The sequence below is a fragment of the Clarias gariepinus genome, chromosome 19 (assembly GCF_024256425.1).
Source record: "Clarias gariepinus isolate MV-2021 ecotype Netherlands chromosome 19, CGAR_prim_01v2, whole genome shotgun sequence".
NCBI lineage: Eukaryota > Metazoa > Chordata > Actinopteri > Siluriformes > Clariidae > Clarias > Clarias gariepinus.
The window spans coordinates 26,804,258-26,866,101 of NC_071118.1; the positions used below are offsets into that span (position 1 = coordinate 26,804,258).

Here is a 61,844-nt window from a genome sequence, read left to right on the forward strand (position 1 = left end):
GACATGTGTATTACACTTGGTCATTAAGCTAGCTGCATTTAGGTAACTGGCTAACTAATACCACCTGAATTATATATTAAATGTATAAACTCACACACACACGTTGCTATTTGGTAAGTTTTGAGATAAGCTCTGTTTACAAGCTCGGTTTCTTTTGTTGTACAGTAGTCCTCCCTTAGACACCTTAAACCATCGTCTAAAAAGACGATGAGACCATGATTTGTCGGTGGTGGAGATGATGGGCTCTTCCACTGGGCAGACTGTTGTTTGTCTCAGGGTCCTACCCCTACACCCATCCCAAAGAGCTTTATTCCACTTCCATCAATCATCCCATTGTTAACACGGTAATTCTTATTCATTTATAATTATATTTAATGATGTGAAACTTTCCTGTAACAAACAACATAAAACATTACAATCAGTCGCTTCCTTTCTTTGAACAGCTGTAAAGAGAGCCATGAGATAGACCTCCACTGGACAACACCTGCCTGGACAAGAAGGCCCAGTAGTGCCGCTCATTTTTGCAGGGGGTGAAAAGTTCCAAACTCCCCCTGCCATCCTTACAACCTTCTATTGTGAGAACAGCTAAAATGATCATTTGACAGCTAAAATGATCATCAGGGTTTATCCATCGACACCTGGTGCAACAACCATTGCGACAGCAAAGCTGCAAAGTGTTGCAGATGACTCCTCACACATCATGTGAATAAATGGACAATTAAAAAGCATCTCAATTCCACAATAAAACCTGTTAATGATGCATTAGGTAAGTTTCACTACAAATCTACTATATTTTGGCCACATGCAGCCAGACCAACTCCACAGGTGGTTTGAGTAATAGGATCATTACACCAATTGGACCTCATCCAAACCTGTATTAAGCAAAGTTGGATTGAGATCTGACCTTCCGAGAAAGCTTGCTTAGGATAACCTAGCTTAGGATTTGACTCATTATAAGTACAGAACAAAGCAATGCTGTGATTTCATATTCATTGTTGAGACAGACCAAATCAATGGAACAGAAAAGAATTATTGAGCATATAAAAAAATATTATGGAGCATATATAGTACACAGTGACAGAAGCACAGAAAAGTTCATTAATGAGTTTATTCAATGCTTTATTCGAAAAAGAGAAAAAAGAAAACACTAAGACTGGTGATAATGGTTCCCTTCATTGATGGTTAAAAAAAGACTGAGGTCAGCTTGTTATAAGCACAAAAAACAAGTTCAGCTTTTAATACTTCAGAGATGTTTAGGAGTATTGTACTGTATTTGACACTGAATTAAAACAAATTATTCCTTTGATAAGGTTAGACAAATTTCTTATGTAAACAACAAAAAACACTATTCTATAATATCGATTTTGCTTCAAAAAAGGTAAAGAAATGAGTTACAACTCCAACTCATAACGTAAAAAGGTTAATGAGATGAAGGCAATAAAACAAAAACATCACGTTTTACTACAATGTTTCTACAGTATTTTGTCCTTTCCCTGGTTTAGTTTGTGAGATGTTTCTAGAGATCATCACTTTGTCCAACCATTTCCTTTTTTAGGCATCATGGACAAAAGAAAATACCTGTTGAAAGAAAGGAATCATTGACTCCTTGAGTGCCACTATTAAAGTGCCTTACCTGATCAGAAATTGTTAGAACAATCATTAAATTTTTAACTTTAGTTTTAAGTTTATTTAAAAAAACCTTATGCTCCAACATTTTCCAGTTGTCTCATTTGATCCAACAATAAATGGTTTTTATTATATAATTCTCAAAACATTTCTTCAATATAGTTAATTAACTTCTTCCCGATTGAATAAACTGGCTGAAATCTTTTAATTTGTTTACTTCTTTGCCACAATGTCTAGACATCAGCATTTGACCTCGCAAAATTTCTGTTTTGGGAGTACACTCCCAGGGTTCAAAACAAAAAGGTCATTATTAAATAAGCCAACTTTAATGGCCCGCAAACAGCTTATTAGTCTTGTCTTAAACTTGACATTTAACCTTTTTTAAAAGAAATACAAGCAACTCCATATATTTTTTTTTATTTCACAGGTATGTGTTTTAGTTTTTATGAGCCATGTTTAGGTTCTGAACTGTAACCACATGATTCGGTACCCTGACTGAAAATAATGATTTTCAATTTTTTGTTACAATACTGAGGACTGGTTTCCCAAATGAGCGTTCACGCTTCATACTGCACTCTTTTTCTTCTGCAGACGTGTTCGGGTGGGCTCGGTGTGCACCAGGGGCTCCTGAACCACCGTGGCTGGGTACTTCCTGCCCAGGAGCTCCACCTCCACCTTCTGGCCAACACTGGTCAATTCAACGGGGAGGTAACCAAACGCCAGGCTCTGCTGAATCGAGTAGCTGTATGCTCCCGAGGTCGTGTTCCCAACCACCTAGGAGCACACAAGAGAACTGTTAACTTATTCTTTTTTTTTTTTTAAGAAGTTGCAGTAGATACACCAAGGCGTTATACATTATGCCAAGCTCCTGTTATTTGTAAGGTACATTAGCTGTTTACCTTTCCATTGTGCCATATGGTCTCATTGCCCTCAGGGTCTATGTTATCTGTATCCACGGTGAGATACGCCAACTTCCTCATTAGTCCCTGGTCCTTGATTTCCTGTAGCGCCTTCTTTCCAATGAAATCTACAGGCTGTCAGACACACAGCAAAGATTAAGGCTTTAACCACCTGGATGTTTTGTTAACACATGTTTTTTATAATTAGACAAAAAGTTGAAAAAGATACAGTAGCTACCTTGTTGAGTTTAACGAAGAAATCCAGCCCAGCCTCGAGAGGATTTGTGTCACAGTTCATCTACACACACATTAAAGATGGTAAATTTATTTATTTCATTTTCCCAATTTGCTAGACTATGAGGGTCTTTATCTTCTGCCCCACCGTACTGTATGTGTGTGTGTGTATGTGTGTGTGTTTATGTGTGTGTGACCTCAGCTCCCCAGCCTCGGAAGCCCTTTTCCAGCCTAAGAGAGGCCATGGCGTAAGTGCCGAAGTTATCAATGCCCTCCTCTCTTCCAGCCTCCATGATGGCCTGGTACACTTCTGCCAGCTTTGGCATGTCCACATACAGCTCCCAACCCAGCTCCCCTTAAACACACAAGGAAACGTTTACTCTGTACATGCATGGCAATTATCCTGGAAAACATGATTTTTTTTTTCTTTTTATGCAGGTTATCATCATTCCCCTACCTAAACCCAGCAGAAAGCTGAATTATAGTAGAAAGCCAGAAGATGTGTTTGATAATACAGATAATTCAAATGTGAATGTTAATGTTTAATCATTAATTGGATAGATGCCATTAAGAAGTTAACAGATTAAAACAGACAATGTTTGTTTTGCATGCAATTGATTCACGGGAAGAGAAAATATGCTCTATAAAATTTAGATGGAAAACGCCCTTATATCATTTTAAAAATGAATAAGAATAAATAATCCACTTTGGAAAAAAAAATCATTCGTTTATCTCAATTCAACAGATGGCGCTGTACATTGTTTAATACGCATTTATAAGTGTGCAATTGAAATCTACCTAATAAGTGTGATCTCACACCTTCATTCCGCACATTTCACAGTAACGTTAAAATTTCAAAAAGTCAACAAATAGTGCTGTGCATTTTTTAAAACCTGCTTACGAGTGTGCAAATAAATTTAATGCAAACAAAGTCGCAGGATTAATATCGTTGGATTGTGCCACAAGAACATAATTATTAACAATTAATCGTGTGTTAATGTGGTTAATGCTCAAATTTTATTTAAATTCTAAAAAAAATGTAAAATTTGTAACCCCAAATTTGAATAGAAATGTATTTTAAAGTAAGAAAGTTTTACTTTTAACCAACTTGGGCCTTGAACTTGACCCCAACAGGTCATATCTTACATGTATGTCGTATATGAAAAAAAAAAAAAAATCCAATTTCATAATGACAAATAAAAGTAATTGATAAATTTAATTAAGCAAGATTATACATTTACCAAAGCTAATAAAAACATGCTTGTGTGATTACGGTTGCCCTGTGAGACAGAATTCCCCATTCCTGTACCTGTGTATGATATCCGTATGGCCCGCAGCGGGACTCCAGCCAGCTGAATGGCTTTGCAGTGGAGGAATTTGAAGGCACCGTCACTCAGGTCCTCACTGGTGAGTTTCTGCAGGACTTTGCGAGAGTTGGGGCCAGCCACTCCCAGCACCCCGATGTCATCAGTCACGTTGGTGATGTCCACCTCATAGTCGCCATCCGCCGCTTCTCTCTCTATCCATCTGGGGACAGGATTTATTCGACTTGATTCATTAGGAAAGTGTAACAACCCGAACGTTGGTCTTATAAAAGAGGTGACAAACACTTCCTTAAATGCTGTTCTAGGAAAATAATCAACTATAGACTTAATTTGCTAATAGTGTTACTTTTTGTTAGCAAACTAGTTGGTTTCTGCTAGATAACATTAGCTGTAAAATAAGTGTTTTACCAAATAATTTATTAAATGCAAAATCCACGACTGCATTTGGTGCACGGCTTTAAACGCCTTACATCACTGAATTATGCCAAACATAAAAAAAAAAAATCTAATGCATCAATGGTACCACAAGAGGGCAGCCTAAGCATACTATTGGATAGAGCGCGTGGTTTTGGGTTTGGAGCACATGCTTTTCTGACTTGACTAAAGCCAAGTTTTTAAAGCGAAATCATTGTTTTAACTGTGAGACTTTTTATAACCAACATTATGAAGTCTTGGGAAGGTCCATCCACATATAACGAGGGCCAGAATGTGTGCGTGGGCTGTGAATGTGTGGCAAGAAACTGCAAAGTGTTACAAAACCTTCAGGAGTCCCACAACAGCTTTAGTTCCATTAACAGGAAATGAATCATTATTTTGACTTATTTTACATCAAGTTTAAATCATCTTTATGCCATGCATGTGGTTAATATTCCTGTAAGCAGATATTAAAGAATTTACTCTGGAAGTCCCATTGCTTGTAACGTCTGTTTAAAGTTTTAATAGTGCATAGTTAAAGAATGCCGGACATTTCTGTGGCGTTAATAATTAGCGTCAGGGCTCATTTTGTCACCATAAGAGTCGGAGGTTGTACTGTGCACCCTCTCAAGAAAACCTCCCTTTCTTGCTTGCTTCACTAATGTTCAGCATTTCTAAACGATGACCTTTTTACATTCACTAGAGTGACCTGACTGACCCCAGAGTGATAAAAAAAAAAAAAATAATTTAAAAGGCACTTTGACCCAGACGATATTATCAGGTTTACGGATTTGACCATATTGACCACGGGGTCATCTACAGGATAGCAAACGTTAGAAGTGTGGTAATTCTTGCACCACAATATTGTCTTAATATATCTTTTTCTCAATTGGATATCATACCTAATATGGGGTTAAAAATAGGATCCTGATTATTTCCTGATAAGGGTGTGAGCTCCATTCCTCGGACCGCCAGAGAGCGGGATTTGTTCACTTAAGCATAAACTCTGCTTTTGTATTCTGCCTCATATTGAAGTCATTTTAGATCCATTACAGGTGTACAGGGTCGCAGTGGGAGCCTATCCCAGGAGACTTGGGGCATGAGGCGCGGTACGCCCTGGACAGGAGCGAGGAACCAGGGGGATCCGTGCTGCCTAATTGTCTGTTAATTAAATATAAATATATACCACTACTTGATGTACTGTCCTTAACAATATCGTACTATTGTAGATGTGAGTAGAAATGGCTGACGAGAGACCAACCTCAGGTCGTGCAATTCAGACCCTGAGCCTGTGATTAGCAGGAACTCTCCAGGTGCGACCTGGGTAATGGTGACCTCAGCGTAGACACGCCCCCTCGGTGTCAGCATGTGACTGATGTTAGTCCAGCCCACCTGCAAGATCATCATGTATTGACGTCCAGTCCAAAGAACATCATGTTTTTTCCACAAAAAAAAAAAAAAGGCACAAAGAATATTATCTAAATCTGCACCATGCAAAGCATCATTCCATGCATGAAAGTCATTTTTTTTCACTTCATGAAAAGTGGGGTCTTACTAAATTAGTCCCCTTATCAGTATCTCAGGTTTTTCTCAAAAAAAAAAAAAAAAATGCCGATCTTGTTTACTTGATTTTATTTTCTGCCTCTGACCTTCGGCATGGTGTTGGCAAACAGTCGGTCCAGCAGTCTGTGCGCGTCCTTTCCTTTGACCATGAACTTGCCAAATGGCGAGAGGTCAATCACGCCCACTTTCTCCATAACGAGCTTGCACTCTCTGCCGACCGGTCCGTGCCAGTTTGTTCTTCTGAAACTGGGGCTGTGCAGGACCAAAAAACATCATAGATACATACAGTACTTATCTCACATAATAAAGAATGCCGTACTAATTACAGTAATAGTAATGCATGGAAGCGACAAAGCATCAGAACTTTGCTGTAGAGTTTAAGGCTGGATGTTCCACCTGTAGCCCACGTCATCGCCCGGCTTGTAGAAGTAATGAGGCTGCTCCCAGCCTGCATGGAAGCCCATGGAGCATTTATCCTTGAGCTGCTCATAAAGCCCACTGACTCTGCTAGTGGGGCGCCCAGCGAAGCGCTCCTCTTTGGGGTAGCCCACTGAGAGAGAGAGAGAGAGAGAGAGAGAGAGAGAGAGAGAGAGAGAGAGAGAGAGAGAGAGAGAGAGATCCATTGGACCACCTGAATATCATAAAGCCATGGTGTTATATGTTATGCATCCCACGTTGCCGTGTTCAGATTGTCCTTGTTAACGTAAACCTACCCACGTTGTTGAAGCCGTATGACTCCCTGGCCTTGGCACACAAGTACGGCACGGTGGTCCATTTGCCGTACCGGTTTGGGTCGCATTCGATCAGATCATAAGCAGGCTCACCCTTTATGATCCAGTCACTCAGGAACTTTCCAACTCCACCTGCATGAATGATGCCATACCTATGACATGTCCCAAACAAAAACAAAACAAAACAAAAACGTATATCATTTTTTTTTGCTTTTTTTTTGGGATTATGTCCCAAAAGATTTTATTGCTCACATGGCCGTTATTTGCCAAATGTTTCCGTTTTTTTATTTGCCACTTACTGTATGTATTTATAGTTGCATCTGCATTTAATTTTTCTGAAAGATAGTTCGTTCATGTGTAAAGCATTAACACTAACAAACCCACACTCATTCTTCTCTTTCTCAAAGATAATAAAAATAAAATGCAGTTTATATTTTTAGAAGGATTTAAATGTTTCCTATGGCACAAAAAAAACTTGGCTGCCTGTAACAAAGCACCGACACTCGGTCCCTAAATCCTGCTTTGACCATATGACACATGTACAGTACAAGGGTGAGTCAAAAATGATCCGCACTCCGGTTATATCAAAACTCCTGTTGGCCGCACTGTCTTATCAGCGCTTTCTGTTTAAGGCTCCTGTCTCCTGTGCCAAAACTTACAGAAGATAAGCGTTTGAATATCTGCAAAACAACATTTGAAGTGATAATCTAATAAGGAAGGTGAAAGTTTCTTAAAAAGAATCATTACCGGTGACGAGACACGGGTCACTACATTCACAGTTATGGCATAACCTCTATATTACATTTATTACAGGTAATGTACGCATAGTCAGGAATTTATCCATTACAGTCAATAATTTAAGCATTTGCATATTTTTAAATAATTTGGAGGAGATAAATAAATATTGGCAAACATCCTCTTAATGAGATCATTTATCCAATTATTTGCTCCTAGCCTAAATAAAGACATTTAAACATAAAACGGTGCACTTAATAGTTATGCATATAATAGATATAGATATGCATATCGTGGTTTAAACTGCAATGCATGTCAAAATAATCACTTTTTTTTTATCAAATCATGCAACTCAAACATTGAGTATCCACCTGTAAGAACAGTCCACCTTTAAACAATCAGCGTCAAGTATTCGACAGCGCTGCATTAGAAGGAGAAAACAGACTGATGAGGCTACACGACGACACGCAGCAGGTTTTTACCCAAAGCCGATGGCGGTCCAGTAGTTGCGGAGTCCCTGATGTGGCCCGACCATGGGCAGCAGGTCCGGGGTGTATGTGATCGGTCCGGACACGATGTTAATGATGTCGGCATGCTTAAGGACAGGAACCATCTCCATGGCCTTTTCCACATGCTCCATGATGCGGTCCAGGTCCGATTCAAAAAGCTCCTTACCAAAACCTATAGTAGGAATTCTCTGTTCAAGTACAATCGAAACCTTTACAGGATGTCACAATAAACCCTCCTATAGGGGGCGGTACTTGGTACCTGGAGGGACTCCATCTCGGACCCACGAGTCCTGCAGCACCATCTTCTCCTCTTTTTCATAAGGGCCAAAGAGCAAGCCGTCTCTCTCCTGACGCAAGTAGTATGAACCCTCCAAGTCCCGAATCACAGGGAGCTCCTGCTTCAGGGCCTTCACCTCGGGAATCGTCGCCGTCACCACGTACTGGTGATGGACAGGAACGGTGGGATGCTCCAAACCAACCAGTTGGCCCAGTTCCCGTGCCCAGAAACCTGCAGACCAGTAAGACCATTATAACGAACATCAGCTGAAATATACTGTAGGTTTAGCATGAATATTATGCTCTAATACCGTAGGGCAAGTTTTTATCATTCTACCTTCAAAACTAAACACTATAAACCTAGGATCAGGGTGTAGATATGGACGAGACGTAATGCTAAACCAATGTGGGGACAAACAAATATGTACAGTACTTTTTGTTTTTATTATGAATGAGGCTGAGGTTTAGCTTTAAACTGCCATGAGAACAGTTCAGGCTCTAGGGGTTTAAAACACACACACACACACACACACACACACTTGTTCTTTGTGCCAATGATTCTCTCTGGTTATGTAACGTTCTAAAGTGACCTTAAATACCCCTCTCTCTCTCTCTCTCTCTCTCTCTCTCTGTGGTTCATTTGGAGAGTCCTGGAGGTGTGTACAGTAGGTTGTGTTTTCACATCAAAGTTGGCACTCAGACACCAGACGCAACCGTCTACAACTGCCTGTTCGAATAAATAGTTCTTATAAAGCTTAAGAAGACACACTTTTAAAGGGAGAAACACACTAGTTTAATGTGTTGGTGTTCAGGAAAACTCACAGAATTTAAAGCCGGAAAATCAGCTAATCAGTAAATATTAAATGTGCATTAAATAGCGTGAAAAATAAATAAATAAAACAAACACTTGAACATTTCAGACTGTTAAAAAATGAGCAAATCATCTGGTTAATAAGAAGCTACATGAATACTTTAGTAAATCAGTCAGTGAGTGTTTCAGTACACAAGTGAGGTAGTAAGAAAAATGTTTCTGTAAACATTTCTGGAAAAGGGTGTTTTTCAAACTCACTCTCACTCCCTCCTGCCCTCAAACTCGCTCCCTCACTCACTCACTCGCCCTCTCTCCCTCACTCACTCACTCGCCCTCTCGCCCTCTCTCCCTCACTCGCCCTCTCTCCCTCACTCGCCCTCTCTCCCTCACTCCCTCACTCGCCCTCTCTCCCTCACTCACTCACTCGCCCTCTCGCCCTCTCTCCCTCACTCGCCCTCTCTCCCTCACTCGCCCTCTCTCCCTCACTCGCCCTCTCTCCCTCACTCGCCCTCTCTCCCTCACTCACTCACTCGCCCTCTCTCCCTCACTCACTCACTCGCCCTCTCGCCCTCACTCACTCACTCGCCCTCTCGCCCTCTCTCCCTCACTCGCCCTCTCTCCCTCACTCGCCCTCTCTCCCTCACTCGCCCTCTCTCCCTCACTCGCCCTCTCTCCCTCACTCGCCCTCTCTCCCTCTCGCACACACGCCCTCTCTCCCTCTCGCACACACGCCCTCTCTCCCTCTCGCACACACGCCCTCTCTCCCTCTCGCACACACGCCCCCTCCCTCACGCACACACGCCCTCTCTCTCTCGCACACACGCCCTCTCTCTCTCGCACACACGCCCTCTCTCTCTCGCACACACGCCCTCTCTCTCTCGCACACACTCGCACACACGCCCTCTCTCTCTCGCCCGCTCACGTGCCCGCTCTACCCTCGCACGATCACACGCACCATCACACGCACCATCACACGCACCATCACACGCACGCTGACACGCCCGCTGACACGCCCGCTGACACGCCCGCTGACACGCCCGCTCTACCCTCGCCCGCTCTACCCTCGCCCGCTCTACCCTCGCCCGCTCTACCCTCGCCCGCTCTTTGGCTCTCACTCACTAACACACATGCCCTCTCACCCACTCACCCACCCAACCCATCGACCCACCCACACAGATGTTTTGTCAGATAGTTTTCCTTTTGGCCCGTAAAATTAATTTACTCATGTACTTAAAAAAAGAAAAAAAAATACATTACAGGACTACTAAATACAGCCTCGTACAATTTCAACTTTAAGTATCTTACTGTATTTCTGTTTAAAAGAACAGTAGATAAATTGGCTCTGCTGGTGTGTAATCAGTTTTAGGTGAACAAGATCTCTACCAGACCCGTAACAGAGACCCTGACCTTTGACGTTCAGCAAGTCACACAACTTGGCTCTGCGCGTTTCGCTTGTTTTAGGTTTCAGGTCCAGGGGACAAAATTAGAAAGCAAAGGAATGAGGAAGGAGTGCTGGAGGGACGCGTGGCGAGTCGGAACCTCACAGTAAAGGGAAACGGCTAGAGAGCCAAGAAGTCAAGGTTAATGAGGATAAAGAGAAAGAAGCGCATTCACGCACAGAGAATTAGGATAACCAGTTTATTTCGCTCACATGGTTTAGAGGCGAGACATCTTTCACCGGACTCGCTTCACTAACCGCGAGCATGCCAAAATAAACAGAGCACGCTGGAGTGTGCGTTAGCGCTATTGGACGGCTCCCAGGCGAGACCTGATTGGCTGACAGGGAAGGCGGCAACATGAAGCCTCAATCAATCCGGCCTGTGAGAAACAGTTCAGCTACTCAAATCCAGAGCGGGTCTAATCTCAACAGGAAGCTTAAAAATAATACGGGAGCACAAGGGGGGTGAGAGAGCGGAGGAAGGAAATGTGCAAACAGCAGCAGCGTGTCACGCAAGCGCCTAATTCAGGCTAGTGAACGGTACTATACATACCATGCTCGTCAAGGCACATAAAGAGCAGAAACGTTAAACTTAACCTTAAATTATAATGCCAGTCTCAGAATTACCACATAATCGAGAAAAGCTTAAAGAAAACTTTTCCATGGATGGATAACTTTCCTCGACATGATTCTGAGTTAATCCGGCGCTAACCTGTTGCGTTGACGATGCGGTTGGCGCGGATGGTGCCATGAGGTGTCCGGACATCCCATCTGCCATCGGGTGTAGGGGCGAGGCCGGTCACAGGGGCGGGGCTGTAGATCTGGGCACCGTACATCCGAGCTCCGGCGGCGAGAGCCATGGTGAGAGAGTACGGATCGATGTGTCCATCTCCGGGTGTGTAGAGACCGGCTAACACCTGAGGACGAAGGAGACAGAGAGAGCGAGAGGGAATAAAGAGGTCCACGAACAGGACACTGTCTCCGATTTAAAAACTGGCACAAAAATCCTTCAAATGCACTGTACACCCATATGACCAAAGCAGCGACACTAATGCCCCAGCGGGAATGTTGTAGGTCTTTGAGCTGCTCCCATCGAGGGGTCGTGACAGCGAACTAGCAGATCCACACAACAACTCAACGCCACCCGCCCATTTTATCCAGGGTCAGGACCGGCACTGCATCCAGTATCTGGGGTTTGGGCATTGGCTGGGAAATGAGCCCGGGCCTTCCGCATGGCAGGTGAAACACCTACCCCTGAGCCACCGAATCTAAAGTATCGACATTTCTGTAGAAATTCACCCATCGTTACTGCTCCCCATATGTGAGGTCACAATAGGGGGAAAACTACTTGGCTTGTTTTAGCCCTGGTCAACGTGAAAAAGAAAAATACATTTCTTGTAGTTACACTCACCCTGGAAACCCATCTGAATGTTTACTAAGATTAAACAGCTAATCTCGCATAAAAGGTCTCCTACAACAATCAAAGCATCTGAAACATACTGTACTTGGAGTAAAGACTAGTGAGTCAGTTGTTTAAAACAGTCTGGTTTTTTTTTGAAACTGCAATGAATAAAAAGGGGTGAAGTTAACCCGACATTAGCTAGCATAGCATTTTAAACTATAAATCAATCGAACTGATCCTTTTGCTTGTAGATCGTCTTGGCCTAGCCTTCTGAGTCTTAAAGGGTTTACTGCTGTTCAACACAGATCTTCGTCCTCGCCTACCCATCATCCACTTCATCCCGCCGCCACACCCTATAATGACACCCAGCGTGAACACACCCCCTGTTCCTGATTGGCTGGAATATCCGGGGCACTTTTTTCGCTTTCCATTTACAGAGTAAAAGGTTTTGAACAAATACCACTTTTGTTTTAGCTTACATCCACAAAAAAAAACAGAAAAAGAGGAAATATTAGCTGAATTTGAAAAAAGGTTTATTGGATTATAGTAACTGACCTTCAATTATTCTGAACACTACATAATTTTATATCTTTAAACCACAGTAATGCTCATACTATAGAGGTATAGGAGTCTTTTTGTCTGTGATTTGTTCTGTCATGTGGATCGAGCGGCAAACATGATGCATAACAAACATTATGAAATCTTTTACTTGAATAAGGGATTCACAGAAGTTTAGAAATTGACCATATAAAAAAAATAATTAAAAAAAACACATCAAAAACCTTATAAAGGTTCAATTAGCTAGAAGCCAGAAAGCACAAGAGCTGCGAGTGTTCTTCTGTCTGTTCTTCATTTGATTTATTCACTATTACTCTACATATTCTCAACAATTCTCAGAAAATATTAAGGTCGTCTCTTTGTAGAACTGCTCAACGTTCATCTCACCTCGTCCTAAATCCCAAGCCTTTTTCAGTGATCATGCTGTGTGAATGGAGTTTGGTTCTCTCTCACCTTGTCCATGTTGAGTAAAGGGAAGAGCTCATGGACTTTCTCGGGTTCGATGAAGAACTGTGGTGTCGCGTGCCAGTGTGTGCGGGTCATCTGGTACTTCATCTCGTCCACTCGGGCTGGAGTCGAGGCGATCCTCACGCTCCCTGGCTGATGGAAGCCCACTGCCTGGAACGGAAAACATCCTCATCGTTATACAGAAGGATCATCATCCTGTCAGTACAGTCACCCTGAATAAAACTTCATTTATTCAAAAATAATTGCTTATGAGTTATAATAGTTTTTTTTTTTTTACTGAGGATGCACATTGTTGATTTTTTTTGTATTGCAACTTATCATGAACTTTTAAAATTAGTTTTTTTTTTAGGGCTCTATAGTAGTTTTGTTGCCTTTTGACAACACAAAGACGGAGCTAAAAACTGATGGAAAAGACCTAATGATGTTGTGTCAGAAATTGTATGAGCCAATCAGGTTGCAGTATGCAAATAAAAGCCATGCATTGTATTAGGGAAGGGGCGGAGCTTATTCTTCAGGCCACTTCCTGGAACGAGACTCTGCATCACTACATCACTACGTCTGCATTGTTAATTAGAATGAATTATTATGGACTGGCTGAGTAAAAGTGATGCAATGAAAATAACTTTTTTTGTTTCCTATAGAACCAGAAAAGCTAGAAAAACATTGGGAACAACAAAGAAAAATGTTATTTTTTTAGATTTTTTATTAACTTTGCCAACAGAAAAAAAATCATTGTATTGTCTGCAATGTCTCACCTGGCCAGTCTCCGCCTCCAGCTGCTCATACAGCTTGATGCTGTGGTAATGAATCTTCTTCAGATTGATCCCTGGATGGTAGTATGTCGTCAGTCCAGCCTGGATTCAGAAACATCATCGACGCTATACAGCGTACATTATAATAATCCTGTCGGTACAGTCGCCTTGAAAAAAGCTCAAAAGGCTCATTTATTAGCTTATTAACAAATAATTGCTCATGAGTTTAAGTTCTAAAAGTTATTTTACTGAGGATGCACATTATTTTTACCATAACTTAGTATAAACTTGTAAAATGTGCTTTAATATACGTGTTCTGCTGAATTAATGTTTAGAATTTTGCTAAATTAAAAAAAATTAAAAATGTAAAATAAATCGCCATTGTAGTTTTGCTGCTTTGTTTTTTTATTTTGTTTTAAAAACACGAAGAACCCAAAACAAACAAGAAGATAAAAACTGAATGAAACAATTGATGTCTTGTTACATCAGAAATTGTATGAGCCAATCAGGTTGCAGTATGCAAATACAAGCCATGCAGGGCTACTATATTAGGGAATGGGCTGACGTGTCTTTGACTACACAGTGTCATGTTAAATGTTACAAAAAAAAAACCTAGAATCATAATTGTCAATTACATTTGAGATAAAACTTTTATCTTATATTATATGTAACAAATAATATATTTATAAATGTAGCTCATTATTATTAAAAGTCAGCTAAAACCTTTAACTCTCAAGTTAATAATTATGATCCTTTAGGACCCTAAAAAAATAAAAATAACTATTTTTTTAATAGGTATGAATAGGTATGAATAGGTATGAAATTGTTTAACCCTTTGTAAGACCTACAGCGTGCCAGGTGGATCCAGCAGTCAGCTCGGACTTCTCCAGAAGCACCACATCTTTCTGCCCAGCTTTGGCCAGGTGGTAGGCAAGACTTACACCGACACATCCTCCTCCGATGATCAGAGTCTCAGCTTTATCCTTCAACCTCTTCCCCAGAGCTCCTACACCTCCATCCCTGAGAGGAAGAAAGGGTAAAAGGACTGAGAATGTTGGGAAAACAGAAACTATTTGGTTTTTCGATAAATAATATAGAGTGGATAAGAAGTGCTGCTGCCATACAGTTCTAGAATAGCTTGTTAGATCCTGAGCTTTCAGTGTGGAGTTAGTGGATAGCATGGCCAGCTTTTTGTCTCGCCATGCCTGTGTGGGTTTCCTTGGGTTTTCCAGTTTCCAGCCAGGGTACTCCCTGGACAGGTTGCCAATCCATCGCAGGATAAACAAAACACGCATACACACTATGGGCAATTTGGAAACACTAATTATCATAATCTGCATGTCTTTGGGTTGTGGGAAGAAACCAGAGTACCAAGAGGAAACCAACCAAGTACAGGAAGTAACAAGCTAACTCAATGCACACAGACCGGAGGCGGGAATTAAACCCAGACGCAGGAGGTACGAGGTCACAGTGCTAACCACTACGCCCCCACTACACCATGCCGCCCTAACCGGGTAAACATGAACAAACAATAATGATTACGATAAACTCTGCCATCTCTGGACTTACACAAAGATGACATTGTCATCTTATTTGCATGTATAGATTGTATAGTACAAAATGCAAAGACTTGGTAAGATATTTGTTTAATATTAGAATTTAGGATCTCTTAAACTACTTATCCATTACAATTCTAATGCATTTATTCAACGTTTATTTTTAATGCATAAAATGTCTAAATGATGGAAGACATTTTAATATCTAAACATAGGCAAGACACTGATTAGCTGATGTGAGGAGATATAGCTGGAGTTGACCCTGCAGTTTGAATGCACGGAATAAAAATGGTATTTTATAGATATAGCACTAGCATAAGTAGTTATTGACATGAAATGAGTTTGTAGAAATAGTTAAAGCTAAAAAACGCTGATCAGCTTTAACATGATCAGTACAGAAATTTTGTTAGGTTGAGTATCTTACGCCTTGTTGTGCTTCTTACATCATCAGCCAAATACAATGTTCGGTAATCAGAGAGTGATTCACAGATAAGAAATTGAAAAAGTAGATTGGATAAAGAAGTTTTGTCAGCATGTTAAAATTCTCTTATACCACTTCAGCGCTGTTATTATATCAGTGAAAATCTGAACTTATCCCAGTAAAAACGTTCAGTTTAGCTTTTCTAATTAATATATATTGGTGCAGGTGTTTGTTAAATTGAGCAAGCTCAATTAGCAGCTTATTTTAAAGTGGATTATTAAATCCGACACATAACTGTTCATAACATTTTACTCAACATTTTGATTTCACTTATGGTGCAGGTTAAACTTTAGGCAGAGATCTAAGTACTGCAAAAGTTTCATTAAATCCTGTTCAGTGGTTGATTTAAGACCTCCATAAGACCAGTTTGATGTATATGTACTGTAGTACGCTGCCAAAACTTGCGGTTTACAATCTGCTTCATACAATCATAACTCAGGCAAATATCATAGAACTGGCAAAGTTTCATTCAATCTATAATTCTGTATATCTGTATGTCTGTCCAGCCAGGATTTGTCACGGACATACAGACTGGATTATTTTCTGAAGACTGGTTTTGAGTCCTCCAGTGAATGCCATCACTGAAAGAGCGAGTCCTGATCCATGTACAGACGAAACCTCTTTTATTTGAATATAGATAAATCAATAGGTTCATAGATTTATACTGATTTCACAAAATGCCTCATGCATGAAAGGAAGTCTATTGAAATAATGTAATGCAGGGAGCAGTACACTTACTGCAGTTATTTACAAATGCAATAATAATAATAATAATAAACATCTTAGGGTATCACATTGATTTATTTGTTTGTTTATTTATTTTTCATGTATTACATATCTCATCAGACTTGTAAGGCAGGCGCGCGCGCACACAGACACACACACACACACACACACCTGAGAACTGTTTGTCTTGCCTTTACCTGTTCTCCTCGGCTTGTCTCCGCGGTGTCCCGCTCACACTGCGCACAGTGTCCCCCCTCAGTGTCCTGCACAGCCTGAGGTCTCTGTGTAACTGTGCGGTGACTGTGTTCACGAGTCTAGACATGTTGCTCAGGTCTCGCACTCAGGAGGACACGCGCACCCCTCCTAGAGCTGCAGCACGCGCACAGCTGAAGCTCGCGCTCACGCCCCCTGCCAACCGCCTCCTTGTTGGGTTCCCCGCGCGTGCGCACTGGCTCTCCTTAGTTTAAGGTGACTGAGTTCCCTCCCAGCTCGTTGCCCCCCCCCCTCTCACCCCCCCCCCCCTTAATGTTGTAGTCAATAAAAGCCTTTGACTCTTATGAAATGCTTGTAATTATACTTCAGTATACCAGAGTAACATCTGACATAAAGGTAAAAAAAAATAAAAAATACTGAAGCAGCAGACTTTGTGAAAATGTGTATGTATACAGTAAGTATACATGTATGTGTGGGGTTTTGTTTGTTCATCCACCTCTTGAGGACCCATGGACCTATAATTTCCATGTTTTGTTCCCCGAGCCACTTAGTTATCACTTTTTCCCTCATGACGAGGAGCTCCATCATGCTGGAAAAGGGATTGTTAGTGCTCTCTGAAGATGCTTTTTTTTTTTTTACCGTACTTTATTCCTGGTCATGTTCTTAGGCAAACTTGTGAGTGATCCCACTACCGTGGCTGAGAAACAGCCCCACACATGAATGTTCTCAGGATGCTTTACTGTTGGCATGACACAGAACTGATGGTAAGGCTCACCTTTCCTTCTCTGGACAAGCTTTTTTATGCCCCAAGCAATCGGAAAGTGGGTTCATCAGAAAAAAAAAAAAAACTTTTACCTTTTGCAGAATATCAGTCTGTCTCTGATGTTTTTCCTGGAGAGAAGTGGCTTCTTTGCTGGCCTTCTTAAAATCTACAGGTGAGCGCTACCATCGGTCCTGTGTCAGGTGGAATGGCTTTGTGAAGATGAATATTCGTGTCATTCTCAAAACTTTTGGCCACGGCTGTAAAATGTTAGTATTGGTGTCTTATTAGTGCATTCAAACCTCATATTCAGCTTTTGATCCAGTGCAAAAATCTCTTAAAAATGATGATGCTGTAAGAATATACACTAGTATAAAAGCAAACATGAATAAATAATAAAAAAGGTTCATTCATGATGCTAGGTGGATGCACAGTGGTTTAGTGGTCAGCCCTGTCTCCTCTCATCTCCAGGGTCTGTGTGTTCGATTCCCGCCTCAGGTCCATGTGCACGGAGTTGGCATGTTCTCCCAGTGTTCGGTGGGTTTCCTCCAGGTACTCCAGTTTCCAACCACAGTTCGAGGACATGCAGATTAGGTTAATTGTCATTCCCAAAATTATCTGTAGTGTGTCTGCTCTGCGTGCGATGGATTGGCACCCCATGCAGGGGGCACCCCGTCCCATGCCCTAAGTCTCCTGGGATAGGCTCCAGGCCCGCTGTGACCTTGTACACAGAATAAAGCGTTATAGAAGACAAATGCATCATTTTTTAATTAAGCTGTAAGATTTCTGAAATATAAATTTGTTTTTGTGAGAAAAATTGTGAAGGATTGTCCAGTTAGAGAAAACTTGCAAAGTGCAAAAGTGATCTGTCTTGTAGTAAAAAGTTACAGCTTTACCTCTGCTTTATACAAAGTGCTGACACTGCAGACGTCTTTTGAATACCTCCAACACATCAACAATTACTCTTATTAAAATGAATCAATCAAGAAACAGCTTTATGATTTACGTTATATTTAAATTATATTATTAGATGTTAAGTGGTTAGCATAGTTGCCTCGCACCTCCAGGGTTGTTAGTTCGAGTGCCACCTCGGGTCTGTAAGTGTGGAGTTTGCATATTCTCCCTGTGCTTTGTAGGTTTCCTCCGGGTATTCCGGTTTCTCCCATACATGCAGATTAGACTACTTGGTGTCTCCAAATTGTCCAAAGTGTATGTATGTATGTATGTATGTATGTATGTGTACTTGTGTCCCCTGCATCTGTACTTCATCGTGCCCAAGATCCCTAGGATAGGCTGTAGGCTTCTCGTCTCCCTGTACAGGTTAAGCGGTATAACATGTGAGTGATATGATTAGATTCAATTAAACTTCATCTGTGTTACAATTACAAAGCCATTATTTATGTACAGTATAATGCATATTGTAACAGTTGCAGGAATATTCCTGCAAATCAAGTCCAAGTTTATTTTATCTGTTTGTGAAGCATGGAGATTTGTAACTGATCACCTTGCTATGTCGCTTGTGGGAAAGTGTCTGCTGCTGGGTGCAACTGGAGCCAAAGCTACGAAGGGTTCAAGACCAGTTGGTGAGTAAAATCCAGTCTAAACAGGTCACTACAGGACAGACACACCTCATGGGGTGAGGGGGGGGGGGGTGTATGGGGGTGTTGGTATGGATTTTTATCATGTAGTCCTTCTTGTTCCCTATACTTCACCCCTACACAGAAGTGCATGCTTGCAGAATTTTGTCCTTATTTTATGTATTGAGTCGGTTGTATACAAAAAAGCATGTGCATCTGTATGTTGTTGTGCATTATTTATGTGTTTTTTAATAATCTTTAAAAAGAAAATGTTTTTCCAATTTATGCATTGTGAAACTGTGTATGTGTGTGCAGAGATCTAGACAGACAGCTGTGTACTTTCAACTAAAGATAACCGGCAACCACGTTTTATTTGCTGAGTTAGGTACAAGCCAAAGTGGGCATGATGTGTGCCTTTTTTAATATCACAGCTCAGACAGGGAAGGAAAACAAGACTTTTGTAACATAGATTACCACAGAGCGTGATTGATAAACAACATTTTATTTTAACATTTACGTATTTAATTTTTACTGCAAATTTCTATTACTGCATGTATAATATATAAAAGTAGTGTGTGTAAAGATTAATGTATATAAAATAAGTGTGTATATATACCTGTACTATGCAATGACAATAACATTCTATCTATCTATCTATCTATCTATTTATCTATCTATCTATCTATCCCTCTATTGCTTTGTGTTATCTGTTTTCTGGACAGCCAGACATGATATGTTGTTGGTCTTTCGCTGCTCCTGGCAAGGGGTCACCACAGCGGAATATCCAGTCCGCACAACAACTTGGCACGGGTTTTACGCCTGATGCCCTCCCTGGCGCAACCTTCCCATTTATCCAGGCTTGGAACCGACACTGCGTCCAGTGGCTGGGGGGTTTGGGCACTTTGCCTTCCTCTGGAAGACTATGTATGTGTGTGTGTGTGTGTGTGTGTGTGTGTGTGTGTGTGTGTGGAAAGGTTTTGACCTGTGACCATGCTCAGTCAATCTGTTACACAAACCAGTTGGTAATCCGTTCCCGTGCTGAATTTAAGTGATTTACACAGCTTGTACTCCACGCATTGAAATATCTCTGACTCGTCAGCATCTTTTTATCATCTATGTTGCAAAGTGGGGGAAAAAAACAAGAGTAGTCTATTGTGATGATCTTTGAACCTGCTGATTGTCAATTTGTATATCATCGAATCACTCGATTTGTGCAATCATTAATGTGTGCTGTAGCAGGAAAGCATTTTAAGAAACAAACAACAACAACAATCTTTGACATTTTAAAAAAACAGCACTTTGAAAAGTGTGTGCTTTCATTTGAACGTTAACTCTGCTTGCTCTGCAACCTGAGATCTTTTCTGCATGCTGCAGTTCACTTCTAAATAAACATATGAATGTCAATTCATAGATTAGTCCTGTGGATTTCGAAAAAAAAAAATGATTGGATTATTCATTATGCAGAAGGAGCGAGATCAGGGTTGGAGTGCGAGAACAGGGTTGGAGTGCGAGAACAGGGTTGGAGTGCGAGAACAGGGTTGGAGTGAGCTCCACACCCACCAGCCCTCCTCTACCTCCTCCTCTTATTCAGAGAGATATAAACAGCTGGTCTGTGAGTTCTGCTCTCACCAGCAAGCAGAGCGCTAGGGCAGGGGTAGGGCTTCTCCGAAAATAACTCTTTACACTTTCCATTGCAAGACTTAAGATCTGCAAAAGAAATGGCACCCGCCGGATCAAAGAAGGTAAACTTCCAGCCTTCTTTATTTATTTGGAAATAGCTTTTTTTAAAAAAAAAAAAGCCATGCAGTGGAAATTTGTGTGCGTCTTGGTGTGAAAGTTTTAGTATTTTACGCACGGAGACGTCTAAAGAAATCATCCGATAAACCTGCACAATGCAATGTATGCTGATGGGTATCAATTTATCTATCTATCTATCTAGCTATATTTATTTAGCCATCTATTTGTAGGGCATCCTGGAGCGCTTGAATGCAGGCGAGATTGTGATTGGAGACGGCGGCTTCGTCTTCGCCCTGGAGAAGAGAGGCTACGTCAAAGCCGGCCCCTGGACTCCTGAAGCCGCAGCTGAGCACCCCGAAGCAGGTGAGTGCTAATCTACTGTAATGGCGTGGTGATCAGCACTGTCTCCTTGCAACTCCAGGGTCGAGGGTTCGATTCCCACCTCGGGTCTGTGTGCTTGACGTTTGCATGTTCACCCTGTGGTGGGTTTCCTCCGAGTACTCCGGTTACCTCCCAAGACATGCAGATAGGCTGATTTGGCATTCAGTGTGTGTGTGTGTGTATGTGTGTGTGTGGGTGCTCTGCAATGGACTGGTGTCCCCCACCTCAAGCGCGAATTCTCCTAGGATAGGCTGCAGGCTCCCTGTGACCCTGTAAGCAGGATAAAGCGGTATAGGTGAGGAGCGAGTGCGTGAGTAATGACGCACCACCTGAGTATCTTTAAAGCGGCTTTTAAGACCCAAGACATTCCACTCTTGAAATTAGGTTGATGCAAAACTTGTATTGTATGTAAGTAATATAATTAAACTCTCCTCCTTCTATTTCTATATGCAAAAACTGAAAAAAAAGATTATTCCAAACTGTCCTTGTTGGATCATATCTGAGTGTTGTACCAGTAAAGAAGCTGAGTCGTATATTCTCCCAGTGCTTGGTGGGTTTCCTCCCATAGTCCAAAGACATGCAGTTTAGGCTCATTGGCATTTCCAAATTGCCCTTAATGTGTGTGCTTTTAAAACTCTGATATATAACTATACATCTTTTGCCAAACTTCTTCCTGGTTGAAGACATCACCAGATGAACCATGTTGTACGCCTAAAGATATAAACACCCAAATCTACATACAAAGAAAGAAATAATGCTGTAATGCATCTCCAGAGATCTCCCAACTCCAGGAGTTAATCTCCAACACACCTGACTGTCATGTTCAAAGCTTAACTGCCAGCATCAAGCATGTTGGATTAGTTAAAGGACACAGAGATCTCCAGGAACAACCCTGTTCACCCTGTCAACATTACAGGATTGTTCAGTTTTATCAGCTTTTGAGGCTGCAGATCATCAAGTGTTTCCCGATTGGTTAAATGAAAACGTGCACCAACCCCAACCTTTTTTTTTTTTTGTAGATACATCAGATTTAAAATCCAACAATGTACATGATACCTAATCAAATTAATTGAGCAATTTTGGACCAGATTTTAATACATCTCTCATGGACATATATAATGGTTGTACATATTGACATATTAAACGAAAAACAATTTCTATTGGAATAGTGCACGCTAATGACCAAAATGGATGTTTAAATCCTCTAAAATTGCCTAAATATCGGGGTCTGAGTGCATGGAGTTTGCACGTTCCTCCGGGTACTCCGGTTTTCTCGCACAGTCCAAAGACATGCAGATTAGGCTAATTGGCATTTCCAAATTGCCCGTAGTGTATGTGTGTGTGTGTGTGTGTGTGGTGTACTTGTGCCCTGCGATGCATTGGCAGCCTGCCTAGGGTGCATCCCACCTAGTGCCCTAGTATAGGCTCCAGGCCTCTCGTATGCCTGTACATGAGAGATCCTTACACTTTATTTTCTATTTTAAATGTAGACATCAGGGGAAATCCCATATATCATTATAGCCTGTTGGTAAAGTCTGTTTTTAGTTCAGTGTGTGAGTCTGTATAATGTACTGGTTGTGTGTGGATTTCTATGCAATGCAAAATAACTGACTAGTCAACAGCTGTGAATAGATTCTCACTCTCTCTCTCTCTCTCTCTCTCTCTGTATAACATCTCGTCTTAGTGCGACAGCTGCACAGAGAATTCCTGAGAGCAGGGTCAAATGTCATGCAGACTTTTACCTTCTATGCCAGCGACGACAAACTTGAGAACAGGGGCAACACTGTCGGCTTCACTGTAAGGCTCTCCTATTCATACTTGTACTTGGACTTCCGGCTAAAGTTAGCCTTTAAGTGATGTGTGCAATTGCAATATGTAACTTGGCAGCAAGGGGCATTAGGGCTAATGTTTGTCAAGAAGAATTACATTCACTAAGAATTTATTAGACATATTGAAATTGGGGTGTGTTTAGAAAAAGAAATCGGTGTTTTGGGGGACTATAATATTGCACCATAATATTTAAACTAGAACATGTAACACCTTTTCCCTGCCAACAGGGGGTGCAAGTAAACGAGGCTGCTTGTGACCTGGCCAGGGAGGTCGCCAATGAGGGCGACGGCCTGGTGGCGGGCGGAGTCTCTCAGACCCCTTCTTACCTCAGCTGTAAAAGCGAGACAGATGTGAAGGCCATTTTCAAGAAGCAGATGGACGTCTTCATGAAGAAGAACGTAGACTTCCTGATCGCAGAGGTGAGGCAGTCGTGTCATGCCCTGAATATGTATACAGTAAAAAAAAAAAAGATGTCTAATCGAATGTTCAATCGATCTGTGTGCAAGTTACAGTAGTGTTGTCTAAATGTGGTGCTTTATTCTTCAGTACTTCGAGCACGTGGAAGAAGCTGAGTGGGCAGTCCAAGTCCTGAAGGCCACTGGGAAACCTGTCGCTGCCACCATGTGCATCGGACCAATGGGAGACATGCACGGGGTCAGCCCCGGAGAGTGCGCCGTTCGTCTGGTGAAGGCTGGTATGTTGGTTGGGTTTGTCCTGTCCTCCTCGTGGGGTCATTTGATTATGAATTGTCTTTTGTCCTTATTTGAGATCATAAAGATAAAATATTGCGGATAAATTAAGAATAAATGAAAATATATGTATGTATAGTATATGCTTGTAATTCAGCTAGATTTTTTTTTTTCCATTTGCCCCCAGGTGCCGATATCGTGGGTGTGAACTGCCACTTTGACCCAAAGACCTGCGTGGAGACTGTGGCTATGATGAAGGCAGGAGTGGAGAAGGCCGGACTCAAAGCTCACTATATGGTGCAGCCTCTGGCCTACCACACGCCTGATTGTGGCTGCCAAGGCTTCATCGACCTGCCCGAGTTCCCGTTCGGTAAACATTTACTCGTTCTCTCTCGGACATAATGCTGTATGCACCTCGCTGTCTGCTGTCGCATGCAGATTATAAGAAATATGATGTACAATATGAAGCACCAGTTTTGGACGGTTCATGCAAAATCCGGTCAAACATAAAACTTCTTATTTGCTGGACCTTTAGGTATCTCAAGTGCTGCTAAAGATCAAATTACTGTATGCTAGGCTTGTTCAGTCTGGTAGATAACCTCCTCCAGTAGGTAATGTTGTAGCATCAGTGATCAGAGAAACGAGAGCAGTTATGCACTTTATTCTGTAAGGTAGCCAACATCAACTTTTTGCCTGTGTGTCTCACAGCTCTGGAGCCCAGAGTGGTGACTCGCTGGGACATACAGCAATATGCCAGAGAGGCCTACAATGCTGGTATTCACTTTATTGGAGGCTGCTGCGGGTTCGAGCCCTACCACATCCGTGCGATAGCCGAGGAGCTGGCTCCAGAGCGCGGCTTCCTGCCCGAGGGCTCGCAGAAGCATGGCCAGTGGGGAAGCGGTCTTGAGATGCACACCAAGCCCTGGGTCCGTGCAAGGTAACCCCAAGTTTTTCTGCTTGCTTCTTGAAGTTCCCTGATTACTAATATGCAAGGTAAATTAGGAAAGCGTTGTTTTGCCAGAAGACCATAGCCTGTCAGCAGATGCATGGACATCGCGGAACTTTTCCACTGAACTCCGTTAACTCCGTTATTATGTGTTAAGCCTCCATGCTTTTACTTTAATGCAACCCTCACGTGAACGTTTTGTCACCCAGAGCTCGTCGTGACTACTGGGAGAAGCTGAAGCCCGCCTCCGGCCGCCCGTTCTGCCCATCCATGTCCCACCCAGACAGCTGGGGCGTCACTAAAGGCCACCCGGACCTGATGCAGCAGAAAGAGGCCACCACTCAGGATCAGCTGCGCCCGCTGTTCGCCAAGTCCGAAACCAAGTGAGGGGTGTGGAATATGAATGAAGGAAAAACCTGACACTCACCTGTGCCACCAGAGTGTGGGAAACGACGAGGAGAGGAGAGATTGAAGAAGACAACACCTCATTCTCTTACTTGGTCTCTTTCTTTGTTTGTTTGTGTATTATCAGAAACACATTGTTCATATTGCTATGTTTTTCCAGGACCATTTTTCTATTAAGTCGATTCCACCCGTCTGATGACTCTAGACGGTACTTTTAAATCTCGGCATGACCACCTTTCAGCCGTTGTTTTGAAAATTCCAGGTTTGCTGAACACTCCAGGTTTTCAGTGTTTGGTCAAGTCATGATTTCTTGAGGTTTAGCGTTCTGTTGTTGACTTAATGCTTCATTAAACAGTTCAATACAATGCCTCTCTTTTGTCTGTTCTTACTTTACCCTTAGTTTGCATTTAACCACAATATAATAATGCAAAAAGAAAAGAGAAACTGTACTCCTGTTTTGGTCATTAGACTTCTAGATGGGTTTGATGATGATGGAAGACAGCTCTCTATAAACTTATAAAAAGGGAGTTACCCCCCCGCCCACTCCCAACACCCCCCCCCCCACCACCACCACCACACACACACAGGAAACATGCTCTAGGTGATAGACGGATGTCTGTTATTGTTTACAGCAACATATTAAAAACAAACCGTTTTGTTACCTTAAAAATAAAACATCATTTGACACAATTCATTGTTATTAAAACTGAAGGTAAAGTTATTTAAAATAACAAAAATAAAGATTAAAAGATTCTTCTTCATATTATTAATTGTTGTTGTTATTATTATTATTATTATTATTGACAATACCAAGACATAAACCATTGTGAACATGACCCAAATGATTCTTCTTATATTTAGGGCCCAAGAACTATGACTTCACCACTATAATGTCAGAGCTCTGATAGTGCTGATGTCATATGAAGGTCCCCTTTTGTTTTTCTAAAGATTTTTAAAAAATCATCCGTGGTTTTTGGGGGTCTTATCATGCTCAAAAAGTCATAAAAATCAGCACACATGTTGGAATCTGCTGCCAGGACACCTGAGCATCTGGGCCCCAGGTGTGGCACAGGGCCTTCACAGGAGATTTTGCATAGCGCATTTATACGATCAATGAGGTCAATGAAATCTGAAGCATAAATTTTGTTTGGTATTGGCAATAAAAAAAATTACACAATGCCATAATCAAGATAATTTTCAGTCACGTTATGACAAATATCCCCTTTAAATGCATCGTCCCCACCGTGCCCACTGTCTTTCTGGTGCGCCCTGGCAGCATAGACATGTGCTTGGACCAGATCATCGTTGCTTTGTTTTTTAAAACAACAAAAATATTTACTACTACTAAATAATTAAAATAATAAGTTCAATGCCACCCAATTGATAATATTTGTTGGTTGTAGCAGCTATCGTCATCTAGAGATCTCTACAGTACAGTACTAATAAAGCCACCTACTGTACTTTACTGTGATAAAGCTGATGTCTGAGTAATCATCGCCCCCTAGTGGCCTTTAGGTAAAAATGCTCCTTTAAAAGACCACTTCCGGTTTTAAGGTCTCAATTGACATGTGAAGAAGCAGCTTGTCATCTCTGCATGTGTTAAAAGAAATGCCATTAGGTAGAAGTGTGCAAAAAGATCTAGATCATCAATTATTTATTGTAAAGCAATTAGAAACCCTTTTAAATAGAACATCTAAAGGAATTAAGTTTTTTTTTTCATATTCGGAAAAGGTTGGACTATAGGTCAGACTGTTTATAACTCTTGTAAACTATAATAAATAATTAGTACTTATACTACAGATAGGGTAAAGGGCCTTTCTCAAGGGCAGTGCTAGGCCTCGAACCCCTAATCTTCCAATCAGAAACCCAGCAACCTACAGCCTTAACCGTTTGAGCCTCCACTGCCCCAATAAATGTGCAATAACACTAAAACAAATGAATACATAATTAGGATTGGGTGGTGGCCTCGCACTTCTATGGTCAGGGTTCATGCCCCACCTCGAGTCTGTATGGATGAAAATGCATGTTCTACCTGTGCATGGTGGGTTTCCTCTGAATACTCCCACTTCTCCCACTGTCCAAAGACAGGCAGAGTAGGGTTATTAATGGGCGTTACCATATTGCCCATAGTGTGTGAATAAGCGAGTGTTTGTGTGAGTGTGCGCTTGATTGACCCCCCGTCCAGGGTGTACCTCCCTGCGACCCTGTCTACAGAATAAACCAATATAAATAATGAGTGAGTGAGTGAATAAATAATAGAAATAAATAATAATAATAATAATAATAATAATAATAGTTGTAAAATTACTTGTATGTTATACTTTTATAAATAAATAGAAAACATATTATGTAAATAATTCCCTGTACCTTTTGGGCAGTTCGAGAAGCCCTGTTTACCTACATGAACATGCATGTTATTTCATTGTCATCAGTACTACAGACACTAATTGTTTTGTTAAAAATATATACCATAAAAATGCATTGTATTATAATTCTTCTTCTTCTTATTATTATTATCATAAAGAACATTTTAGTGTTATTAGAATATTGTTAAATTAACCTACTTATTCCCCGTTTTTCGCTACATTCTCTCTTGATATAAGATTAGAATTTGTACTTTAATATGTTTTTAATATGTGAGGTACTGAATAAAGCTTTCAGTGATGTCAGCACGCACAGTGCGTGTCCCACGTGCGCGGATGTTTATGTGGTCCACTTCCTGTACGTCACCAGTCAGAGACGCTGGCGTCGGATAAAAACAGACTGTTGAAGAGAGAAACGGATGCTGATGATTCTGCTGATTCAACACACACTCAGTAGTAGATTTCGCGACATTTTTATTAATATTATTATTATTGTTTTTATATTTGTGATTTAAAATCTTTAAAAATCGTTTTTAGGCCTGTGCTAGCTAGCTCTAACACCTAACCGTTATTAATTAATTAATAAAAGCCTGGCGTGTGACGTCACGCTTTTGCCTGTGATTGAGAGTGGACAGGAAGGAGCGCTCGAGCTGCACGCCTTGGTCCCGCCCGCCCTCTCGAGCGCCTGACGTCACAGCAGAACCCTGACGCGCCGTGCGCTTGTAAACAGATCCTCCCACGTGACCGGGTGAGCAGCGCGCGAGCCCGAGCCGCATTGTCCTCTCTCTGCGTGCGGGACAGGATAAACAACAACAACATCATCAACAGAGGCGGATAGTTTTCTAAACAAACAAACAGGTACTGGAGAGAACAGGTGGCGATGAGAAGAGAAGGAGGACAAGGAATAAAGGATAAAGAGTAAAAGATAAAAGATGAAGAGAGACGGGCTTCAGCGGATCACACGGGCCGGAGTCAGGAGCGCGCGCGAGATGTTTATTTTAATCTGTAGTTTTGACGGTTTTGACGGTTTATTTTTAAATTAACGGTCACACAATAACGGACACGCTTCACCACGACGTCATCGTCGAACTGACATCGGAAAACGGATTCGTTTTTCCTTCATTTCTTCTCTTTTAATATTTCTTTTGTTTCTTTCTTTTTTTAGTCCGTGGATTGTTTGAAGCTGCTGTTGGATTGTTGTTTGTTTGTTGTTAGCCGCGTTAGCTAACCATCTGATGTCCTTCAGCATGGAGGAGTCTCTGGAGTCCGGTTGGGTTTCGGTAAGGCCGAACGTCTTCGAGGAAAAAGAGAAGCATAAATTCGTTTTCATCGTGGCCTGGAACGACATCGAGGGCAAGTTCGCGGTCACGTGTCACGACCGGACGGTGCAGAAGCGCAGCGCGGCGGCTCGGGACTCGGTGACGGAGGAGAGCGCGGTTCCGCCGCCGCAGCCGCAGCATCCTCCTCATCCTCCTCATCCTCATCACGATACGCGTCCCGTGGCCAAGCCCGCGCGCGGCAGCCCGAGCAAAACCAGCGATCTCGAGATCCTCGAGCCCGACGCGCGCTCCCCGGACCCGGACTTTGGTGACCCTGGTGACCCGGACTCCAGTGCACTCCTCGGCGGAGACTCGAGCTGGGCCGGCCTGTTCTCGTTCCAGGACCTGCGCGCGGCTCATGCGCAACTGTGCGCGGTCAACTCGGACCTCGAGCCGTGCCTGCCGCCGTTCCCCGAGCTCGAGCAGCAGTCGGCCGTGTGGTCGGTGCTGTTCGGCGTGCCCGAGGTCACCCGGCGGGGCGACACCGAGGCGCTCTGCTACCAGCTGCAGGTCTACCTGGGACACGCGCTGGACACGTGCGGCTGGAAGATCCTGTCCCAGGTGCTGTTCGCGGACGGGGACGACTCCGAGGAGTATTACGAGAGCCTGAGCGAGCTGCGGCAGAAGGGCTACGAGGACGCACTGCAGCGGCAGAAAAAGCGCCTGCAGGAGGTGAGACGATGCTCTCTTAACACTCACTCACCCACTCATTGTCAGGGTACACCCTGGACAGGGTGCCAATTCATCACAGGGCATGTACACACACACACACACACACACTCAGATTCACACATTGCGGGCAGTTTTGGGAACACTAGCCTAATCTGTGGGAGGAAACCAGAGTACCCAGAAGAAACCCACCATGCACTTACTGTGAGAACATGTAAACTCCATGCACACGTCTAGACTCGAGGTGGGAATCGAACCTAGATAACCACTGCGCCACTTTGCTGCCCTCTTTTAACGCTAAATATTATGGCGATAATAATAAAAAAGTCAACCCTTGAGTAGACAGGATGAGGGACACTTGAAGTACACGTATTGTCCGGGAGAACAAAAAATAGAAACCTTAAATCGAGTGTCCAAAACTGTGACATCATAACGATGTATAACCTCACATTATTTTTAGCCCTCATAAAATTTCTTTAAGTTTTTTTAAATGATGCAAACTAATGCAAAGCAGAACAAGTGGTAGAGCTTAACGCCCTGTTTTAGTTCAATCGGTTGAGTTCTGGTGCACTTTTTTAAAAGAATACGAATAAAATCATGCATAGGAATGTTTACCCAAGAAATGTGGTTTGATGTTAAAATCTTTTCACTTACAGGGTTTTTTATTATTTTATTTTAGCTTGGAAGAGCTCCTGAGTTTATTATATATAATATGATATATCTATCAGCTTTAAATTGAGTACAGGAGGATGTATGTATGTATTTTTTTTTTTTTTTTTATAAATTGTGTTTAAATCACTCTTTTTCCTTCATGCATGTACATTTTCTAAAAGAAAGAAAGTTATTCTTGAATTAAGACAAATAAGACAAGACATTCAAATTGTGACAACAATGTAATTTATTCTTTGTTTTTTTTTTTTCGCCCACACACACACACACACACACACACGACTCAGCTCCTCTGTTAATAATCATGTGGAGGAAGTGGGTCAGAGCTGTTTCTTAACTTAACACCTGATCGCTGTTTGACGAGTCAGGTGTTTTATAGGACAAATAAAAATCGCAAAACATTTCCTGGATCTCCCGATAAAACGCAGCGGTTCCTGGAAACTAGGGCTTTGTTCAGTTTTGTGCTCTTCAACTTTGAACCAGATACCTGATATATATAGCCTACTACATTTAACATAGCATGTCAAAGTGTGTGTGTGTGTGTGTGTGTGTGATGGCGCCTGTACATCATCACGGGTCGTGTTCCAAAAGTGGCTCAAGGACCCGCATCTTTAAATATTTAATCGATCGATTTGCAGACCTTCGGTGTCGTGTTGCGTTTCAGGAGTACAGACTGCTCTTTCTGGTGCGTTAGCTCTAAAAACAGAGCGTCTGCAAACAAGGCCTTTAATTCATTGCACACATACACAGAGAGAGAGAGAGAGAGCGTTCGGGTGAAAAATGAACGTACAGGAGTGTTTGAGTTCCGGCTAGAGACGCACAGCAGCTCTCAGTGTGTTTTTGTTTCCTGAAAAACCCTCGAACTGCCATCTGTTCACCTTTATCTCACTGAAACCCGATCTGTTCTGCTGCAGTCAGCAGTTTGTGCCGAGTTAAAGGTGAGCTAAAGGCGAATGTTTTCGGGGGAAAAATATAATATCAGCAAGAGGGTTTGGTCTGTGTGAGCATGACGGAGTGGTAAAAGTGTTCAAATGAACCGAACCGTAATTAAGTGGAGATAATTAGACAGTTAATTAGATAATTAGACGAGGACAGATGATGATCACCTTGCTTTGGAACAAACTTTTCTTTATCTCTTATTATTTTAAATAGAACAATGTAGTTGCAATCAACTAGCACCCTGTGCCATAACCACCCCAGGTGCTCCGCCCAGGGTTTTTGTGTGTGTGGCGTCTGTGTGTTAACATTTGTGATGTGTGAGTATGTTTGTGTGTGCATAAGAGATGATGTCACTGAACATAATAACACAAAGTTATTAACCACTTTTCGGCATAAGTTTAGGGCATCCCCAATGTCTTTGGATCACATCGGCCCGGTTTGGTGGCGATGGTATAAATCCCCTAGGAGGAGTGTATCAAAATCCATCGAGTGCGTTTTTGCGTATGCCCTAAAATAACTGACTTCCTGTTGAATTGAGAAAGTTGTTCAGCTCAATGAGCTCTAAATGTGTACCGGATTTTACGTGCATACATGCAAGTGTGTATGAACTAAGCAGCTTATCTCGTGTGAGGGCCCCTGAGGGTCCCGTGCCACGCCTGTGTTCCAGACTTTCAGACATCCTAAAAGCAGATTCCAACCTGTCTGCCAATTTTCATGAGTTTTTGAGCTCAAAAAAGCCCAGAATGATGGTAAAAAAAAGAATCCTTAGGAAAAACAAGAGGGTCCTGCGCACCCTATAGTGCTTGGGCCCTAAATAACTATATAGCTATTCTTAACAGATGAATATTTGATTGTGTTCGAGTCACGCCTCGGGCCTGTACATGTTCTCTCTAAACACAGTGGGTTTCCTCCGGGTACTCCGGTTTCCGGATCTAAAAGCAAATTTCTGCTACGAGGTGAACCACAGGTTTTATATCAATGCTCTCAGAACATGTTAACTCTGTGCTTACTGACATGATGTTTTTCTGTATTGATAGGGTTGCGCAATTTGATTTAAAAATAAGTCGATAAATGTAATTATTTTGACACATTTTGCGATTAAGATTTAAACACGTACATTTAGATACGTAACTATTCAATGCACCAAATGATGATTGACAATATGTGTTTAACTCGTTATGTTAGAAAACAAACGAATTTTGAAGTTATCGACAAACTCTACTTAAACACACGACTATGCTTATATTACCCATAATAAGAACAGGACGATTTAAATAATCGCACAGGTCTTAATTATGTTTTTGATTAATTGTGTGTGTAAATGTTTGTTTAACTTTTTTTTTTTTTTTTTGGAAGGAGTCTCTAGCGTCAGTGCTTTGTCCCATTCAGACGCAGTCTTTAACTTTGTTTTCCGTCACAACAAATACCAGGAGCTAACATGTTTCAAGGAAATTCCACAGTTACACTATAAACAGACAAAAAGTATTTATTTAATAAATATTTTATGCGCACGTGGTGTCAGAGCTGGTGCGTCGTTGTGCTTCGTAATATATCGCTTTGGTGTCGATTCATTTCCTGTAACCGCGTGAGATGGAGTGTTTTGTTTGGCGTCGTGGGCCTGTTCATCATCTCCTCCTTCTTTTGTCTCCCTCGGCTCGTTCTCGCTTTCTCTATAAACAGTTTTAGACAATGATTATCCACCTAGAGCTGGTCAGCTTGTGTAGTTTTGACCTTTTAACCCAGGACAAGGTCTGAACACACTACGCTGTGAGGAAGAGATCCGAATCTCAGACAGACAGACAGAAGGACGGATGAAGCAAAAACTTCACATCAACACACAGACATAAAAGAACCGAAATGAATTCACATGATTTATGTTTATATTGTTGACAACATTCAGCTGAGAGTCCAACACAGAGACAAAGCGATCTCCCGTGTCAATAAATCACCCGACCTCGTCTTTATTTCTCCGTACGATCAGTTATAACACTTTACACCTCTATATTTGGTCTTCTGTCCATACGAAGGTGTGTCTTGTTTAAATTTTTAATAAATTCTAAGTGCTTCATCGATCCCATCTAATGTCTGGAGCGAAGCAGGTATAGATCCAATGTCGCAGATATAAAGAGAAATCCACACACGCAGCAGGTTGTCTTGACATCTAGCATTAGGTGGCGAGATCAAGGCCCTCTTTAATCCTGTTGTTCTGTCAGGACGAGGAGGAGGAGGGTTAAAAAAGGGGGTGATACTGACAAGAGTGTGTGTGTGTGTGTGTGTAAAGTCAAAAAGGCCCGAGGAACAGTGTACAGTTTGTGTGGAGAGAATCAAAGTTTCAAGGGTGTTTAAAGCAACAAAGACAGGAAGTCCTTACAGACCGTGTGGAATGGTTTCCAGACAGGAAGTGACGCACTAGTCCCGTCCCAAGTGTGTATCGGTTGGTGAGGGTCCCTGGAAAAAAAAGCAGAACCCTCTTTTTTTTCTTCCCCCTCCTAAAATGAGAATAATAGAGGGAGTTGACTCAGGAATAGCATGTGATGTTAAAGAGAAAGACATCTACGATGGCTGCTATTTAGACCGAATCCATTTAAGTCCAGTTCGGGACACTGGCATGCCGCGTTTCCAACACGGCGTCTCATGTTCTTCAAAGGAGCCGCTCGGCCGAGATCTTTTCCCACCACTTTTCCGTCAGCTCTCGGTGTCGGCGCTGAGCGAGCGCATTCATTAGAAGCTGAGATTTCCCAGACTCCTCCGGGATCGTCTGCAGGATCGCAGCATGCCGAGTCAGATTGGCAGCAAAGTGCTTCGTTATCAAGCGCAGCTGGGATCAGGCTGATAGCGTTAAACACGCCGCCGCCTGCACAGCTGATCTTAAGCCAAGTCAATATTTAGAGTGTTGGAACAGTTTGGCCACGATTCATAAACAGTTTACTCCGGGGGTCGTGATTGATTTAGTCAATATATATAAGATGTTAAAAATAACAGACGTACATAATTATTCTCTTTCTCTCTTTCTCTCTCGCCATCATTTGTATTTCTACAACTGACAAAACCACTTAAATCCAGAGCGTAATTTCCTCTTCCACTTTGCGCTTGTTCAAAACTTTTCCAATGCTGGAAAATCTTCAGCGCAGAGGCCTTAAGGGTTTTCCAGTTGCAAGACAAGTTGCAGGTTTTTGTCTCATTAACCTCAAACAAGAGGCTGATGGTAGAACGACACTTAATATGAACCTGTTTCGTAGACATTCCACATATAATTTGAGAAAAATACATTGTACAATATCAAAAAGCAAGGAAATTATGTCAAAAAAAGAATGTTTGTCTTTTCTAAAAATTAATTGGAATAAATTCTGTAGCCAGAGTGACAAGGATTGATAGGATCAAGAATGCGTCCATCAGAGGGACAACCCATGTTAGATGTTTTGGAGACCAGATTGAGGTGGTTTGGACATGTTCAGAGGAGAGATTGTAAGAATATCTGTAGAAGGATGCTGAGGTTGGAACTGTCAGACAGGAGGTCTAGAGGAAGACCAAAGAGGAGATTTATGGATGCAGTAAGAGAGGACCTGACGTTAGTTGGTGTGAGAGAAGAGGATGCAGAGGATAGGGTTAGATGGAGGCAGATGATTCACTGTGGTGACCCCTGAAAGGGAACAGCCGAAAAACAAAGAAGAAGAAGTGCGGATAATAATTTTTGACTTTGAATCAAAAACTGACCCGCTGAGTCGATTAACTGACTCGTCTAAAACAAACGAGCGATTAAATTGCGTGAAAGATTAAAACACACAACTCCAATCATGTTAAACAAAAAATTATTAAATACAAATGTATTTGAAAACGTAAGCAAGTTGTTACGGTAAAAGTGGAATAAAACATTTGGTAGCACTTTTGTCGGTCCGCTTCACACAACCATAAATTTTCACAAACGCCTCATATTTTCCAGTAATCAAGCAATTTCATTGTCACAATTAATCGTCCCTAACGGGTAATCATCATACGCACTCCATTAGAAAGACATTTGTAAATTATTTAAATTCTGCAGATTTCTTTATTTATTTTGGACATTTTATGCAAACGTTGACACTAAACTTTACCAAAAGACAGATCAGTAAGTCTCAGTGTAAGGAGCGCCATTTACAGGTCACAAGATAAAACCTAACTTGCTGATTTTTTTTTTTCCGGTTAATGTGCTAAATGGTCGTATTACGTTGCGTCTTTTTGTATACATGCACAACTAGCTAGCTAGCTCAGCATGTTATTATCTGGAGTCAGCGAAACCTTTTTTTTTTTTTTTGTCCTCGTCAGATAGGTTTCCCGGCACTGAAGACACGCAGCATGCAGGAGTTTTACTTGCACGGAGGCCTAGCTCATGGATTTATGATCTGTGTGTGTGTGTGTGTGTGTGGGAGGGAGGGAGGGAGGGAGAGGGAGGGAGAGAGCGCAGAGGTCTGTGTCTGGTTCAGCCTTGATGACGTATGACTGTTTCAGATTGTTTCTCTGTCTCTCATGGCAGCTGCTGTTGTGGGATCAGCTCAGATTAGCTCCCACATAAAGCACTCACATCTGATTAACATTAAACATTTCATCACGTTCTATTTTTTCTTTTCTTTTTTTCTTTTCCAAAAACATCCACTCGAAGCCTTACACGACGTCCTGCGAGCGCAGCGTGAACGGATCGCGAGAAGCTGTTCTCTCACGCTCTCTATTTTACACGGCTAACGTTTCAAAAAGGCAACAAAAGCACAAGTGCGAATGAGTCATACGGATGGCTATAGCGTGTGTCGCAGTCTCCTGCTGACGTGTAAATGGAACGTGAGGTCACAAGCCCGTATGATGTAAAGCGTAGTCATCTGACAGCATCTCATTAAAAAAAAAAAAGACCACTCTAACACACGTTCATGAGTGTACAGAAGACGTTTAAATTCGTGAATTATCAGCTAAGCTCCTGAACTGGGAACAAAACGCGCTTTTTTTTTTTTTTCCAATCTGCCTTTTTTTTTTTTTTTTTCACCCAACAAGCAAAACCTGCAGGACAGAAAAAAAAATGCAGCTTAGGTAACAGGTGACATCATCGCATATCATTCATCAACACGTCCTCGACGTGTGCAAACATGTTTTTGTGGTTAGCGCAGAGACACTACGTGGACTCGTGTAACCGAACAACCTGGACATGCGAACTTGTCTCCGCTTCCTCTGTCTGAAACGCTTCGTCCGATTTTCCTTGGGTGGGGGAAAAAAAACTAAAGGAGTGGATACAGGAAATGATGAAATGGTAGAACAATACAGAGCTTTGATATAAATGCAAAACAGAAGATAGATTACAGAGCAATCTGGACAGGGTTTGTGTTTGTCTGAGATTTTATTCCTGTTGTAACGGGTTTAACCCTCCGTTGCATGGGCGGCACCGTAAAGCTTGGACACGAGGTCTTAAGGGGAAAAGGGTAATTTATTTGGGAAAATAGGGAAGGTAAGTATTAAAAAAGGGAGGATGAAAAGAAAGGGAAGGAAGGTTGTGCACGTGCAGTTCTGGTGGGCAGTGCCCCGCTGGCATGGAATTCACAGCCGCACGCCGTGACACTGTCCATGGTTACTTCCTATGCAGTCAGGTCGACCTCAAATCTGGAAAAAGAAAAGAAACGAGTCTATCGGCTTTGTGATTATTGTTTTATTGTATTCTTAGTTGTCTTTTTTTTTATTTATATTTTTTAACTTCAGAGTAAAATTAGAAACAAAAACACAGGGACACTTCTTTATTTTATTACCTCACCGATCGTGTGGACGCTACACCGAGAATGATGTGTGATCACATTGACATACTGGGATGTACTGTGGATAAAAAAACCCACTAGGATTTTGCTTTTCCTGTGGGGAATTTTATCACCGTCCATTACAGGTATAAAAGTATATTTGCTATGAATTTAACTTGTACAAACTCTGGCCATAATTTCCTGAACACATTAGGAAAAGCACAAAGACACAAACCTTTCCTTAGAAATAGAATTGATATAGCTATGTAGCTATTGATAGAGGTATGTACGAGGGTAAATAAAAAGTGATCCGCCTTTTAGCAGTAGAATTATTCTATCGTTTTTTGACATTTAAAAATACTTTTTCCATCTGTCAAAAATCGTTCGTATTCCCTCATTAAAAAAATGATTTAGGCTGAGCTGTGAGACGCGAATGCACCGCTGTCTTCACTCATAGGGCTGCTTTCAGGGGACCAAAGAGGTGAAAGTCAGATAGAGCGAGATCAGAACTATAGGGAGGATGATTTAACACCTTAAAACCAAGTTTTTGCACACATAGATGTACACAATGTGCATCATCACGATGCCCTCGGATATCAGTCCACTGCGTTTAATCCGAAGTTTAGGCTTCAGCCCTTCAATAATCGTCTCACTGTAACGGGCACTGTTGATAATGTTCCAATACTTCTGGCCCTTGAGAATTCAGGAAAACTGTAAGCGTTGATGAATTTTCCACCTGATGGTCAACTTTTTGTCAGTCTGTAATTATGGATGTTTCCGTTCCAGTCTCTGCTGTTTACTCTCAGACTCGCAGTGATGAATCCGTGTCTCGTCACCAGTAATGATTCTCTTTATGAAACTTTCACCTTCCTTATTAGATTATTATAAAAAAGAAAAAAGTGGGTTGTTTTAAAGTACCAACCTCAGCAGCGATTTCCCGTCTCGTCTGTTCCAACCATTCAGTATTCAGCATCAGCAGTATAATTATTACAGGTCTGATCTTCTGTCATCATCTGCACCTGCTTTTCACTGGTTCATGCCTAAAGGGTTTTTTAATTCTTAAAAGATTCATAGATCACTGTGTGACTTAACAAACAAAAAACATTCCTCTGAAACTGTTCAGGCACAGGAACTACAATAAATAAATACAAGCCTGGTTGAAGACTTTTGTACATTGTGTGTATGTATATATATATATATATATATATATATATATATATATATATATATACTGTATGCTTGTTTGCTTGTTGGAGTTTCTGGGGTCCATTCAGGTTTATTCACATGCAAAATGAACATTTGAATAAAAACAGGTGGAAGGAAACCCCACACTGAGACAGAAACGTGTTTGAGCGTGCAGACTAATCTTTCTCTCGTTCTGCTTTGGACAGTGGTTATTCAGCTGATTGGAGATCAATGCAAAAGAGAAACAATGTGTCTAAACCAGGGTTAGGATGAGTTAAAAATGACTTAAATCATTTGAATTTCCATGGATAAATATTTAGTACTTTCAGTGCTTCCTCTTTCAACTATTTAGGAAGGATAACTCATTCGGGTTATTGAAAATGCTAACAATGAATAATTGATTAATCCTTTATTATTAATGGCAACAAGACACATATTAGCTGAAGCTGAAATTGTTTAATTAAGCAAACAACAACAATAAAAAAAGAAAAGTTAATGATTACAATAGGGTAACGAGTGTGACGGTGGAATAACTGCAAAGTTTAATCATCACAGTATGAAATACCGATTTACTGGCAAAGTATGCCGTTATATTTGGCCTTCATTACTAAGAGAACGCGGTTTTTCAGTACAACTATAATTTATATTTTTGCTCGCTGAGGGTTGCCCACACAGGGTTGCCAGATCCGTAACCATAACAAAACATCAAATGCTGAAAACCCACAAAAAATAATATCAGTTCTAGAATTTCTGCTGTAGGTCAACTGTTGATCTACAGTAGAAGATCACTTGATTACCAGCCCAAGATCAAAAGAAATAAAAGTGGCCAGGTTACTAGAGTCCTTCCCAATCTGGCAACACTGCTCGCAATGTGTCAGGGGAAATTCTGATTGGCTGTTTCTTTCCCACAACGTCGATACTTTCTTTCTTTATAAATAGTAAAGGAAAAGAAATACAGCCTGTGAGTTTTGTAAACCGTTACACTACGAAGCCGTTGACTTTAAAATATACATCGTCCAATGTTAATATTAATCTCTGTGAGCTACGGAGCATTATTGTGCTGAAACAATAATAACATTTTAATAAGTTAACTTCAGTTATGGTTATTTAAGTTCGGTTATGAGGTGTTTTGGAGAACCTTTATCTAACTTTGCTTCTTCAAAGTAGTGAGTTTTGAAGGTTTTTGTCTGTTTTTGTTCATTGTATACAAATAAAGGTGAACCAGACATTAACATGTTACGTATGTAGGAAGTGTTGTGTAATCAGTCTAGACAGCCTTGAATTGGGTAACGATGTCCGTGTGAAGAATCAGCGTATGTTAAGCGCATGATCAGGCCCGCAGGAGGGCACTAATAATAAAGTTGTGCTTCAATCAGAGGATCTTGTTTATTTGTTTCAGGTCTCAAAGACCACATCCTTGTGCGTCAGGTTTGGCTGGCATTGGAGCTTCATGTGACACACAGTCAGAGTAAACAACTATGTGTAGGTTAGCAGTATTTAACGTAATAAAAAAGCGCACCTACTTAAATGCATTCAGACTTACATACAGTTAAAGATACTGAATATAATGGTTTAAATATGAACGGTGCCAGTTACGTTTTACCTGGAATTACAAAGCGCCCAAAACTTTTGGCATGTTCCCATCCGAGATGTAAGAGTAATCAAACTGTGATTTTTTTATTGTGCAGAAGAACAGAAAAACAGTTATGAAAGGTAGACACTCTGTTTATTCCTCTGTGCCAGGGGACGTTAACCCATGTGGCTCTTTCATCCCTCTGCTGAGTTTGTTAGTTTTTTAAATGTAATCTTAAATTTGAAGATTATGGTGATCTTTTGCTTTGCTGTAGATTATAATTTAAGTTCGGCTTTTTATTTCCTAAATACGAGGAGGACGCAAATAGACATTGAGTATTTGATTTAAAAGAAACCTTCAACACAACGTTGTTTTTTTAGAGTTCAAAATCTTTTGTTGCATGCAGAAATGAGATTTTGTTTTTCCTGTAGCAGTTCATTGATTTCATAAATGCAGCACACTATAGTTTTTTTATACATAGCATAAGGGTAAAAAAACGATATATGCAGTGTTATCTTCAGTTTAGATGTCAAAAGGATTTCTTTAAAATGTTTGCACCGTTCACATGTTTTCCGGACTGTGCTTGAAGTTTTTTATGTAAACGTCAATCACTTTTACGAGTTCATTCAGCAGAATTTTTATCACACATCTCGGTTTGATTTGAACACGCATCATATTATGATTGGATACTTTAATACAGGTAAAACAAAACGCCATACATAAAGGTGTACAACGGTTATAAATCAGATTTACAGTGCATTTTGGGTAATAATATCATGATTTATCACCCTAATGGATGTCATTTTATGGTTACGGTAAACCTTAGGCCAGATTAGCATTGCCACTCTCATACGAGTGTGTTTGTGCGTGTGTGTGCGGGCTACGTTTTATTGCCTAGGAAATATTTAATGTTTGCGCAGGTGTACTCGGTGCTGCGTGTTCAGGCAGGTCAGGTACAGGTGAAGCGCAGACGTGAGGATGTGTGTCCTGGATCCAATTCATTCTCCAGGATGCATAAATGTTTATTGTGGATTTATTTTTTTTTTGATGTAGTGTAAATAAATCTAAGTGGGAATTGGTAGAATAAAGATACAGGTGTGGTGCACAACACTGAGTGTACATTTCTCATTAGAAATATAATCTTTATAAATAAAAGAAAGGTTTTGTCAGAACTCGCTCTTTCAATAACTTTGTTTCATGCATTGGAGGAACCAAAACCGGTCCCTTGGATACCATCAAGCTGGAACGTTTTCTCATGGTGGAACTTCCTGCTTCCCGTCCGAAACGCTGGCCTCCCAGGAACTGCTTTGATAAGTCTTTAATGCCAAAACATGTTGAATTTTCATTCAATTTTGAATGAAAGTGAATTTAGTGAAATCTAAATGTTGAGTAAAAGCGATGTTATGAACAGTTATGTGTGGGATTTAATAATCTACTTTAAAATAAGATACTAATGCGCTACTCGCTTAATGTAAACAAACATCTGCACCAATAGATATTAAGTAGAAAACTAAACCGAATATTCTTACTGGGATTAGTTTTCATGGCTGCAATAACAATGAATTTTAACACACTGGAGTCGTGGAGCTTCAACCTCAAATGATAATAATAATAATAATAATATTACTGATTACATTAAAGATGATCAGATTATTATTATTATTATTATTATTATTTTATTATTATTTAGCTTTAACCCCTTAACTACTTCAAAAAACGTTTATTCCCGTCAAACGAGGCGTACTAACGCTAGTAGTGTCAAAATAATTTCAATAATATTTAATTTTAAGTTCTTACAGAAAACACATTCGACTCCAGACATGTACCTGAGTACATACATGGACAGGTACATGTACATAGGCCACGCCTCCTCGTTATGCCTGACGGGCACAGAGGGCACATCTCTTTATTAAAGGGTTTACTGAGGACACGCGAGACTGACGGGGCATATGAGGGAGTTACATACCCACTGTAAGTAGTCAGGAGTTACAAGCGAGGCGTGATTGGCTCTACCCGAGGTGACCTTTGACACGGCTGGGCGGCGAGCTCCTCCTCCTCCACGGCGACCAGCAGCTAAGGTAAACAGAGGAAGCAGTGTTGGAGCTGAATCAGCCAGTGTTTCCTCTCTGAGCGCTGCACCATAGTGTGTGTGTGTGTGTGTGTGTGTGTGTGTGTGTGTGTGTGTGTGTGTGTGTGTGAGAGAGAGAGAGAGAGAGAGAGAGCTTAAGAAAGACTATAGACAGAATGGCCTTCTGATGCTTTTTTTAGTTGCGTGTTTTACAGCGCTGATGTGCTTCCATTTTTTTGGAAGGTCCACTAGACTGTGAAAACACCACCACATCTGTCCCACTGTGTAAATTCTGTGTTTGTTTATTTGTTTTTGTTGTTTTTTTTTGTTTGTTTGTTTAATTCCTGAGCTGTGACTGCGGCGCTCTTGCGTGTGAACTCAGACTGGATGTCAAACCGAACCATCCGCCATGGAAACGGAACAACACACGAGGTCAAAAACCTGGAAAAAAGTTTTATCAGTTTCCGCCCACAAAAAAAAAGGAGAAGAGATTTGTCGTCATCAATGATCCAGCAGAAAGACGAGGCTAATCCTGGTCAAACGAGCCGCTGTTGGTGATCGCTGGTGCCTTGTGTAGTAACCGTTTTAGCTCATCACAAAAAAAAATGAACGTTAGGAAAATTTAACACAATAAATGCGTATTTAATATATACGTAGTGAACAGGGATGAATGAAAGTTTTAGTATTGCTTTCGTTAGCGTTTTGATACTTCTTACTAGTTATAAATATATATATTTTTTAATTGCTGTTTTCAAAAAGGTAAAAAAAAGAATTAGATTTTTTTTCTAAATATTTTTTTTAACTAAAAATCTCTCTTTCTCTCTCTCTCTCTCTCTCTCTCTCTGTAGCTGTTGGAGAAGCAGCGAGGTATGGAAAGCATGGTGGAGCTCCTGCAGTTGTACTCTGAGCAGGACGAGGCATACAGCGATCTGGTGGAGGCCACCACCGAACTCTACCACTACCTGCTGCAGCCCTTCAGAGACATGCGAGAGCTCGCCATGCTGCGCCGACAGCAAATAAAGGTGACAGACACACACACACATTCACACACACACATTCACACTATAAATATTTAAGGATCTACACCAACAAACTTGTGAACAAACCATGTGTTTAATACACATTCTCAATGAAGGAGCTGAGCATACAGATGTGTACGCACACACACACGCATGCACACAGTCTCACTCTCCCTATGTACATGTGTAAAGGAATTTTTTTTTTTTTTGCATTTATTTATTTATTTATTTATTTATTTATGTATAGTTTCAGGTTGTAATGTGTAATAAGGGGTGGGGGTGAATACTTATGAATACTCTACCTGTTATAGATCACATTTTGAACTGTATATTGTAATAACAAAGCAATAAAACCATATGTAATCCATTATGCAATTTAATCAATCCTTTGTTGGTGAATTGACTGAATCGTTGGATCAGTTTTCGATTCACACTTACTTTCGGTTCGACAGATTTCTTGAAAATGCACAAATACACACACTTCTGCAAGATTATCACTTCTTCTTTCGGCAGTATGTGCGGTTGGTGGCAATACTGCCACCTGCTGGACCAGAGAGTGGAGCAGAAGATTACTTAGATCACTTCTTACAAGACATTACATTTAAACACTTTCTAACACAAACTGTTACACAGCGTTTCAATGCATACTGGATATATTTAGTTGTTTTTATTGCAGGTTTAAAACCTCTAAGAAATATAGCTGCTTGAGAATAATCAGACAGGAAAGGTTAGCACTTTTAGGTAGAATCAAATCAAATGTTGCATCGCAAGAATCAAACAACAAATCAATTCGTCAGATTACCCACGATTCACAGTTGTATTTATTGAACCAAATGGTACAGGTAGTCCCGACTTGCGCGCAAGTTCTGTTCCGGGAGCACGTTCGTTCGTAAGTCGAGTTTGTTCTTAAGTCGGGTATGTTCTTAAGTCTCATGACAAAGTGAGTCTTGTACGCCTTTGACACGAATATACTGTACAATGTGTAAAGCATACCGATCCACTTGACTTAATCTCTGTCCCCTTTCCGCACACTACCATCATCATGGCCAAAGACTGTAATCTTGCCAAAAGGAAAATGAATCTCACAGTGAAATGTTGTCTCTACTACGCCTTGGGAATCCCGGATGCCATTTTGTCTCAGAGCTGTTTTCCACTGTATTTGACTGTCAACTTTTTTTTTTTTTTAAATTAGGATTATTAACCATCAGCACAGCTTTACAGGACAGACATTTTCTATCATCATGCTCTCGTACTGATTCATTGAAACCAGTGAGGCCGACTCATTTCTCCAGCAAACACACATCCGGTATTTGTTTGCATCTATATAGAACCGCGGATATCTGCGGAAATTCATAACTCGAATGTTTGTATCTGTGGGACTACTTCCATATAATGATTAGAAAAATCCATGTTTTGAGCATTTCCTCATCATTTATATACTATTTTGTTTAATAAATGTCGAGTACAACTGTGAATCATGGATAGACCCGAATTGATTCTATTTGATTTTTGCAATGCAACTTTTGTTCTGTTTTGATTCAAAAGCGCTAATCTTTCCATCTGATTTCTCTCAAGCAGAGAGAGGCAAATGTAAATAAAAGCTTTTCTTCTTATGAACATGATGTGAACACGGGATCGCTGCATTTGGTTGTGTAGCTGTCTGTAAACTTTGATCTCCTTACAAATTTTTCTCTTTAATTTAGTTTCAGGATGCATTGTTTAATCAGTGGTGGTCATGACCTCCTGTTTGCCCCACTTGCGCCAGGTTGCCATGGTGACCTTCATAAGCTACTGGGATAATTATATTAAAGGCAGTGTGTGACTGGGAATTGGGACACAGAGAAAGAGAGAGAGAAAGAGAGGGGTGGGGTAGACGACACAGACGAGGCGGAGAGTGAGACTTAACAGAGACAGGATAGAAGTGTGTGAACGAGAGAGAGAAAGAGATACACAAGTGTAACAGTGTGACCTTCTGAATTTGAAAATTGTTTGTAAGATTTATACGTAGTTATTATTCCAACCCTTAGATTATCTGGTTAGATTATGGAATTAATCCAGACAGGTTCAAGGTTATGGCAAGGTCAAATGCCTCAAATAGGTTTTCTTCAAAATCACACTTTCAAGTTGAGAAACTCAGAGCTGTTTTTTTTTTTTTTTTTTTTTTGACCAGCCATTTTTATCATCACTTTTTTTTTCCCCCTCCTGAGGTCACAGTGTGATCAGATGTCTGCTATAGCTTCATTTCTAGTCAACATATATTTCTTAAACAAATGAATAAAGTTCTGCTCGTCTTTGTTAAGGAGCATTTAAAAAGATAATAATTTTTTTTTTTATTAAGCTTAGATTATAAAGCGTTATTCCACTTTTACGCAGACAGGAGTTACCCATAAAGTGAAGTGCATTAAATCCTAACTATTACTTTATACATATTGCATATTTATAATGCTGTGTGTGTGTGTGTGTGCACACTCTTACATGCTGTATACACCGTCCTGAGTGGCTTTTACTCACTCCCGCTGCTGTCTGCTTGATTTCTAATCACGTCATCCTGGTCCTTCTTATTGTTCGTGTCGTCTTTGTCTGTAAAAGATGCTGCTATCTCCGGGACGTCCATTATGGATCTAAACCTACAGTTTGGGACAAAAACACCCTGTAAAGACGAAATAAACGCAGTTGAACGGGTCAGTTGTGATTCGAACAGTAAATTGTGTGACGCTAGCGAGGCTGTGAATCAGCGCCATTCTTCTGCTGGCTCCGCGCACGGCCTGTCGGTGGCTTCATCATAATCAGAGTCGGTTGTAGTGTTGGAGTTCACACACACTCACACACACACACACACACACACATGCACACGGTGCCCAGTCATGTCGAGCTCCATGTGAGTTCTTATTGACTGGAAGCCAATGCATTATCTGATTATACGGATCCAGTGTCGTTATTGGAATCCTCTTGTTTTTTTTTTCTCACATTGTTTTACTCGAAGCAGTTTCACACAACTTTAAGAATAAATACGTGTTTGTTTTTTCCTCTCTACATACAGTACAGCTTTTGTGAACGCTCGTAATGGGGTTGCCGTTGAAGCTCGTCTGACAGGTTCTGTTTTTGTAGTGTACGAGTCTCTAACGCACGGTCTGTTAGCCTCGGGGTCGTGACCCTGCGTGGGGTCAAATCAACATTCACAAACTGAAGCACTTAAGTTCTTTATTCAGTAGCTCCAAAGTAAAGCTGAGCTTCTATAAATAACACGCGCATCTCTAAAATGTACTCGTGGTACTCGACTAGATCTCTGTGTGTAGGCCGTCTTTCTCTCCCTCTCTCTCTCTCTCTCTCTCTCTGTAGATCTTTAAAAATGTCTGTCTCTCTCTTTCTCTCTGTTTGTATGTCTCTCTAAAAATGTGTCTGTCTGTCTGTCTCTCTCTCTCTCTGCAGGTCTCTCTAAAATGTCTCTGTCTCTCTCTCTCTCTGCTTTCATCTTTCTCTCTCCTAGTCTTTCTAAAAATATGTCTCTCTCTCTGCGCTCATGTATCTCTGTCTCTCTCTGTTTGTAGGTCTCTCTAAAAATGTGTCTGTCTCTCTCTTTTTCTCTCTGTTTGTAGGTCTCTCTAAAAATGTGTTCCTCTCTCTCTTTCTCTGTAGGTCTCTTTAAAAATGTCTCTGTCTCTCTCTCTGCTTTCATCTCTCTCTCTCTCTGTTTGTAGGTTTCTCTAAATATGTGTCTGTCTCTCTCTCTGCTTTCATGTTTCTGTCTTTCTTTCTCTCTCTTTCTGTTTGTAGGTCTCTTTAAAAATGTCTCTTTCTCTATCTGCTTTCATGTCTCTTTCTCTATCTCTCTCTAACTTTACCTGTGCGTCTCATCTGTCTCTCTGTCTTTCGCTCTGTCTTTCTCTCTGACTGCCTGTCTCTCTGATTGTGTTTTTCTTTCTCCGACTGCCTGTTTCTCTGTCTTTCTTTTTCTGACTGCTTGTCTTTCTGTCTTTCTCTCTCTGGTTCCGTCTCTCTTTGTGCGTCTTTCTATTTTCTTTGTCTCCCTCTATCCGTCTTCATTACTGGCTGTGTGTCTGTTGCTCCCTCTCTCTCTCTCTTATTGTCTGTAGGTCTCTCTGTCTCGCTTGCCTCTGTTTTTCTCTATCTTTCTTTCACTGTCTGTTTTTCTCTCTCTCTCTCTCTCTCTCTCTCTTTCTATCCTTTCTCCTTCTTGCTTTCTCTCTCTTCTCTTGTTTATCCCTAGTCTTTTTTTGCCTCCTCTCTTATTTTTCAACTGTTTCTTTACTACTTTTTCCCCTCTGTCTGCCTCATTCTTACTTTCTGTCTCATTTTCAAAGTCCGTTTGCCTCTCACTTTACTCTCTCTCGCTCTTTCTCTCGCTCTTTCTCTCTTCCTCACACACACACACATCGTCCCCTTCGTCTGAAGGCCACTTCACACTCCGTTAGAGTTTTGTCAGACTCCAGCGCGGCGTCACAGCTCTGCACTCGCCTCGTCTTCCCGCAGTCCAGACTGATTATTCCAGAATCTGCTGTGGATTAAGCAGCCTGCCAGCAACACACTCCACCGTAACCCTGGCCTCATGTTTTTATTTCTCGTCTCCTGTCGTGGATTTGTTAGCTTATTGCTTAGCAGCGAGGCACGGGGAGCTGTTCTGTGTCAGGAATCCTGCCAGCAGACCTTGGCATGAATATCCTTGCTGCCTAAAACGACGGGCTTAAAGCTCGACTGTGCTCTCGTTTACACTCCGACCTGCTCTCCGGACACAAAACAAACGGGTTTTACTCATGTGAGCTGATGATCATTCAGTCCAGACTTCTGATTCAGTCATTCTCAGGGTGTTCTTACCCTGCATTCACACTAGCGTACAAGAACAACACTTTCTTTGTTCTTTTTTTTTTTTCATTTCCATTTTTCTACTTTTATTGTCACAAGCAAATCAGATTTCCCCGTATTGTGACATCATTTACCAAGAGAGCCTCAGCTCCGCCTGGTCCTACTCTTCGGGCAGCTGTAAACAAGTCTAAGTTACTGATAACTGCTAATGGCTAAGCAAGCCGTCTTCCGCTTCTTGTGTTTTATGGTTTATTTTGAAAATATTTCGGAACATTATTTGTCCTCTCATTTTGTTTATCAGAAACATGGGTGGGAAAAGCATGGAAATGGGTGGGAAATGCCTGACTGGTCCCATGGATGTTTTAAATCCTTGTGTTGTAAAAGGGGCTTTTTGGGACAGGTTTATTTACAGCTACAGACACTGAAACTGTGCGTTTTGGAAAAGGAGTGAAGCAGAAAAAAAAAATCATACAACAAGAATCAGGATCTGGGGCGCAAAGTCACATGACCACGTATCGGATGAATATCCTATCTAGGACCACCTAACAAAGAATCAGATCTGTTTCATATTAGGGTTAAAAATCGGAGCCGAGTCACCTCAGACTGGTCATGTGACCGCGACCCTAGTCCGTCCTTTTCACATGTTTTGTCTCCCAGGAAACCGAAACTATCCAACTCAAGCCTGTCAGTGATGCTTATTTCGGTTTTCACCTGAGTATTATTGCACTATAATAACCCTGACCTACTTAAACACACACACACTCACACACAACCCTAGACAAGCTGCATGCAAATAAGGCCCTTTTTTCTAATGTGGACGGTTGAAGCGTAATCTATGCTTACTCTTCAGGTGTGTGTAATGCAAACATACATCTGTGTGTGTGTGTTAATCCAGCAGTTTTTCATGCGCTTTGCATATTGTCAATGGGACTAATAGAGGGCGGGATGGAGTTTATAGACACGAGCCTCCATGTCAGTCTAACAGATCAGTGTGTGAGATCTCGTGCTGTCACAAGCCCGTGCGTTAGCAATAACACGGAGGTACACGCGCAGGCTCGCGATTAAAGATACCTTATCAAAACACCGATACCCATAGGCACTCAACTGTAAACGGCTTACATTGTGACCGACCACCTGCTATTTTGGGGCTAAACAAAGCCCATTGTGCTGCCAGCTTTTACTTCGTTTTAATGGTTTTTTTTCTTTCTTTGAACTATAGTTAGGTAGATAGATATGCTGTTAGGCCATTATGTCCTTAAAATAAACACATTCGTTATTTCCTAATGGCGGGGGGGAACCTCTAATTATACATGGTGGTGAGTTATTTTCAGCATAGAGAGGATGAGGAAGGCAAAGCTCTTGACGTGTTCAGATTCGTGATAGCAGAATCTAAGAGCAATCGTTCTTGGGTCCAAATCAATTGTACGCGATGTGAAAACTCCCTTTAAAAAAGTAATTCTGTTTCTTGTATCTCTTGTAACTCGTTAGATTTTATTAAACCGACTTACTGTTGCATAATCCGATTTCTCAAGCCTTCCATGCGATCAGTAAAACTCGCTCCTTCTTATATATCCTGCACCCACCAGGTGAGTAGTCTTACTAATCCCTAGGCTCTTTTCTAACGTTAATGAATCTCCAGCCTGACCATATGGCACCCGATCCACCTACTGAGCGCATGAATGAATGAATGAATGAATGAAAGAACGTCTGACAGGATGAATGAGTGTTGAAATCAGCGGGTGGCGGCAGCACAGGGAGACCACATGTCCCCCCTCCTAAGAATGAGGCATTATGGGGTGGAGCTATCATGTGACAAAGAAATGCGGCGTCACTATCGTATTTCTGACGGGACCCAGCAAGAACATGAATAAGAGATGTGTAGGATAAGATGTAGCATGGCAGAGATCACGTACGGTCTCGCACCGAGGCAGGAACAAATAGACACGCATTCGCACGTATTTCACAACCGCTGGCATTCGATCAGGTGAAGGGATATGCTAATAAACCAAACTAGCCTGTTAGCATGCACAGAGAAAGAAAATTATAATAAATTATTTTAGCAGAACACTGATCTGTAAAGAGGACCTGTTATGCAAAGTTCACTTTTTAGGCATTTAGATGGATCTCCACCTGTTTTGTTGCACAGAGTTTAAATAAACCAATAAAGTTTTCCCCCTAATTTGACCTCATATAAGAAGATCCCATCCTTGAGCATGTCGCTCAGCTCTGCTGGCTCAGCAGTAGCTTGTTTGACACTGAAACAGCGATTTCAGAAAAGGGGTGAAATTAAGATACAGTGTATAAATACAAAAGGAAAAAAAAAAACAATACAGTAGTTTTTATACGGTTTGCACTAACTAGGTAACGTTGAGCAGTTTAAAATGGGGTTATTGCATGAAAAATGCGTTCATGACTGGTTCACTGGGAGCAGCTCTGATTGTACAGTCTAATAATCGCTCCTTCAGACACTTACGATGTAACAGTCTGTCACTGAAGGAGTTGCTCAGATATTAAACTGTTTCATACGAGGGGGTTAAAGTCATTCTCTAGCATTGACGATAGCTTAGCTTCCATCCTCCTTTCTCCCACCTCCTTCACAGTGTCCAGGGGAGTCCCCAGGACTGCGCTGGCCTTTTTTATCAGCTTGTCCAGTCTCTTCCTGTCTGCAGTAGAGACGTTGCTGCACCAGCAGACCACCCAATAGAAGATGACTGAGGCCAAAAATAGGTCTCCATTAGTGCTTTTTCAGTGAAAGAGTCCTCTCTGTCCTTTCCTATGAATTGCGTCTGTGTTGTCTGTCCAGTCCAGTTTCCTGTTCAGATGAATCAACCACCCAGGTATTTATAAGAGTGTCCACTATAAGTCCACCCTCCCTGTTTGTTTATGTATTTTATGCAGCGAGGCTGTACTTATTATTGCAGATTATTTTTTTTTGGTATTTAAGTTTTAGTTTCTTGTCTGTTTCTATAGTCTGTTGCTATGTCTGCAGCTATTTAAGGATTGTACAACATTTTTACAGGTCGACTGTGTTGTATTTAAAAGTGCTCTATAAATAACTTTAAATTGACTCAGTTCAAAAACACACTTCGGAGGAGCTCCGAGACCTGTGTTAACTTGTTAAAGAATAAACATATCGGACCTTTAAAACAATAACCAATTACCTGAGATTAAAGCCCATGATTGGGTAGCGATGATGTGATTGACAGAAGAGTGTATGCTCCTCCTGACTTGGGAAAGTCTTCAGGAAGGAATGACATGTCATAACCCATGTGAGATGCTTTTCTGCTCACCTCTGTTGTAACGAGTGGTTATTCGAGTTCCCGTGCGCTCTCAATCCAGTCAGCGATTTCCTTCTTATATCAACAAAGCATCTCTAGCGATAATAGTCAACATGATCGCTGCTCATTCATGTTTAAAAAAAACAACAAAACTAAACGGGCGTGTTATTACTTTGGTAATTCATGTAACCCCTTTGTGTCCACACCCATCATTACTTTTTTCCTCTTTAATCCCGCTCTTCTCCTCCCCATGCCGGCGTGTGGTTGTTACTCATGTATAATTTAGCGTTTGTGTTGGCTAGCGGTGTGTGTCCAGGACCGCAGCTAGGCGTCGGCTTAAAGAGGAGAAACCGGGACCGTGCAGATGGTTATGATTATAATCACTATCCAGCCCACCTTTTGAAACCTCATGACATCACCACCATCCCCATAACCAACCCCCCCCCCACCCCCCACCCCAAAAAAATAAAATAAATAAATGTATATGATTTGTATGTACTGCTTCATCATGACATAAGTGTGCAGTCCTGGATTTAGTTTTTTTGTTTTCAGCATCAGGAAATCATCTTGGGTTTGTTTTTGTTTTTTTCCACCTTTTTCATGCTTTTGTTTTTTAGTAACGTGTTTGATTCTGAGAATGTAAGGAATGCTGGAGGGGGGGGGGGGGTAGAAGAAGAGAGAATGGAGAGCATGGTGCCAATCATGTTGCATGTCTGTGCCATCTCAAATAAAAGATTCCTGAGATGTGAGCTCACGTCTAAACTCAATAGACTTGGGTGAAATCTCACTTTCTCACTCTAGCTTTCTCAAGACGTCTCTTTTTGCATATGAACATTAACAAATCTCTTAGTGGAAGTTACTGCAACAGTTTAAAACTGTGTCTATGTGAAGATGTTTTTATATTGTGGTGTGGACTTGAGGGTCCCCAAAAGAGTTGGAATATCTGACATTCATGGTCCCCACAATTTTAGCTTTTATTAAAAAAAAAAAGACTAAGTGTTTTAGTCTGTTAGCCTAGTTAAATTTAGGTGTAGCCAAGGATTAATTAGCTGCATTAATCATAATAACAATGGAAAGTCCTCACAATGTAGGATATACTTAATTGTGTGTATAGGCCTAAGCAGCATCTGTTTTGCATTAGAGTATTTTTAACCATGTGGATACAGAAACCCTGAATGGGTGTGTAGGTTTAGGGCTACAAGTTCACACACACACACACACACACACACACACACACACACACACACACACACACTTTGAGCTTGCAGTGAAAATTTCCAAGAAGACACATAAATGAGGAAGAGCTGTGTTTGTGCTTGAGTCTGGGGAGAAAGTCGATCTTAAAGTTCATGCAGCTCTAAGGCATGGCAGTCAAAAATCTCAGATCATATCTGAAAAGTTTTTAAATAGGCATGCTTTCAGGAAAAAAAGGAAGTCTGGTATACAGTGTAGTAAAATGTTTTTGTGCTTTTTTGGAAAGAAATTGTACAGTGCAGATCCTAAAAAAAACAGTGCATACAAAAAAACCCATAAAGTTGTTTTCTTTTCATCAGCTTCATATCACTCTATGGGAGGATACTTATTTCCAGTGGTGACACAGCAGACTATAACGCCATCTTTAATGACTGCTCTGTTAGCTATGGTTGTTGCTATGGCAACACCTCAAACCTTTGAAATACTCCTTGAGCCTTGAAAGAGCATCGGATAAATACTTGGATTTAAAACTAAACAGATAAAAAAAAATTTGGAAGGGTGTTTTCACATTAGGGCCCTGGGATCGTTTTCGAGTACACTTTGAGTCCAAAGTCTGGTTCATTTCGATCAGTAAGAATACAATCGCGCCATGCTCGTTAACCGCGATCAAGTACCCTAGAACGAGGACGATGTTGAAGTCACAGAAGATTGTCAGATCATCATCTGAGTCCTGTGCAGTTTATTGTGGTCTGGGAGAAAACTTTGCAGCAGTTCTCAGGTTATTTAAAGCTGTAAATTATTTATGCTAAATAGTATTTTCTAAATCCATGTCTAAATTCCACCCTATGCACTTAATTACCAAATAGGACACTCTAAGATGTGTAGTGCAGAGCAAAAACAAACAGAGCAAGAACTCTTAACATGTAGCTCAAACAAAATGGGAGAAATCCTTGTGTGTGTCTTTTTTTTCTCAGCAGCTTGTTTTTTTCCATCTTGATGTTCCTCTTCACTACATCCAGCTGTGATTTATGGGTGTGTGTGTGTGCACGCGTGAGACAGGTGCAAGTATTTGCTCACATGTTTGTAACCTCACAATTGAACTGACCTAAGGCTAAAAGGAAAAAAAAAAAAAAAAAACATTTTCTCTGAATCCAGTAAGTGTCAGGAGAGCCTGTTGGTGCTCTGCAGCCCGTCAGCTTCTCCGTGGCTTTATTTACTAAGTAGGCCAAAGCTGTCCGAGGCCTCAGGGGGACCGATAATTAAAGTGTTCTTGTTTACGCAAGTTATAGCCTGGAGTAAGACGGTCACTGCGCAGGTGACGGTCTCAGGCTTTAATGCTTAGGCTTAGTGCAGAGCTCTTAAGATTTATCCTCAGCAAATAATAGCAAGACCCAGCAGTGTGTGTGTGTGTGTGTGTGTGTGTGTGTGTGTGTGTGTGTGTGTGTGTGTGTGTGTGTGTGTGTCATGAATTCCCCTGCTTTCTGTGTCATCTTAGAAATATGCACACGTGGTCTGTGTGTGAGAGAGTCAGAAACTGAAGAAGTATACAGGTGCTGCTGGGTGGAGTTCCTGGTCTACACTTCCAAAACATATTATTTCTCTTCACTTAAAAGCACATGGCGTTGAAACTCTGCACTGCAGAAATGTTACATGGACATTTAAATGATGGTCAGAGCAGCAAAGTGCATCCTACTTGTTCCTAGAAGTACTAAAGGTTTCCCAGAACTATAATACAAGTCCAGGAACTAAATGCTAGACATGTGAAGGAGGTATATTGTGATTGTTTTGTGGAACTTTATGTATTACCACACTCAATTAGATTTTTTTGTAATTAATTTTTTATTTATATATTTGCCTTTGAGGTGTTGCAAAAATGCAAATGTTGCAGTTGCTCTATAATCGTACAGGTGGTGCGCTCTGAACTATTCACACGTCTGCAGGCAGCTCAGCATCCTGTGTGGTAGGAGCAAATCATCTGCTTATGTTGTTTAGAAATCAGTATATATACGAAATCATGATACAGAATCGCAATACAAATCGAATCCGCACCTGGGTATCGTGATGATATCGTATCGGGGGGGTCCCTGATGATTCCCCGTCCCTACTAAAAACAATCCTGGTTGATGCTACTGAGATGCTGTTCCTAACAAATCTAGGTGTTGACTATCGTGAGGGTCAACACAGGATGGATTTAAGTGCACATACTGAGAAACTCTGTGTTTTAATGTGTGTGGGGTGTTTTTTTTATTTTGTTTTTTGTTTTGCTCAGATCTCTCTGGAGACGGAGTATCTGGGTCCTCGCAGGGTCGATGCACTCAGGAGGGAGGATGAGGACTGGCAGAGGAAGGCCCACACGGCAGTGCTGTCGATTCAGGACCTGACTGTGAAGTACTTTGAGACCACGGCGCGGGCGCAGAAAGGTATTAAACCGTGCTGCTCTCATTCTGTCGCTGAGAATTTCCTAACAAAAACATGTAGATGTGTGTGTGTGTGTGTGTGTGTGTACAACCTCATGATTGCCTGCTTGAACTGAGGAACAGTGAAGATCACAGCTCCATCCTTATAATGTTGAGAAATCCAGAGTGAATTCATACTTGGTTTCAGTTTTTTTTTGTTTGTTTGTTTGTTTGTTTTTTTCTTCAGGGATCCCTGGAGAATTTGTTCTGAAGTCTTTGTTTGTTTCACTTTGCTTGTGTTTAAAGATGATCCATGGTTTTTATGTAAGGAGAGAAAAAAATGTAGTATATAACGCTCCTGAACATGGTGTTTTGAGTGTAGCCAAAGAAAACAAGAAAGAAGAAGAAGAAAAAAAACAGTGCTTCTAATTCAGACCGAGAATATCTCCTTCTGTTCCTGACGGCAGTGCTAGTTTTTCCTCGCGAGAACTTCACTAGTCGATAACACTTCCAGGAAAGTGAGCCCCGGGGTCCGTGTTTCAGGAAAGTCTTCAAAAGCCGCTTCTTGCTGCACCTGGTCATAAGCGTCTAACCAAGAAAATGTATTAATCTATAAATATTTGTTCATCTTTTTGAAAATGCTCCCTTTATGAACTATAACGATTAATATAACTGTATCGATTAACGGCGTACGCTATCCCAGTGATGTACGAGCGCATGCGGGCCGACCAGAGGAAGTTCGGGAAGGCGGCGTGGGGCGCAGCAGTGGAGCGCATGGAGAAACTGCAGTATGCTGTTTCCAAGGAGACGCTGCAACTGATGCGTGCCAAAGAGATCTGCCTGGAACAGAGGAAACATGGACTGAGAGAGGAGGTACGACACGTCTACACGAGTTTCCAGCACAAACACACACACGTACGTGAGGGTATAACACCCTGAACTTTTACACGCTTCCCGGGTTCTGTCTCATCAGATGCAGGGGCTACAGGGTGGCGAGGACGCGGTGGCGCGTCTGGACCAGTTAGAGGCGCTGTACTACGAGTTGCAGCTGCAGCTCTACGAGATCCAGTTTGAGATCCTGAAGTACGAGGAGCTGTTGCTGACCGCGCAGCTGCAGAGCCTGCGCAGACAGATGACGGGTTAGTCACGTGATTAAGGGTTGCACACCATGGGTCATTTAATGTTTTGTTTTTTTGTTTTATTTTTTAATCGCCTGCTTGTTTTTGATCTGTCATGAGCAAGCAGGGTTTGAGTCGTTTCATTAGGCCTCTCATCAGCAGCTGTTTTTAAACAACATCTTTGTGTCTGCGTATGAGAGAGAGTGTGTGACTCATGCTCTGAGCTGCTCACTTGCACCACATGCTGGACAGTAAAACACACCAGACATATTTTAATATAATCAAAAATACCATTAAAACAGGACTAATAAACATGAAATTTGAGTTTATCATCAAGTAATAAAAAATGCTGATCCTGAATCTTTGTGTCAGTATTTATCTGTGGGCGACTATAAACCTTTAACAGAGATAACATTAATACAAAAAGAATGGGGGGGGGGGATCTGCATTTAATGTGAATAGGTTCTGACTGAATAAGAAAACATTATACTAATATTGAACATTAATAAGAATGTGTAGTATTTTAGCTGAAAAGCTGTAACGTAGTCAGTTTTGTGCAGCGTAGCTAGCTAACCTCTAATTCTGTGTTTTGCGGGCAGAGAGGCAGGACGAGGTGGTTTACTACGACACGTACGAAAGTCCCGACGCCCTGCAGGACACCGAAGACACGTCCCTCGCTCCCGCGCCTCTGAGAGACGAGGTCACGCAGCTGCAGCAGAGGACGCGGCAGCTAGAGGCAAGGAGGGGACGCATCACTGCCAAGAAAGCCTACCTCAAAACCAAAAAGGTACCGGTGTAGACCACAGCACAGAACCGAGTCTGGGAAACACTCGCGCACAGGTGCCGCTGTCGAACAAAGAACAAACTACAATTATTATAAGCTTTTTATCAAAAGGTTTCTGATGAGCTTGGTGGTCTCCTAAATTTCTCCTCCTTTACTCCTAAAGTTATGTTGAGACTATAACCGTTATAGCAAGTGGATTTAAATAAACGCATGCGGAAGAGATCAGTTCGTATTTGTATCGGGTCTGAGTGACTGCAGTGTGACGTAGCAGTTCAATAAGAAGTTGAGGCAGAGGCGCAGCAATTAAACTCCTGGATTGATGAGGAGAATTAACTAATAATGGAGATTTGAAAGAACAGCGCATGTATTGCTGTGATTTGAATTCATAATTATGCCAAGTTCTTAGTTTATTAATTAAAACCTTAATTATTAATATTATTATTATAATTAATAATCATGACACTTTTTTTATTTTTATCAGGAAATCTGCATCGTCAATCACACCCAGAAACTGCAGCAGCGCCAGAGCGGTCAGGACCTCGACTCCCAGCATGCTTTGCGGCAGGTGAAAACCACCTACTCCTTTTTTTTTATTAAAATATAAGCGATTATAGATCTATTCATAGCTTAAGTCACTGCAATGTTTGTGATTCTGATTGGTCAGAAGGTGTTAATTAATGTCCTGTAAAAGCAGCTCTAACGATGAACAGATTTTAAAAAAGTATAGCACATTATTCCAAAAACTAAAAATTAATTTAAAACACTGCTGAGAAATAAAGGGAATAAAACACTTTAAGAGGAGTGTTTGATTTTTATTATTTTTTTGTCATGTCTGTTAAAAGGTTTAAAATTAGAATTTAATTTCTGCATGTTCATTATTAGTAGAAATAACCTTAATAAATCGGACGTACATTTCCATACATGCAGCAGGATGAAGAAGAAGAGGAGGTGAGGAACACGCGAGTAAGTCAAGAGAGACAGAAGACATTGGACAGACTGCGCAGCTTCAAACAGGTTCATTATTTTTCCCTAAAATCCATAAACACCAGTAAAGTAATTTTTCTTTATTTCTAATGTTAATCTATACAGTATGTGTTTTTCCATCCCATGTAGCGCTACCCAGGCCAGGTCACCCTGAAGTCCTCGCGGCTCCGACTAGCACACGCTAGAAAGAAAAACGGTGCAGCTCAAACAACCGCGAAGGCGGCGGCCCAGCCCCAGACGCAGGTGGCGAGCGTGCAGACGGACGACGCTCCGGCTTCCCTGAAGGACACCACCGCCGTCCCTGAGCTCCAGATGCCTGAAGGATTCATGTCTTTACCCTCAAACATCCCGCCGATCCCGGAAACGCTCGGACCGTCCTCCCTGCCCCTGCTCACCGAGCGCAACGTTCTAGACTCGTCCACTTCCCCAATTTCTCCCCCTCCTCCGCCTCCTCCTCCTCCACCTCCTCCGCCGTCCCTGGAGGACGCGCCCGGGCAAGGAAAGGGACAGGACGAGGGCAGCCCCGTGTCCCAACCCAAAGCAGAAAGTCCTCTCGGCCCGTTCACAGCCCGCTTCTTCGACAGCAGCCAGTTGGTGAACGCACGCAAAAAGCTGAGGAAGACGTCGTCTCTGGAGTCGTCCCAGTGGAGGAGAGGTGAGACGACAGAAAGTTAGTTCTGTGTTGCTTCTGCAATCAGTACCACATAAATATAAACTGCTGTTTATAATGAGAGGTTATTAGAAGTCCTGATGAGAGTGCAATGAGAATTAAGCTGTTCACAAACTTCATGCTCCAGTATAAAACATCCTAACAATCAGTAATTAAATAGTGTGATGATGAGTAAACAGGAGTACAGCGGTACCTTGGCATATGAACGCCACGCCTTAAGAATTTTCGCCTTAAGAACTGAAATTTTGCAAGAAATTTGCCTCGGCATGCGAAACAATTACATCATACAAGCGATCGAAACGAACACCGGCTAAGTTGCGCGTACATCCGGGAGCCGTTCAAAACTTGTTTGCATCGGTGGAAAGCTACGCGAAGTGAGTTTACAATTTATTTAATTTTTTTGCAAGATTTAGTGAAGAAAGCAGCATGGGTGCCAAGAATGTTATCAAGAACGGTAGCAAAAAAAAAAGGGAGCCGCTTTCAGTTTGTTTTTAAAAAAGTAAGTGATGCCAAGAGAAATCATAAATTAAGGTTAAGTGAGGTTTAATGTATATTTATTTCATATTTTACTTTGTGTCTTTTTTAAATGTTCCAATTGTTTTCATATACAAAAATATGATTATAGTTTTGGAAATTGGTAATTTTTTTTGGGTGGCTGGAACGGATTATCCGCATCTGAAAATGCGTTCGTCGATACAAAATTTCACTTGAATCAAACTTGTACGCCAAGGTACCGCTGTACACACAGTATGTGCTTGGTTCCATGTTCAACGGAGCCTTTTCCTGGATTAATCAATCAAGACAACACTTGTTGCTTCAACAGAAGCATGTAATTCAATAAACTATTAAGCGATTGAAAAAGCACCTGACATAAAACCAGATCCCTGAACGATCTCTCATGTCCACAGCCTCCTCTCCTATGGACGAGGTCCTGGCCAGCCTGAAGCGCGGGAGTTTCCACCTGCGCAAAGCCGAGCTGCGCGTTCTCGCCCCGGATCCAGACCAGGATGACGGGAACAACATCCTGGCTCAGATCCGGCGCGGCGTGAAGCTCAAGAAGGTGCGGCGTCAAGAGCAGCAGCGCTGTCCAGAATCCCACGACCCTCTGACAAGGAGCATCCACGAAGCCCTGCGGCGCATCAAAGAGGCCTCACCCGAGTCCGAGTCTGAGGACGAGGGGCTGCCGTGCACCGACTGGGAGAGCTAGATCACTCAGTATACACTGACACACACACACATTCACGCATACATACATACATACATACATACATACGGTTCAGAAATCAGTGTGTATATTCATTTATACATACTTGAGACACATTTAGTTGGTTGATGGTGAAATTACAGCACTGCTCGAGCACATCATGGCCGTCAGATTTATGAAGGAAAAGCTTTGAGTATGTTGTTTTTGTAGCCTTGTACCCGAGACATGGGCCTTGTTACAAACCCCCTAAGTCAGGCTCAGACCATTGACCACACACCCACTGGGCTTGAAAAGCACAACCTTCATACGCGCCATCTCGTCTCCTTTCTCTCTTCCTCTTTTTCTCTCTCTGTGTCTCTCAGCTACTGGTTTGACCTCCAGTTGTCGGATCTAGCTATATATATTTATATTCGATGTTTTTTTCCCTCTTTTGACATCAGGAGACTATGCCATTCTTCTCCTTAAAAAAAAACAAAACATTAATTTACAGTCATGCATTGATCAATTCAGGAACGAAACACAATCATTCCAGTGGTTTGGCTCTGAGCGATATCAGACCCTGAGTGTGGTCTCCTGATTACAATTCCTGAAGCGAGCCATGTATCCACAGCAGCTTTGAAACCCATATTTAAGTGTTTTTTTCCTTTTCTTTTTTTCTTCTTCCTTATTTCCGTTTTTGGACGATGTTGCGTTCTCCGGCTTTGCTTCTCTCTGTCTGGTTGAGATGCAAAAGGAAAAGATTGCAGTAGCATGAAATGTTTTTTAATTATTTCATCATCTTTATTTACTGTCCCTTTTTCTCCAGTTTTTTTGCTTGGTCACAGTTGGAGAAAAAACATTGTGCGTGCGTGTGTGTGTGTGTAGTGATGCACTGACGCCACCTACAGCCAACGTCTTTAACCTACACTGCTCACAAGTGCCGCTTTTTCTGTGTGCGTGTGTGTGTTTCTTTACTCATATATAGTATTTCTTTTTAGATTGGTGTAGGTTCCTTATGTTTTTTTTTTCATATTCTCATACTCACCATGTTCATTTTCTTCTTTAAGAGTCTGTGATGTTTGTATGTGAGTTAGCATGTGTGTGTGTGTGTGTGTGTTTTTTTTTTTTGTGTTTTTTTAAGCATTAATTATACACGCTCTGTCTGTGAACATAAGCACAGCATGTTGATGGACGTTTCCTTCGCAGGGTTTTTGTTTGTTTCTTTTTCTTTTCTCACGGTCCACTCCCTGTTTTGGGAACACTGACCTACTTTTAGGCTGAAATAAAGAAAGCTTTCCGACTGGTTTTGTGCAGTCAGTGACAGGAAGACGAGATCGGACACCACCTTCTTCTAGCTACAACAGTTCTTCAGAAACGTTTAAAGGGCCAGGTTGATAGTTTTACAGCCCTCTGCTGGCTGCTGGCGGAATTGCATTTACATTATAAGAAAACTGAAAACCTTTTATCTCCTCTCCAACAATCCTAGCTCCTGATTCGTGGTTTTTATTTCGATTTATTTATTTTTATTTTTACATTTTTTTTGAGTAGACACAGAGGACTTGTTTCCCAAAACTGACCAAAGATACCGACGGTAGCCATTCTTTTGCTTTCATAATATTTATGAAATTAGCCCAGTATTCCACATTTATTAACACTATTATTTATTACACAGATTTATAACAGCAGTTAAGCAATATGCAAGGCTGATTAATGGTTATGTGTTCACTTGATGTCAACACGTGTTTATTAAGAAATAACTCATGTCTTATGCCTTGCAAATCTAACATGACAGTACGCAGCTAGTGGATAACATTCTTAGCTGGATATATTTGACAAATCAAATGTGTAGGACGATGTGTATAAAACAAATCATCAGAATCAGGAGCTGGGAGTGTTGGAGAGTGTTGGATAAAGTGTTTTCAGTTTTCTTTTAGTGCAAATGCAGTACCACCAGCAGTCAGCAGAGGGCTGTGAAATTTACAAACTGGCCCTTTAAACATTTCTGAAGAACGGTTGTAGCTCAGAATCCCTTGGTTGCACTGAAATAATTATAATTTTTTTACCCCATGTGAAGAGGTTCGGGTCATGTCATGTTTACATTATGTCAGAATTATAGAAACACTCACTAATTATTGTCATGCTAATTTTTATTTTTTATTTTTGCTATATTGTGTCAGTGTTACTTTAACATTGAAACAATTTTTAGTTGTGTTCTCTTGATGACAATAAATAATACAAGGTAATAGAACTTTATTATGGAAAGACTTACACTTGCAGCCACTTTCCAGGAATCTTGTTACCATTCGGGAAAATATATATACAGAGAGAGAGAGACGGTCTGTTTTTAATCAAATGTACCTCAGTCAGCATTACTGATAAATATTCCATGAAATTATAGTGCATTCGAGCAGTATTATTATTATTATTATTTTTTGCCATTGCATACGTTAGTTTTTTTTTTCCAGAAATTAACATGTAATAAATAAATAATAAATTAAACCAAAACGTTAAGCTCCTGCTGTACATTCTAGCTTTATTTTATTAAAATATTTATGATGGAATAAAATAAAAAATACAGTACGGCTGTACCTCGGTGTACTAATTGAATCCATTCCGGAGGCGAGTTTTAAGCTGCACACGACCCCGTATACAGTATAAGCGCTTTATAGAATGAGAGAGAATTAGTTCATATATAATGTTCACTCTTAGTTTGTCTTATGCCACTTCAGCCCAAATCATGTCTCAGTGTTAGTAATAAACGTTTGCTACACACATCATCGCTATTGTAAAGACAAGGTTGGCATGAGTTACCAGAATTCTGACATC

At 41.3% G+C, this 61,844-nt stretch overlaps 3 protein-coding genes across 4 annotated transcripts; 2 read left to right on the forward strand and 1 right to left on the reverse strand.

Moving 5' to 3' along the window:
* Positions 1 to 1,098: 1,098 nt before the first annotated feature.
* dmgdh (dimethylglycine dehydrogenase) lies at positions 1,099 to 16,884 on the reverse strand. 2 transcript variants are annotated; one of them, XM_053478000.1, is made up of 16 exons: positions 16,702 to 16,884; positions 14,590 to 14,761; positions 13,745 to 13,843; positions 12,975 to 13,139; positions 11,274 to 11,478; positions 8,296 to 8,544; positions 8,010 to 8,208; positions 6,775 to 6,944; positions 6,458 to 6,611; positions 6,148 to 6,313; positions 5,760 to 5,890; positions 4,069 to 4,286; positions 2,957 to 3,114; positions 2,764 to 2,823; positions 2,526 to 2,660; positions 1,099 to 2,400 (listed from the first exon to the last, which is right to left on the reverse strand). In XM_053478000.1, the coding sequence occupies exons 1-16, from the start codon at positions 16,824 to 16,826 to the stop codon at positions 2,191 to 2,193; spliced, it is 2,616 nt and encodes an 871-aa protein (XP_053333975.1). In that variant the 5' UTR covers positions 16,827 to 16,884; the 3' UTR covers positions 1,099 to 2,190. The 2 variants fall into 2 exon arrangements, with proteins under 2 accessions (XP_053333975.1, XP_053333976.1); XM_053478001.1 differs by having other exon boundaries at positions 13,745 to 13,815; positions 16,702 to 16,804.
* A 3,784-nt stretch (positions 16,885 to 20,668) lies between these two features.
* bhmt (betaine-homocysteine methyltransferase) lies at positions 20,669 to 25,407 on the forward strand. Its single transcript, XM_053477892.1, has 8 exons — positions 20,669 to 20,796; positions 21,022 to 21,154; positions 22,857 to 22,969; positions 23,230 to 23,421; positions 23,549 to 23,696; positions 23,879 to 24,061; positions 24,400 to 24,628; positions 24,847 to 25,407. The coding sequence occupies exons 1-8, from the start codon at positions 20,773 to 20,775 to the stop codon at positions 25,022 to 25,024; spliced, it is 1,200 nt and encodes a 399-aa protein (XP_053333867.1). The 5' UTR covers positions 20,669 to 20,772; the 3' UTR covers positions 25,025 to 25,407.
* A 2,396-nt stretch (positions 25,408 to 27,803) lies between these two features.
* Positions 27,804 to 60,129, forward strand: jmy (junction mediating and regulatory protein, p53 cofactor). The gene is made up of 10 exons (XM_053479274.1): positions 27,804 to 29,396; positions 42,420 to 42,593; positions 54,153 to 54,303; positions 54,983 to 55,152; positions 55,253 to 55,418; positions 55,997 to 56,184; positions 56,663 to 56,746; positions 57,109 to 57,195; positions 57,295 to 57,820; positions 58,744 to 60,129. Exons 1-10 carry the CDS (start codon positions 28,641 to 28,643, stop codon positions 59,040 to 59,042), a joined length of 2,601 nt encoding a protein of 866 aa, XP_053335249.1. The 5' UTR covers positions 27,804 to 28,640; the 3' UTR covers positions 59,043 to 60,129.
* The last annotated feature ends 1,715 nt before the right edge of the window (positions 60,130 to 61,844 follow it).

Bases quoted from the DNA above. Each gene is read 5' to 3' on its own strand.
- dmgdh (XM_053478000.1), bottom strand. From the start codon at position 16,826: ATGTCTAGACTCGTGAACACAGTCACCGCACAGTTACACAGAGACCTC. The intron at 6,612-6,774 runs GTAGGTTTACGT...TCTCTCTCTCAG, and splicing joins ATACGGCTTCAACAACGTGG to TGGGCTACCCCAAAGAGGAG. The intron at 6,314-6,457 runs GTGGAACATCCA...GGTCCTGCACAG, and splicing joins GGCGATGACGTGGGCTACAG to CCCCAGTTTCAGAAGAACAA.
- bhmt (XM_053477892.1), top strand. From the start codon at position 20,773: ATGGCACCCGCCGGATCAAAGAAG. The intron at 20,797-21,021 runs GTAAACTTCCAG...ATCTATTTGTAG, and splicing joins CACCCGCCGGATCAAAGAAG to GGCATCCTGGAGCGCTTGAA. The intron at 23,422-23,548 runs GTGAGGCAGTCG...TTTATTCTTCAG, and splicing joins TAGACTTCCTGATCGCAGAG to TACTTCGAGCACGTGGAAGA.
- jmy (XM_053479274.1), top strand. From the start codon at position 28,641: ATGTCCTTCAGCATGGAGGAGTCTCTGGAGTCCGGTTGGGTTTCGGTA. The intron at 29,397-42,419 runs GTGAGACGATGC...CTCTCTCTGTAG, and splicing joins AGAAAAAGCGCCTGCAGGAG to CTGTTGGAGAAGCAGCGAGG. The intron at 55,419-55,996 runs GTTAGTCACGTG...TTTTGCGGGCAG, and splicing joins CCTGCGCAGACAGATGACGG to AGAGGCAGGACGAGGTGGTT.